This window comes from Dermacentor silvarum, chromosome 1 (genome assembly GCF_013339745.2).
Source record: "Dermacentor silvarum isolate Dsil-2018 chromosome 1, BIME_Dsil_1.4, whole genome shotgun sequence".
In the NCBI taxonomy this organism is placed as follows: domain Eukaryota; kingdom Metazoa; phylum Arthropoda; class Arachnida; order Ixodida; family Ixodidae; genus Dermacentor; species Dermacentor silvarum.
Genome location: NC_051154.1, coordinates 315,407,001 through 315,467,948, shown reverse-complemented (window position 1 = coordinate 315,467,948; position 60,948 = coordinate 315,407,001). Strand labels below are relative to the sequence as shown.

The 60,948-nt window shown below is 45.6% G+C and overlaps 1 protein-coding gene across 1 annotated transcript; it reads left to right on the top strand.

The window, feature by feature from the left end:
* Positions 1-291: 291 nt before the first annotated feature.
* LOC119442435 (uncharacterized) lies at positions 292-49,412 on the top strand. Its single transcript, XM_049661667.1, has 7 exons — positions 292-297; positions 10,038-10,240; positions 17,095-17,272; positions 28,470-28,611; positions 30,270-30,516; positions 37,417-37,565; positions 49,336-49,412. Exons 1-7 carry the CDS (start codon positions 292-294, stop codon positions 49,410-49,412), a joined length of 1,002 nt encoding a protein of 333 aa, XP_049517624.1.
* The last annotated feature ends 11,536 nt before the right edge of the window (positions 49,413-60,948 follow it).

Genomic DNA, 60,948 nt, shown 5'->3' with positions numbered 1-60,948 from the left:
ACACGGGGCTTGTGCGATTATTGCATGCCGAAGAAAAACTTAACTTTTTTAACGGTGCTACTAGGGACAGTTTAACGGCCGCCAAAGATAAAAGTAACTGAAAAACGGTGGAAGTTGCACTCATTGAAGATTGTTAAGACTCGTGGAATGGCGTCCCGTGTGCGTATTTACCATATTTTCTGGAATGAGGGCGGATACTTCTCTTTAACCCTTTCAGTGCCGGGATTTTCGGGAGGTGACGCACCCCCCAACGTCGTTTTCTTTATCGGATAATATAAAATGCTTATAAATATGGAGGTGAGCAGGCCATGCAATGCGTAGGATGCATAACCGGTGGACCATTAGAGTTACAGAATGTGTACAAAGAAAAGCGCAGTCGAGGATGGCAGAAAGCTAGGTGGGTTGATGAAGTTATGAAATTTGCAGGCGCAAGTTCGAATCAGCTAGCGCAAGACAGGGGTAATTGGCGATCGCAGGGAGAGGCCTTCGTCCTGTAGTGGCCATAAAAAATAGGCTGATGATGATGATGGTGCTGAAACGAACGCAACGGTTTATTTTTGGTTGTGTACAAATGTAAAAAAATGACGCGGATAATGGCAAAGCCTCTCTTATTGTGGTCCTCACATTCATAACTAATAAAAAACACGTCAATCCAGTACACGGCCGTCCAGAGGGACGGCGAAAGAGCGGAGAGGCTTGGCCTCCCGATTCCGACATGGGAGCCGCCAGCGGCGAGCCGGAGACCCCAACTGGTCTCCGCCGGCTAGTCCCTCAAGACCTCAATAAAGTTCATTGTCTGTCAAAAGGAACATGGCGGGACAAAAACATGGAAACGTACCGGTACATCAGTGGCACTGAGAGTTTTAAAAATAGTCTAAGCTTGTGATTGGATTATATTAGAGGATGTGATTTGGCTGGTACGGCCAGACACTGCTAATCACAGAAACGTCGATGTCACGAGGTGTAAAATGATGTTGCCTATTTTATCTGTACACAAAAAGAAACTGGAATATGTTTATGATGAGACAGATCACACAGGCGAAGGAGGTCGGAAACGTTCGAGACGTCTCTCCGATTAGCTTCAGGCGCCTGTCTAGTTTGACATTCCTTCGACGCATCTATTTCGCTTAGTCATGTAGTGAACTAAATTGTGGAGGCCTGGGACGAAATTCAGACTGATCCTATAATGCAAGTATTTCAAAAGCGCGCCATCTATAGACAATGTTGTATGTTCTTTTAGAGCGCAGCTCTTAGGCGCCTGTTCCTGCGGCGAGCGTCTCCCGTAACCGAGCGAACGGGCACAGCGAAGGATGAAAGAGCGAACGCGCAGCGGGGATGAAAGACGGTGGTAGCCAAGAGAGGAGGGAAGCCGAGAAGGAGGGTATGGCGAAAGCGTGAGAAGAAAAGCGTAATGACGTACAAGACAGGCTCTGCGGCGACGATAGCTACGAGATAGCGCCAGAGTATCATGCGTCAGACATATGAAAACAAATCGCTGCATGAGCGGAGGTGTGTTTGCGGTGGCTGCTGTGAATCGCGCTCACGCGTCAGCCACGCGCTTCCTCTAGCAATATCCCGATTATCGAGGCAGTCGCGCCACACTTCGCTCCATTTACAACGTGCTGCACGAGACAGATTGTCCGCGCCAGCCAATATATCGTGAAATGAAAACACGTATGCACTTAAATTTCGCATTAAGGTGCATCGTAATCGCCGGTGAAATTGTTTTCAAAGCCGAATGCCCCCCCCCCCCCCCGCAATCTTCTCTCTACCTTTTTCTTTTTTTGCTCAGCATAGTATTCTAAAACCCTTTTATTCAATTTACAATCTTCCATATTCGGCTTGGTGCGGTCATGAATTGAGGCTAGCCTAGATTCGAATAAATACGGTATTTCGGAGGTAACTTCATTTGGCACATGCATACAGTTCTTTCACACGCAGATATGTTGTCGGACACGAACAATACACGGAACCTAGCCATAGAGAGCTTCGCTGTAAAATTATAATTATGTGACGGCAAACAGCGATCTCTGGGAGCAGAACTCACTTCTAGAAGGTGTCGCGCTATTCTGAAACGTAACAATGACTACAGCAGGGAAAGCTTCATGAGACCTCGGAAGCCGGGCGCGTGTAATGACATGCCCGGCACTTTGGCTGTGGTCTTGTCTCTTTCCTGCATAGCCACAGTGAATTGACGAGGGAACAGGTGAAGCGCAAAGGTGCATAGCCATCTCGGAGTACTAAATGTGCAATTAGAATACACGGTGACATTGCTAAAATGAAGAAGCATTTACTAACAATTACTTTCGCATAATTAAACGACCACAGCCGGCGTGTTTTTTCTTTCTTTCTTTTGCGTTCTGTTGGTTTTATGGCAATATTATTTGACTTCCGAAAGTCAGGCACGTAAATAACGAACTTTTGTACTTCATTACACAGTTTCGTGTTGTATTTGGACTAGAACACTTTGAAAGGAGCGAAACACTGCTGTGATTTTTCTTGTGCTGACACGTGTGAGTCGAAAGTGCCTGCACCTGAAATAAAAGAAATGTAGGTGTAGTTCAATGCTCACGCAGTCTACGTACTCGCTACGAGCTACGTTGAAATATCTAGGCAGAGAAAGTTTTTACTGTACTTCCTTCCAAAATATCAAGCCTCAGTACCACGTGGATATTGTTATGGTCTTCTGTTTCAATTTAATGTTGACGTCAAGCACAGAGGACGAACCAATGTCAAAAAAATTACTTCGCACATTGTGGCTCCTAACAGCTTCTTTCTTTTGTTTTGCTTTTCAGGAGAAATGCATTACCAACTCGCCGATGCAAACCCGAAATTTGTTTTCTGCCAATTAGAAGAAATTAAAGAAATGAGGCAAGTTTGCGAGGGTATTTCGTCTGTAGAGGTAAGCTATTTTGAACTCAGGTGCTATCAGGTGGATGCCCGCACTTTGCTTCGGCTTGTAGCCGCATGTTGAGTAATTACTGATGAGTGAGACCTTTAGGTATAGATGTATTTAACGGTTTATACGATTCTGTTACCTTTGACACAGCCTGTTTCACCAGAGATGAATAAATTTCAGGCCATGTGGCTATTTCCAGTGTCAATCAAGAAGCATTTATTTAACAGACGCAACCAGAGGTCGTTTCACACGTCATGATTTTGTGCTTCTTCTGCGACTACATCACAAATGCTAAGAAAACATAATGATGAAACGGAGCCCAGTTCAACACATCTTCTCGATTTAATTTCGATTCTATTCAATGTATTGCCAGTTTGTACAAAAACTGAGGGTGGCGACAGAAAAGCAGTGTCGTAGCACTACCAGGCAAGCCTCATCACCCCTTTTTTCAGCAAATATATCTTATACATTTTTGAGAAAGCAGGATATGTTTCGCATAAACTGGTAAAACACGAAACAAAAACAAAAAACTATACATTTTCAACGTACCAGGTAATTGTACATCATGCACAGAAATGCATACTTTATGAAAAAAGACTAAATTATACACCTGCAACACGTCCAGACAGCATCAGCGTCTTGTACGGACACACATGATTTTGCAGATATAGAGTTATTGATGAATTTGGGCAATGTGTATCCTAACATAGCGGTTTCTTAATTCGTCCTGCACCGAGGCAATTCAAAAGGCTAAGGGTTGGTAGTTAAATGAAGGGTTTTTCGAGCTACAAGCGTTACACTGTTTGAAAAATAAAGAATAATTTTTTGAGAGTGGTCGTTTTGTGAGAACATGCGAAACGGTGATAAAGCAGATCCCTTACAGGTACAATTCGCAAGTGTTCGCAAATGTGCGTTTTAGAAGGATCATATCGTACCTCGGATATTGCGTGCAGCATTTTCCTGTGCAAAATAAACATTATTTTCAATGTTAGACGCAGTGGTTCTGCATCAGACAAAAAAAACAATAGCACACTGACGAATTAAAAAACGTATTATAAATTTAGTTTGTTTATAAATGGAGAAGATGCGTTCTGCGAAAAATGATTCTAACAATATGCGAAAGCATATGAAAAACATTTGTGGCATGGGCATTCCAGGTAGGTGGGGGCACAAAAATTGCGCTGAGGCATTTAAACTTATAGACATACTTGACGACAAATAGGATTCAAATACACGTGTGGCGGGTGTTGTCCGTGCTTTCCTTTTGAAACAAAAATCATGGCTATCAATTTAAAAAAAGCGCCGGCGACGGCTTTTTTAGAATCCTGGCACGTTCAGAAGATGACGGCTAACATCAATCGTTCGCCAGGAACACTTCCCGCCGTTTACGCTCGCTGAGGTCTACGAAAAGTGTGTGCGCGCGCCTATCCGCGCGCCTGTCAAAGCGCCAAAAGCGCATATAGGCACTACTACGCCTCACGCAATCTCGCCCCTTAAGACGGAGCCGGAAACGTGGGGTTTTAAAATAAATTTTGATTGCAGTTTTTGTTCTCTTTAATTCAACTGTGCCCAACCAGGCTGATATCTGCCTAATGTTTACCTGAGAAACAACATGATTATTTCTAGTGAAATTAGGTTTAATTTGCACGACTTAATCACCATACAAGACATACATTCTGGTGCCACGTTATTTAGTCGGTAAACAGATGGTGCGCTTTGCCCTAAACACGATTGCATGAACTCATATTCATTGACATCAAAGCCCGTAAAACATTTCCTACACCCTCAGGGCAACAGCGTTGATATACGAATGTAGAGAGGCTAGAATATTATCAGAAGCTATGTTCTTGAACATTGCGCCCTCGTCAGCGTATAGGCCATAAAAGGCCAGTAACTAAGCCTTGTGATGCACCTCAATATACAGCTCTACATTGTGAGCAAGCGTCATCGTCAGAGACATACTGAGCAAGGTAAAGAACAAAACTTTCATCCCAGGCCAGAAGTTTAAAACCAATGCGGAAATAAGAAAATAGCAAACATTGTCGCGGAGCATTTTTTGGCACATTTTGTAGAATGCTTTAGAAAAGAAGAAAAAAAATCTCGGCAGAACCAATATAATGATGATGGTCGACGGTAACGCGTTAGCATTGAATCAATATAGCGACACGATATATATTGCCACCGTCGAAAGTAGTCACGTGTGAGGCGCGTACTGCAGCGGGACTCCTCTTTGCCGCTTCCCTATTAACACTCGGCGCCATCCAGTGCCGCCTCCGCGAAGCCTGCGCATGGCTTCAAAAATGCACGATGCGCCGGTGCGTGCGAATGCTGATAAACGCGTCGTGCGGCTACCGAGCTCGTCTCTCGCGTTTCTTGCTGCGCCATCTAGTGGAACTGCCTCCGAGACTAGAAGCGTGGCGCCCCGATGCCTGCGAATGCTGAGAATGATTGTCGCCTCGCTCGCCGCACATTGACCCAAGGGGGCGAGAGGTTCATTGAAAAGAGGAACATACCCAATGCATTTATGGCGCAGCACGCTAAAGCGTTGGCATGAAAGGCGTTCATTGAAAAGCTTCACATGCCCCGTGCATTTGTGGTGCAGGCTACTAATGCGTCGTGTCACTGCCCTTGAGGAACCCTCGTGACATTGGTTTGATTCTGCTCCCATTGTAGAAATTCAAGGGTCCTTTTTCGTTGTTGTGCAGCGGCTCATTCCCAGTGGCACACCCAGTTATCGAAGTTGGCAACAAAGAGGTTAATTAGAGACCAGCACAGAGCGAGTGGCGCGTACGCAGCACTCCAAATCGGCGTCAAAGAGTTTCTTCGAACAGTGGTACCTACCCAGTCCCGCCTTTATAGTGGCCCGTGTCGCAGTGAAAAAGGTTTGATAAGAGCGGCACGTGTGTACACATTGTCACATGCTGTCGCCTTTAATTGGTGCCGGCTACCCGTTTTCGCATAGAGATATGAAAAGAAAAATTAACCTACAAACATTAAAACTCAAAGTCGACTCCAAATCACAATAACACAAAGTCCAGTCTGTTGAGAATGGGGCGCTATCACGTTAACAGACCTTGGGCTACGTGCCCCTTGTGTCACCTTGGCACGTTCATTATGGGAGACTAGACAAGAATGGCCACGTATAGACGTTTTCACGAAGGCGCTACCGACGGTCTGGCGGCGAGAGTATGTGTCAGTGTTGTGTGTTTGTTCTGGACTGTGAGCTTGCCTTGCGCTTGTGTTCCGGAGTGGTAGCTTTCCTTCGATGTTTCAGTTTATTTTTCTCCAATGACTTACGCTCGTAAATAATGACATATACTCATCAAAAGGCCACAGGCCAGTACTGTGCTGTTTATGGGTGCACAAACTACCAGCGGAAAATAACGATTTTGGGGAGTATAGTGTGTCCACAACACAGCACTCCGCGAGACCACTGCCGATGTGGTATGTTTACGCTTCGCCAGTTTCCTGCATCACTTGAGGACTTAGCATTTCAGTCTAATAAGAACCAATGCACACATCAGGTAAATAACGCATTTTGGTAAACGGTTTTCGGCACATTTCATTATAGGTTGCGAGAAATTTCAGCTCTTCGCTGCAATATTTTCTCGTATGAAGTGGCACAAGCTACATTTGTTATTCTTTCAAACACGACTTCATTCCAGTGCCTTATACGGGGATCACATGGTGCACTTTTGATCGTGATCGATCCCGATCTGGGTCAAATTTCTTGGTGGCGATTGGCTTCTTTGCTCTATCTGCGGAAGGGAGCCAATCGCGGTTGAAAATTCCGAAGATCGGGCTCGATCGCTATCAAAAGTGGCCGTGTGACACCGGTATAAGACAAATTGAAGCACTCTGTGAGAGCTAGTCGGTAAATACACTTCTCAACGATCTGGAAAAATCCTGTCCTTGAAAGATCTATGCAGCCCCTGTGTCCACGAAAATATTGTCTCTGCGTTCACACGTACCCTGCGCGGCCCTGCCCATAAAGGTAATTACAAAATCTAGCACCAGGAGCGGTATTCTGTTAGAGTCCAATTAGTGGACTGTCCATTTCGGCTATCACTGATTGGCTGCTACTTGACGTGCAGGAAGGTGCCAGCCAGTCTTCTTCCTGCACGTGAAGCAGCAGCCAATCAGCGAAAGCCGAAATAGACAGTCCACTAATTGGGCTCTGACAGAATACTGCCCCTGGGCTGTATCAGCTAGTTGCGTTGGCATCTGTGATCACTGTCGCGCGACGGTTCGCTGCAGGTACCGCGCGGCTCGAGCTCCACGCTTATGCTTTGAGATTTGGTGATAAGCACCCTGCAGTGCACCAGATCCAATAAATTTTGCATGATTGAGTTGTTGAGTTGCGTCGGAAGCGTATGGAGTAACCACCACATATCTACCAACCACTGACACGCGTCGTCGGGCCGCCGGCACCTGGTTCTAAGCATTGCCCGACAGCTACGTTCGCGCCTGCTTTCGCTAAATGAGGAAACCCTCAACCGCGAAACGTAGTGGTGATCAGATTCAATTGACGATACAGTCACATGTGCCCAGCAATAACAATGATTACCAATACCGCTGATTCGCACGCCAGGTCTCGACGAAAACGACGCGGCTGCCGCCGCTACCGACGACGAAACACCACATCCACTGGCTGGGCATGCTGTTGCCATGGCACACCACACTGAGCGCTCAGGCGAGCACGTGAAACATGTAACAAGTCAAGCGGCACAAGACAAGCGAAGCGGAAGAAAACAACCGAAATAATGTGCGGCGAAGATCACACAGCCAAAGTGCGGCCGGCCTGCTCTCGCAAGGCTCACAGTCCATAATGGCGGCAAACATGTTCTGACGCTAGACGTCGCCCGTGTCGGGCAATGGCGCTACTCAAACGTCAGTTTGTGAAAAGGTCTATACCCAGTAACACAAACCCAGTGACCCAATTTGTCTGCTAGGCTAAACGGCAGCCAGTAGCAAGTTGCGTATTCGGTAGCATACCCAGTGGCCCATGTTTTCTGCTCAGCAAGACCAGCCGCCATCTCAAGTTGGGACAGCAAAAAAATCAATATATCATCGCGGTGCTTTCTTACAACAATTTCATACAAGTTTTGTGTGTTATTGCACAAGGAAATATGACGCTAAGCTGTGCTATGTAAACCTATTCACATGTTTCTATTGGAAATGGTTGAAGTTTGAACCACTCTCTTTCATTTTTGCTTCCAAAAATCATTTAATATAAGACGAGCCGTCTCCGCCACGTTAATTATGACGATGTTGGGCCTTCATATGCTGCCCGCGTATGCGAGAGAGATCCGGGCCTATCGACAACATCGCAAGCAGCGAACCGGCTGGTGGTCTCTTCCATTAAAATGACGTCTTAATAAAAGACGTGGGACACAATTCGCCTGACACCTTTCTACAAATACCATAACTTAGTTATAAGAAGTGGGACACAATTCGCCTGACACCTTTCTACAAACAACATAACTTAGTTATAAGAAGCAGCACCTATATTTCACCTAGCCTGGCCCGTTACAGCATGGTGATATTGCACGTAGTATGCTGATTATCATTTCGAGTTTGCATGTTAACAATATCGCAATGTGAAATATCTGTATAATATATTACATTGTTTGAAGTCCATAGAGTTACTATCGCAAAAGAGAAGGACGAGGCACGAACTGGAAACCGTGCTCACACGGCATGTGTTATATTTCTAGTACAGTAAAATTTCACCGGAAAGAGCTCTTTCACGCGTTCCAGTTGCACACAGACTCGCATAGCATCTATATTACAAAACTGAATAAGAAAGCCTTGGATTCACTGGTAGGAAATACAATAAATGTCTATAATTAATAGGACGATGTCAAAGCAGGATGCACTCTGCAATGTGCTCCTTCTAGTATGGCGCCAGCCAAAACAAATTTTTTAACCACAGCGCCCCTTTTTGACGTCTCGACGCCTTTGATCAGGGTCTGGCATATACTTGACGCTCTCTGAACAGCCAACCATAACCTAATGCCTATTCGCAATGCACACAGACGGTCGCGCCGCGTAGTGGCCAGCGAGAGAAATATTTCAAAGAGTATCCGCACAGTCAATGGCACAGTGTTACCGTGTTGCTCTCTATGTACGGGCGCGTTTCTGTTTTATTAACAGCTTCTGCATACGCCATGGAAGAAAAAATATGTGTTGCGTGCCTCAGTGCACCAGCTGAGCGGTGAAGGATGAGACAAGCCTTCATTTGTTTCCGCTGGACGCGTATCTTAAAGAGAAGTCGGCGGTGAAGCTCCGTATCGGCAAGCCTGCGACTCCGCCAAAGAAAGTTTGTTGCGAACACTTCGTCGCGAACACTTCGTCTCGAGCAACATCGGTTAGCAGAATGCTAATCGTTGACGTTGTTCACGAAGGCATAAACATTACACTTTTACGATGTGGTAGTTGTAGCTTACGTGAACGGCACGTTCAATGCGGCACGAAAAGACAAGCTAACAAGTTCTCGCCTATGCCTTACGACGTCCGAACGCTACCGCTACAGCTGAATATTTGTAAATAAGGCTGCCCAAACGCTCCCGCAACAGTTGATTATTTGTAGAGCCAAATGGCTCTACAGGTGTCTGGTTTTCGAGCGCAACTAGGTTCGGAGCTTCGCGCCGATCGCTACCTCTGTGGCATATTTGCTTGCACTGACCTTTTTTGATTGATTTCAAAACAAGATCGGTATACTTTCTCTGGATTAAACCGAAAATATGCACTCCAGCCATAGCGTTAGTTTTAGATACGCTTCGCGTCGCATATACATCCCTCAGTAAGGTTAAAGGCGTCATTCGCCGTACAATAGCAAGCACGCACGCACTTCTTGTTATGCACGCTTCTAGTTATGCAGCGGCATTCCGCAGCCGATGAGAATAAACTCTGAAAAATAAGAATACACTCGGCGTGCGACTAGAAGGATGAGAAAAAGCCCGGCGTGCTACGACACGGACGCGCAGTCGCCTACTTTGATACTCTCTCGGTCCGCCATCATGGATCGCCTCGCGCGCCACCTGTAGTCCGTGTGCATTGCGAATAACAACAAGCATTCATGTTTTCTTTCTGTGATGTGATGTGCAAAACTGTTTCACAAATATCACAATTGCAGCACATAATTGTTGTCAACGGCACATGCGAAGAAGCACACAGTCTTTCGGAATTGAAAGAAACCGATCTCGGAGACTACAAAATTTGTTTGAACCAGCGTCCCGACACGACACTGTGCATTGTATACTCGAGTGGCACCACGGGCTTGCCAAAAGGCGTGCAGCTGACCCACCGGAACCTCATAGCCCAAGTGATATCGTATAGGTAAGATTTGAAGTTTTCTTTCTTTCTAAAAGGAAATTGGTACATATTTAAATATAATATAAGTAGGATTATTTGTACCGTGCAAATGGTGTTAAGGCAAAAGAAAAGTTAAAGCGGCTAGGACTCCTACACGATTTCGGGGCTGACATTGGCTTTGCAAAGCACCCCATTGAATGTTGCACAATAGTGCTTCAGTGGTTCATTGCCGAGTGAATTGATATCCGACGTACCGTTAACAACATAGATTGAGGCGTGGGAACCAATGTGTTGGCGACGCGGCCCTTTTACGCCAACAATGACGCGTAGCAGCTTTTCCAGCCAAATTTCTGGTGGTCGAAAAAAAAAATCCGAGGACACCTCTGCATTTCTTATGAGTTAATTGTGAATGCGAAAGCATTAACAGGTCCAATTGAACGCCGCTGAGCGGTCTTTCGAGTTATGAACTCCTCGCGGACAAGCGAGCGCGTTCAGATGCTTGTCCAATGCCTCCTAGATAGCACAAGGTCGGTGCACTTCGATCCCTGACGTCATTCTACCTTGCCCGACTGCCATAGAATCTACAACTGCAACAACGCTAACTTTCAACTTGAAAGTTAGCGTTGTCCTGTGTCTCTGTCACGTCCCTGTCTTTTTTGAATTGCGCTATAGGCTTAGCCAATATGAGAGTATACATGGGGTTTTATGGGGGCATACTTATATGAGAATGCCTTATGACTGCGTATGACTACTGTGATTTATAATTATCACTATATATAGTAAGTACTGAAGTATTAAGAGTAAGAAAGATTAAAATAATAATAATAGGATTAATGACGATGAAATTACTTAGGCGTAATCACAATTAATAGATGTCATGAGGAATAGTCATGAGGAATAGGAGGAATCATGTCATGAGGAATAGGACTTTCAACTTGAAAGTTAGCGTTGTCCTGTGTCTCTGTCACGTCCCTGTCTTTTTTTAATTGCGCTATAGGCTTAGCCAATATGAGGAAACCGTACCAACTAGCCCAAGAATCAGCCTTCTTGAACCCATGTATACCTATGGAGCGCATCGTGTCACGCGTTACAGACAGACCGATTGACGGACTGATTTCCGAGGGAAGTAGTCCTAGAATGTTTACCCTTAAAAAAGTTTCTGTAAGGCGAACAGTTGTCAATTGTGCGTGTGATGCCACCGTTTGTATGACACAACTGCAAGACGACGACGGTGGTGACGTAGACAGCATGGCGACCCTGTACTGGACTGGACAATCTTTATTTAGGTCCTGCAAGACGTTCCATCTTGTTTCGTTTCAATCTGGACTGGTCCTGAAAGCGCTATACTGTCGCACAACGCCTACGTAACGCTGACTGCTACGTGAAAAGTACTCCCGAATGTGGACTGATACCGAACGTGGCGCTGTTTAAACAGCGTCTCCAAGCACCATCTCCCACGAGGAAAGAATGGGAGAAACTGGTACGCTCTCACTTTTATAAGCCACAATTTCCTATGAAGTACGCAAACTGCAGTGGTACGGTTACTGTGTAATATTGCGCGTTTCATTCATGTGTATTTAGCCTGATAGAAACTGCAGCGCCGCGCTTGGTACTCTCGTGCGCAAGGGCTATCGCAAGTTCTATGCAATTGCCTCAGAGGGCTCGATGACGTTCAGACGAGAAAGTGGGCGTGAGATTGTGGTCTAAATCTTAGAGTGTCGGACTGTTGCACTGGAAGGCCTAAGGTACGTATTTCCGACCATCGGCACGTATTTCTTTTTTATTCAAGTGGCCCGTAACGATGCGTGACAGGGCCCTACCTGCCAACCTAGCTACTGTAAGGCGCATTGACTTAAGCAAAAATGTTGAGCAATAAACTTCTACGTGAAATTCGACGCGGCAGCTTCACGGACATGTATACCTGCATACGGCAAAATGCCGCGTTTTATGTATTTTTTTCTTTGTTTAGCCGGTCAAACCCAAGTAACGGTACTCATTGTATAGGTGCTTGATTACAAGTTTTTTTTTCTAAGGATCGAAAAAATAATTACTGTAGGCGCTAACTCGCTGAGTACCGCTTGGCACGCCGAGTTCAACTGAAAGCCCTCTTATCGCTCTCGCCATTTAACCATAGGCTAGAGTCCGATCATTCGACATCTTATTCTCAACGTTTAGAAGCTTGGTACATACGTAATAAGGGGGACAATATTTATCAGCTTTATTTCTGTATTGTTCACAGGTATCTCAACCCCGTATTTGAGATGGGAGATTCCTTGATCTGCACAGCTACAATTATGCACATCGGCGCCTTCTGGGCTCTCTTTTGCTATCTCGGACTTGGCAGAAAAGTGATTATTCTTGACTTATTCGACATTGGTTCAACGTTATCCGCCATAGAGAGACACAAGGTAACTACGGCGTAATATGGACAAGTCAGTACGGGTATCAATATTAAACATCTTTCGAGTTGCACCACTTGCCTCTTTGCCACTCAAACACCATACTCAGAGATCGAGAACTTCTTTTCATTGAACACAGGATGCGCAACTGTTGTGGGGCCAGGCCACGTTAAAGAGGATTAACTTTAATCTCAGTGAATTGCGCAGTTATAGACGTTTGTACTTACCCATAAAAAACCTGTAAGCGATAAATGCCTCACGGAGGATGGAGTAGCCATCCAAGGAACTATAGAGATGTCGCATTGCTACGAAGGTTCCCTGGAACAACACAAGTTTATTGACGAAGAAATAAGCACATTTTTTACTCATAGCCGAATACATTTCCTGAGTGACCTCTTAGGCACGTTAAGTTGTTTTCGTAGTGTGACACGGTACACAATCAAATAAGACGACATCTTCCCTATGGTATTTTTAATAACAAAGAAACATACGCGGATCATGTACCATACTTGGTTTTCATGTCAATAAGTTATCCAAGCTTAATAATAATTCTTCTAACTTTCTTTGACTCAGTAAGCTTTGAAATAAGGAAAGAAAAAACAGAGGAGGAAAGGTTACATTTACTCCTTTGTCAACCAGCAATGTGAACTTTCTCGTAAAAGAAGATACGTGGAAGTTACGTGGACGTTGCGTAGTTACGTGATGGACATCTTAACATGAAAACGAGCAAATATAGCTCGGAGGAGCAAGTACTACTCAACGCTTTTGTGTCAACATACTTCGCTGTCGCCGCTGGAAGGGAAAGAAGAATAAACACGCTTTTCAACTTTTTTATTAAAGAAAGCCGCAACAATAAGCCAAATCGCACTAAACCCACACGAATCAGTTTATCCCATTTCTCTATGCACTGCATTTTTTTCTACTTAACAGCCGACAACAATTGCGATGTACCCCGCATTCATCCGCCAACTTGATCAGTGGTCCCAATATGGGGACTTCGACACGAGTAGCCTGAAAAAACTTTTAGTTGGTGGCGGCGCAGTGAGCCCATCCGTACTCAAGAGCGTCCGCAGGAAGCTCGGCTTGAAGGAATTAGCACAAGGTATGTCGGGATTCGATTGATGATCTTCTCTTTGACGGGGGCTTTGACGTCAGTGTTCTTAGCTATTCTATGGTGCCTGCATGTATGCGCATTCTTGCGCGTCCGCTCAAATGCGCACGCGCTTTCCCCATTTGGGACAGAATTGTCTTTGACAGGTTGTCACTATGCGAAGCATGAAATCCACACATAAAACAAGGAAAGCGTGTTAGCACACGCCTTTATTTTCACATACTTACTATAGAAGTTTGACAACAAAACATACTACGCATGAGGGGTAGAGATGTCAGACGGAATCGGGAGCATGGGGAATACCGAAGGGAATTTCTCACGTACTGGGTATGCTGGTATACAGGGTGTCCCAGCCAAACTTAGCCAAGCTCATAAAAATAAAATATAGAATACATGAAGGCGCAACCAATGATATTCTGTCAGCAGTGACATACCGCACCAGGTGGATTTTTTTTTCATAATTCAACTATCCATAACTAGCTGAGAAAAATTTACGAACTTTTCAATTACGGAATTGAGGCGCGAATTCTCATAGAAAAGTGATAATTGTGTTTTAAAACACCCGACTCAGTTGTTTACAGTGTGCTATGTCTCGCGTAATTATATTTTGCGCGTTATAAAGAAAACGCGCGAAATATGAAAATAGCCGCATGATTATGCGTCTGCGCACCGCGACCCAAACTGCTTCTATGATAATTCGTCTTCTACGAGATACCAGCAGAATGTCGCGTAATTATCCCCTTCTCTTGCAAGTATAAAGCTTTATAGACTAATCTACTGTTTGAAGAATGTAATACACTGAAAACACAGAATCAACATCGTCTGCATTGATCAGTAAAAGTGCAAAATCATCTGTATGAACCCAGTTGCGGGAACAGAACATTTGGCGATCACTGCAGAAGGTGCCCATTTCATCTGTCTTTTGACACCACACGTCTCTTAAGGAGCTTTAAATCTAACTAAAGTAGGTTAGTATACGTAGCTTTATGAATGCAAAGGGATGCGGCTGATAGCATGAGCAGCCGTGCAAGCTGCTGATAGAGGTGGTGGGTTACCTCAGTAGAAATTGGGGTCTACAAACATGAGTGCTAGTTTTTATTTTATTTTAAAAATGCAATCGAATACATCAGTTATGTCCAAGAAAAATAAAACCTGTTTTTTTACTGAAAGCGCCACAAGGCTTGGAAACGAGCCTGTGCAGCTCGTAGAGCCCAGAACTCTGACATATGCTAACCGCTGAGCAAACTACCGGGATCATTTAATTTCTTACCAATAAATATTCATTTATCTAGAGAAAACAAGGCACTGCAAGCAATGACGCTACATATAAATCCATGCACTAAAACGTCAATCAAGCAAACCGAGAACATTGTGGCATTTTTGCGCAAGCACATTCTACTGCTTCGCTGTGTTTGAGCACGTCTGACGGATATTCTGCTGTAGCAACTGCTACGCACCCCAAGTCATATAAAATGTCGTCTGACCGATCCGAAGGTCACACAGATTTCTAAAACGTAGAAATCTAATTTTGTTCGTTTGTGCAACGATGACTGTGGATTTATTTTCCGCATGAAAGAACGGAAAGAAATGCATAAAACAATCAGCACTGCAGGTAACTTTAGTAGTACGCAAAAAACTTTCAATAAAGGGATTTGTCAAGCATCCAGAGGATGCTTATCCTAAATGTGCTGACGAAAAAAATGAACCAACGCAGATCACACTAAAACAGCGATAACCGGAACAATGTATTGCATGCGAATTCGCTGGATCGCTGTTGACGAGTACGTTTCCTGTTCCAGCTTATGGTATGACAGAGCTAACCAGCTGCATCGCATGTTCAACCCATCTGGATGACTTGAAGAGTGTTGGCAAGCCAGCTCCTTTCTTTGAACTCAAAGTGAGCCTTAAAATTAAAGCTAAGTATATGTATTGCGTGAGCATGAATCGATAAAGTGTATATTTTCAAATTGCTGGTTTAAAAAGACAATGGCGATCGTACCTAGTACGCGACACGTTTTTTTTTTTTTTTGCAAAGCCATAAGTGGAATAAACACTCGTGAGAATAAGAAAAAAAATCACAGTGAAAGGAAAGAACTCCGAGACAAACCATCTCGCATTGACTATCAACATTAATGTGATTATCATTGAAGCACTGTAGCAATAGACCGTACTGCAACCGTGAAAACACGCCATATATAAGGCATGTACTGCAGCCGAACCGCTCTTTGACGCTTCCCTCTGGAAACGCTGTAATATCTAGAGGAGTCGACGCGTGGGGCGTGTCTGAATATACATTCAGACAAGATTGTCTGCATACATATGAATCGGGTTCGATTACGTCCAACACCAGAGAAATCTTAAAGGCATTTGTGATTGAAGAGTGGCACAAACCCAGTGATCTAAGTTGGCGTCAAAAAGGTTCATCGTAATATGGAACACACTCAGTGGCACATACGCTGTGACCCAAGTCGGTGGGAAAGAGGTTCATTGAAGAGCGGCACACACACAGCGTCACATACTCAGTTACCAAATTCGGTCCAACGATTGGTTTCAAACCTAGTTCCCTCAGCACAGCCGCCCGATGTTCTACCCATTAGACCATAGACTACCCCGTGACCCAAGTTGGCGTGAGAGACGAGAGGGGCGCAAAAACGGCCAAACCGCGAAATGAATGAAATTCGCTAAGAATGTTAATTACATGTAACGATCGTAAAAGGGGGAAGACACGAGCGTCGCAAGCATCTTGCAGATTTACCCCGACTCCCCAGATTCTGGTGACCACGACGGTTTCTGGAGGACATACTGGAAAATCAAGCAAATGTTCTTCTGAAGCACAATGAAGCAGGATATATCCGAATGTATCACAACTTGTCACCGATCCCAAATCAGCCTCACTGCAAATCAGCAAAGCAAAATTCAAGCCTCGCCGAAGTGCAATGATCCTAACAAAGTATTCAAGCAAGCCTTTTGAATCTGTGCGCCTTGATTACGCAGAGCTCAAGAAAAAAGGGGAGGGAGTGACAACTACACAAGCATTTCTTTTGGCCATCGACGAATGCACGAGAATGGTTGCGTGTAGGGCAAGAAAAGAAGATGCTAACAGCGTCATATCGCTACTCAGTCGCGAAATGTTCAGAAATGTCAAAGTGATTGTGGCTGACAATCGCCCTGCTTTTAGAAGCGAGCGTTTCAAACAATGAACTGAACAACTAAATATACAACTTCGTTTTGCTGCACCCTATCCTCCTGAAGCCAACGGGTTGGCTGAGAGAGCGATAAGAGATATCAAGCTGTTTATCACAATCTATCCGGAATTTCAAGGTGCGTAATCACCATAAACACCCTCGTACAACTGCTTTGTGGTACAGTCCATATTTCGCTTACCATGGGAAATCGAAGTGGCTTCCAGCTGACCACCTCCTTGGTCTTACAAACGTGGTAACCCTCCGAGAACGCAAGAAATCGGTAGAAGAGAACGAGAAATATAAGGTTGCCATGAAGCGTGACTACGACCGTGCTCACTCCACAAAGGCACCTGACACCAAAGTAGGTGATTTTATTTTCGTTCGAAGAGGTTTCCAAGGCTTAAAAGCTCCTTTCACGGGTCCCTATATTGCGCTGAAGACAGCCAGCCAACAAGGAGTCTTGAAACCAATGTGGTACAGTGTACCACAAAACGCGACTGAGATGGCATCTGTCAGCAACGTGTTGCGTTACCAACCCAGGAGGGTTGACGATCAGGGGTGAGGGGGGGGGGGGCGTGTAACGATCATAAAAGGAGCAAGACAGACTTCATGAACGAGAAGAACGAAGGACAGGGCAAAGAAGAAGACGAAGTATCATTCTCTATGAGTGTTAGTGATGACAGAATAAACGGTACAGTGCATTACATTTAAACGAAATTAGCTTCGCATACAAGTGTGAATAAAATGAATTCCTCCAGCAAGACCGGACCTCTCTGAACGTGTGTACATTGACTTACTTCCACTAGCGAAGTAATGTGTGCTGTAGTGAAGCTAATGGACTTGCTGCGGGGTGGCAATATGGTGCTCCTAGCACCTGCTTGGCGAATGAGGATTGCTGCCGGCGAGAATCAGATGAACACATCGGCACTTTTCCGCATTTTTCTTTCCTGTCCGTCTTTCTTCGTTATTGCTCTTTTTGCGTCATTCCACATATTACACAAAAGGTGCTTTAGATAAGAAGCTTTACAAACCACTGTATATACTAATATAACTTGCTACCTGTAAGGAAGAATACAAACGCCATAGCGGGTCACGCTCTCCAGCCATTTCTAGTGGGTCGATCCCTCCTGCGCTTTCCTCGAGGAACGCCGCTCGTGCTGAGAGCTCGGACCTTCAAACAGCGGACAGCCGAAACGGCTGGTGTCTAATAAACGGCTTTACAAGTGGTGGAGAGTGCTTCTGCCTACAGCGTAAATCCTGGAGCTTCGATCCCGTACCCTACGCTCTACCATGCCCGAAGACGCATCCCAGCAAGTGCCACCTACCCTATCCCAGGAAGCGCCTTCTCAGTATGTCATGTGCTCTGGTGTGCCTCGCCACAGGGACCCTGCCATCTTCAGCGGCGCGGACGAAACCGATGTGGAGGACTGGCTGACAACGTATGAGAGAGTAAGCGCTCACAACAAATAGGACGACCCCGATAAGCTCAGCAATGTGATCTTCTATCTCGCGGGTGTAACCAGTCTCAGGAACAGCAACCATGAGACCGATTTTCCGACGTGGTCCTTGTTCAAGACTTCATTGGTGGCGGTGCTTGGTCGCCCTGCGGTGCGCAAGCTGCGAGCAGAATCGCGTTTGCGCGAACGTGCACAGCAGCCGGGTGAATCATTTACCAGCTACATTGAAGATGTTCTGGACTTGTGCAAAAGAGTCAACGCGACGATGTCGGAATCCGACAACATACGAAATGTTAGTAAAGGGATCGAAGACGATGCGTTGCACATGCTACTTGCGAAAAATCCTCAGTCCGTGTCAGACATCGTTACTCTCTGCCAAAGCTACGAGGAGCTACGAAGGCAGCGCTCGTTGACACGTCGCCCTTCATCGCGTGACGAAAACATTGCTGGTTTGACCACCATCTCCGACCAGTCCACACTGCTTACAGAAATGAAAGCGTTCGTTCGGGAGGAAGTTGCACGCCAGCTCTCCTTGCTAACCTTCACTCAGCCACCCCATGTGCAACAGCCCGCAACGAATGTTATGCCCTCGCTCCATCGCGTGATCGAGCAGGAAATCGCCGAGGTCTTGCCAGACCAGCATCAACATCTTCCTGCGGCCGCTTCACTAAGCTACGCTGATGTCGTCGCGACGCCCCAACAGGTCCCGACGGCTGCACCACTCAGCTACGCTGAAGTCGTCGCGTGGACTCAACCACTCTCCCCGCGTGTGCCTCTCGGTTATGCCAACGTCACGGCTAGGCCCCGACCGCAGCCCGCCATGCCGTCATACCAGCAGCCGCCCTGTACTACGCGACCTCTTACCTGGATGGGACCTACCCCAGCGAACCGGTGGCGTACTTCCGACAACCGGCCGATATGCTTTGCGTGCGGCCATGCCGGTCTCATCGCTCGTTGTAATCGCGTTCCGCCGCCTAGCGACGCATCAGCCGTGACAAGCCAGTTCAACCTCCATATTCCGACCCCCATTCGGCTATGCCACCGACTCTGCGTCCGATGCCAGCTACCCGCCGTTCACCGTCTCCACGCCGTCGCTCACTGTCGCCGATGCGACCGCGTCCCGTAACTCGGGACGAGGAAAACTAATCGTCACAGTCCAAGAGGCATGGGCTGCGGCGCCGTCGAAACGTGAAAGTCCTCAACGCAGTCCTTCAAACGTGATCGAACTGTTTATTGACGGTGTTCGCGCATCTGCACTCGTGGACACTGGAGCCGCCGTATGTGTTATGGACGCTTAGCTTTGCCGCCTACTTCGGAAAGTCACGACGCCGCTTTCTGAACTGTCCCTCCGCACAGCCAGTGCTCAGCATATCCACCCCTTAGCGGCTTGCACTGCTCGTGTTGTTATTGACGACCTTCTGTACGCCATAGAATTCATCATCCTCCCCTCGTGTTCTCATGACGTTATCCTTGGCTGGGATTTCCTCTCGCGCCACAATGCCGTTATCCATTGCGCACGGGCCGAAAGGGAACTCTCGCCGCTGTTGGATTTGCCGCTCACCGACAATACTTCGCTGTTGAGGAAGCTACTTGTTCAAGACGACACTCACGTTCCTCCCAACACGTCAACGGTCGTGCCCATGTACTGCAGCGGCCTCTCCGACGCTGTTGCGCTACTGTCTCCATCTGACCGCTTTCTCAACCGGACAGGCCTGCTGCTACCTTTTGCGACAGTGGTCATCAAACAGGGCTACAGCACCATTTTCGTTTGCAACCCGTTTCCATAATCTGTGATGCTGCTCCGAGGGCAATGTCTCGGCCATGTACAAGCGATCGAAGACGTGCAAGTTAAAGACCTCCCCGATGACCATTGCTGTGCTAGTTCCAGTACGCTCACTGCTCTTTCAACATGTGAGGGACCGTCCAGTGATGTGTTCGGTTCTTCTATCGCCGATGACCTTACGCCGGTCCAGCGATCTCAACTTTTGTGCCTCTTAGAAGAATTTCGTTCTTCTTTCGATGTCGGGCAACCTTCCCTATATAGGCCGGACATCCACTGTTACACACCGCATCGACACTGGCTCGCAACCACCATTGCAGCAACAACCGTATCGTGTATCTCCTGCAGAGCGTCGTGTAATCAATGAACAAGTCGACGACATGCTTCGCCGCAAGGTGATACGACCTTCCAACAGTCCATGGGCATCCCCTGTCGTCCTCGTTACGAAGAAGGATGGTTCTGTGTGGTTCTGTGTCGACTACCGGCGCCTCAACAAGATCACACACAAGGACGTGTACCCTCTCCCTCGCATAGATGACGCCATTGACAGTCTACAGGGCGCAGAATTATTTTCGTCTCTAGATCTGCGCTCAGGGTACTGGCAAGTACCCATGGGAGGCGACGATCAGCCAAAGACAGCTTTTGTAACACCCGACGGCTTATACGAATTTAACATAATGCCTTTTGGACTTTGTAATGCGCCCGCAACTTTTGAGCGCATGATGGACACAGTTCTGCGCGGCTTGAACTGGCACACATGCTTGTGCTATCTTGACGACGTTGTTGTTTTTGCGCCGGACTTCACAACACACCTTCAACGCCTACGGTGTGTTTTGACGTGCTTAACAAACGCTGGGCTACAAGTAAACCTAAAGAAGTGCCGATTTGCTGCTCGGCAGCTGACAATCCTCTGTTACGTCGTATCCAAGGATGGAATACTCCCAGATCCAGCCAAACTTCGGGCCGTCCCCGAATTCCCTAAGCCAACGTTTGTCAAAGAATTGCGCAGTTTCATTGGTCTGTGTTCGTACTTCAGACGCATTATTCGCAATTTCGCCGCCATCATCTCACCCCTGACGAAAGTTCTGTCACGCAACGGGCCCCTCACTTCGTGGTCATCCCAGTCCGATGAAGCTTTCAGGAAGCTCCGGCATCTACTTACGTCACCGCCAATTTTGCGCCACTTCGACCCGACAGCTCCTACTGAGGTGCACACAGATGCCAGCGGCGTCGGCCTCGGTGCTGTTCTTGCCCAAAGCAATCAAGAGTTTCCTGAATATGTCGTCACTTATGCAAGTCATACGCTTACGAAAGCTCAGACAAATTACACTGTAACGGAAAAAGAATACTTGGTCATCATATGGGCTCTGACTAAGTTCCGACCTTATTTATATGGTCGTCCATTTGACGTAGTCATGGACCACCATGCACTACGTTGGCTGTCGTCCTTGAAGGACCCCTCAGGCCGTCTTGCTCGATGGGCACTTCGCCTGCAGGACTACGATGTCCGGGTGCTGTACCGCAATGGACGCCAGCATTCTGACGCCGACGCCCTCTCGCGCTCTCTCTTGCCTCACAATGCCTGCTCCTCACTATCTGAGATTATCGTTTCTTCGCTCGACCTTAACACCACCGCTTCTGAGCAACGCAAGGACCATTGGATTGCCTCCCTTATAGACTTGCTTTCTAGTTCGTCGGCACAACCAAGCACTCGCACGTGGCGTCGCCAAGCACGTCATTTTGCCATTCGCGACAACCTGCTGCACCGACGCAATTATAACCCCGACGGGCGCCACTGGTTGTTAGTGGTACCCCGCAGTCTGCGTTCCGAAGTATGCGCAGCTTTCCATGCTGATCCACAGTGTGCACACTCCGGAGTTTTCAAGACTTACCAGCGCCTTCAACAGCGGTATTACTGGCGCGGGATGTACAGCTACGTTCACAAGTTTGTTCGCTCTTGTCCCGATTGCCAGCGCCGGAAATATCACCCCGCCTTTCGCCAGCCGGTCTTAAACCTTTACCTTGCCCTACCCGGCCGTTTGGACGCGTCGGCATCGATTTGTATGGGCCCCTTCCCTTGAGGTCCGCTGGAAATCGCTGGGCCATTGTGGGCGTCGACCACCTGACGCGCTACGCCGAAACAGCCGCCCTACCGGCAGCTACAGCGCGCGATGTTGCCCCCTTCCTGCTTCGACGCTTCATACTGCGACATGGGCCACCTCAGGAACTACGCAGTGATCGTGGGCGTGTCTTCCTGTCCGAAGTAGTTGAAGCCATTCTCAAGGAGTGCCACGTTGTTCATCGCACAACTGCGGCGAACCACCCCCAAGCCAATGGCCTTACAGAACGCTTCAACCGTACGCTCGGGGACATGCTTGCTATGTACGTCGCCTCCGACCACACTAATTGGGACGTCATTCTGCCATTTGTAACTTACGCGTATAACACTGCTACTCAGAGCACAACTGGCTTTTCACCTTTTTTCTTACTCTACGGTCGGCAACCGTCGTACACCATCGACAAAATTCTACCGTACCGGCCGGATGCATCTGAATGTGCGCCCATTTCTGACACGGCAAGACATGCTGCAGAGTGCCGCGATCTCGCACGGATCTTTACATCGAATGACCAAGAGCGGCAGAAGAGCACACGCGGTGACACCACTTCTGCACCCACCTTCCTTCCTGGAACACTTCTATGGCTCTCGATTCCTTCCGCTACGCCTGGTATCTCATCCAAACTAGTGCCCAAGTATGAGGGCCCCTACCTATGGTCGAACGCACATCTCCCGTCAACTACGTGATCGAACCAATTGAACCTTCTGCGGACATGCGCCATCGTGGACGCGACACTGTCAACGTCGAGCGCCTACAGCCCTACTATGACCCTGTCATACTGACCAGCTGTTAGGTCGCCCGACGGCTCCCTCTTCGCTCCCGGGGGTGATTGTAAGGAAGAATACGAGCGCCATAGCGGGTCATCCTCTCCAGCCATTTCTAGTGGGTCGATCCCTCCTGCGCTTTCCTCGAGAAACGCCGCTCGTGCTTAGAACTCGGACCTTCAAACAACGGACAGCCCAAACGGCTGGTGTCTAATAAACGCCTTTACATACCAAATAAATAAGAAAGAAAAAAAGAAAGAAATAATAGTCTTTTCGAATTGTTACAAGTGATAGTAAGAGATACTGTGGAGAACTGTCCCCTGGGAATCGCTTTAATGCCTCGAGATAAAACATGCAAATTTATTCGCCAGCTGGCTGCTCGTAAATAATGTGACGTCTGCTATTTATGAGACGCTCCCCGGCCGGTGTCATGGCTGCAAGTGGCGCTTGCCACGCTTGCTAACGCTTCCAAATATGTACGCGTGTTCCTATCAAGAAATATGTAATGAAAAAATAAGAAAGTAGTGTTTATCACCTCTCGGTAGTTGGCGCTCACTGGATGAAGGGTCCAATCTTCAGGCCAGCTGATAATTACTTTCATTTCGGCCTTGCTGACATAGGTTACATTGAAAACCCTACATGTATTTGTCCTTTTGCGATGTCATATGCTTTCAGGGTGAGGTCATTACGCAAAGGTAATTTGAAACAGCTTACGATATATATATATATATATATATATATATATATATAAATTTTGCATTTTATTCTGATATATTAGGCTGGCCGCTCCCAGGCTCTACCACCGAGCAGCCAGATTTGGACCCGCTCTCCGTCATAGTCAGGGCAGAGCGCCTGAGCCAAACAAGCCTAGAGCAACGAAAGCATGTTCATGAGCAAGTACGAGACTGCAGCGCTACTGCAGCACAGACCCGAAATGAATGGTGACTTGCTCTTTCGCCGCTCTACAAACGAAACTGGCAGGCGTGACGTGATCGAATCTAGGCTATAATCTCGGAGCCGCTCATCGAGAGAGTCGGAGTGGCTGTGAGCGCTTCCGACTAGATTTGATACCACGTATGGAACCAGCCAAGCACGCTTTGAGCGCTCCATTTCAACCAGCCAAATACAGAGTCGCGTATCGGAACGCTCTAGGGTGCTTCACGTGACAAAGCCAGATAGAGCATTTCGCGTTTTCGAATATACATTCACCGCCAACGAAACATGGCACGATAATCAGCACGTAACCCTACAAGGCACTTGGTTAAGTTATTTATACTGGTTAATGGTTTATTTATGATAATTCATCATGATGCCTTCGCGAATTGCAATGGGCAAACACTTTTGGCATATGAACTTTGTTCACAAAGAACATTACGTATTCTGAAGTTGTAGCGTCGATAACGATCTTCTCGATTGAGCATTGAGCAAAACAAGTGTGTCTGCTTTGCCTAGCACTCTGGCTTTCCCTGTTATGTCTATCACATGTATATTGATTGCGTCACACTAGGAGACAAACTAGCAGGCAACTGTTTCCCAGAGTAGGTTTAATTTATTAAGCGTTTTCTACAGAGCTGTTTGGATGCAAAATGCCTTCATGGCAACTGTACGTGCATAGCGCTGGTTCTGGTTGGTTCGGCATCCATAACTCTTAGACTTTTAGTGCATAATTTTAGGACGATACAGAAACATGTCTGTCACTGAAACGTGCCTTTAATGTGTTGAAACATGCTGAAACGTACCTGTCGTTTTCTGTGTTTCAGTGGAGTCCTAAAATTCTGTGCAAAAATTTTACATTTATGTATTGCATTCTGATGACATTCAACGGCGAGAGCAGTATACCATGCAGGTTACACGTCCCCAAAACCGTAGGCTGCGAAGTCAACCCACTGCCATAGCCCATTTCCTATGGCGTTCTGTTCTTTTCAGCCGCAGTGTTGGGTAATTTGGTTTTGCGTTGTTCGAAACCAGCGACTAGCAACATGGAGTGAAAACATTGAAAGACCACGGTCTGTGTGTGTCCTCGCAGTAGGAGTGTCGTTAAATTCTGTTGCTCAACACGATGTTAAGGAAGAGAATCACCGCGATGCATCATTTCAATAGAAGGGGAAGACAAATACTGTGGTGTGCTGCGCTCTAAATTTCACACGTTGTTCACAGATTGTCAAATATTCTGTAAGAGGGGTTTAACTAGGCGCTATTTTCACGACCTAGAGGATGCACAGCACTCGAACAAAGATGGCGGTGGATTCGGGACCGTGTAGAGGGTCAGTGTAAGCTCTATCACGCCTTTTTCTCAATTGTGACATTTCTCAATTGTGACGAGCTATGTATCTTCCATGAATAATAAACTGAAACTGAAATTGCGGTGCGTTGTTGAAGGTGATCGCCTTGCGTTGGCCAAGCGCTTTGCCGTTTTTGGCACAAGGAAAGAAAAGACGCAATGAAAGTTGCTGGCATATGTTCGCAGACGTGTGCCGTGCAAGCGAGCCGCATACCATGCCCGTGCGTTTCCGTGACGTTGTCACTGAAGTCGGCGTCAATGACGCTGAGTGTTACCGTAGAGTGGGAAGATTGGAAAAATTCAAGCACGGCTCCTATACGCAGACATACTGCTACAGGTGTGAAATGCTTTAATTTGCCCTTTGGCGTAATACACCATGCAGCCAACTCAAACGAATCAACGCAGTGACTCGCTTGCTTTTCACTACAGAAATCAAAGCAAGTACTGCATTGGATGTTCTCGCACTTAAGCAATAGGGGGGGGGGGGGGGGGGGGATTTATAGATTTTTATATCTTGATGCGAAGTGCAGGCGTTTACATGCGCTAGCGAAAATACCGCTGGTAGTCTGCGAGCACGCGGGAACTTATTATGTTGAGCTGCTGCTTCATTCTGCTGGTGATTTATTCTTCGCGTGAGCTTGATAAAGCTTCGCAAGGTTGACGCTCGAATGTGAGCTTATTTCATTCGTAGTACTGGTTAAGATCTAGGGTTGATAGCTCGGTATTGGTGTTCAGTGTGAGTTCAAATGGCAATTTACTTAAGCTTTGCATCACTTAAACATAGAGTGTGCTTTCTTAGGAACGGGCTTGCTGAAATACCTGACTGGAGCTACACCGACACGGAATTCTCCTAGGAGTCGACAAAGAAAGATCGGTGCAATAGACGTTCTCGGCGGTGGAACTGGCAGAACTGTGCTATGTTACCGCGGTATTCTCCATATGTCGTACGCTGATCGGTGCATCATAAGAAAGTTGCTGGGTAAAAGTGCATAGCCGCTGTCCAAGTGCCATGCTTTGTGTACAATCTACCCGCAAATGAACACATTTCGTTCTACCTAAGAGGCAGAAGTGACGCAATGATTTTGAACCAAAGTGGTTCGTTAGCGATTTCCTTTTCTTTGCTCGAATCAACAGTGCAATCGTTAGAAGTGGCCAAATAACTCACCTGCGTACAGCGGACTTTATCCTAGCCGCCCGTAATTTCTGACTCTTTTATACAGTCGTCTGAATGATGAATGCAGTTAGCGAGCATTGCCATAATTTGTGACCAAGAACGTTGAAAACATGCTGAAAATGTTGTAAAGATCTGATTTTGCATAATCCGAGTTTCTAATCGGTGAAACATGTTCTGCCACTTGCACTAATTGCGAATGCACCAATCCAATTACGGGCACGAGACACAGGAAACATTAAGTCACCGCGTATATCCTACAGAACTGCCGCGGTGGACCCGTGGCTGTGACGTTCCGCTGCTGAGCACAAAGCCGTGAGTTTGATTCCCGGCCTCGGCGACAGTATTTCCTTGATGGTGGAATGCAAAAATCCTCGTGTACCATGCTTTAGGTGCAAGTTAACAAACTTTTGGTGGTTAAAGTTATTAAGGAGTCCCCCACTGTATGGCGTCTTTGTTAACCCACTGTAATGTTTTGGGATTGTTGACTCCATAATTTAATTTTACTTTTCTTGCAGTTGCGGTTCGCGCATGAGTTGTACCGCGCGCTACTTGCCTTATAATAAACCAAATCTAGTCGACCATACAAGCTGCATTCGTGAGCGGGCATATAATGTGTGATTTTTGTTGTAGTCTCCAAACGCCTCATGAGCTGTTACCTGCAGGCAGCCAGTCTTATCAGAATATGGTGAAGTTCGTGTAAGTACTATGTGACACTTCCTATGGCGCTATAACGCAACGTTATTCCAATGCGTTTCTCTTCTAGTTTCTGAGTTAGACGTCTGCGATTGGCGAAACATTATTGGGGCCATGTCCACTTCGCCTGTCTCTCACGAGACGTCATGAATACCGCGAAAACTCTCCATCAAAAATGACGTGCACGCTGGGAATATGCATAGTTAAGTCAAACAACTCACCTTTGACACCGTTAGCGCTCCGCGATTAGTGAAAATGCTTTCGGGCCACCATAGCTCGCCTGTCTGCAACGTGAAGGCACAAAATCACGATACGCACTACGTACTCGTGGCTCAAAGTTTCTTGTACGCACTAAAGGCGCATTACTATGCCGAACAAAACTCAACTTCTTTCGCAATGGCCGGAGACTGCCCCGTTACAAAAGTAATAGAAGATGGGTGTCCACTGATCACTCCGGCACTGTGTATAGTCGGAGCTGCTGGTGAGAATTGATTTCTTTGCCCATAATAAAATGTCATGTGAAGTATGACGTTGCCAACACCTTTCGGCACATATTCGACATCGTTATGCCCAATATTTTAAGCACCCACTTTACGGGCATTTTTAACACCACATGGCACGCCGTCGCAATCACCAACGAACCACTTAAGGTTAAACAGGGAGAAGACAGCACTACTTTCCTCACCCGGTTATCAACTTTATCTGCACTAGTTTAGCTCCACCGAAGCCCTCCAATCTTTTGCATGCTCCTCGACTCTCCTCATCCTATTATATGAGGAAAACCTGCCGCAATAGGCAATGCTATTCGCTTTGAAACCAAACAAAAGTCACCTCCTATAAACTAGGAGAGCCTTTGATTGAGCTGTTTAAAAAACCTTGCAGGTTACTGCATGTGCTTGCGTCACTGGTTATGTAAATTTGACGTCAGCAGGGAATTAAGCCGGAATGAAATAATCTTACTTTATAGTGCCCTTGGTTCAGTATATGGGCACGTATGCCGAGCCCAGATGACAACTACACTGCGCGTATGCTGATTGGCACGGTACAAGAACGCAAAATTGTTTATGCAATAAAGAATATGCGGAATTATGTGCCAAAAAACCCTGTACTGCAACTGCGGCTGGTATAGTGCGACGGAGACCGCCCTTCAATGAATTTACATGGCTGCAGGCGTCGTCGCAAGGTTAGCGAGACGAGAGCACAGTCGGCTGCTTATACACCCATCGGAATAAAAATGTTTTCGGATATATATTCCGCTGAATTACTAACAAGCACTCTCTACTCACTGACAGGTGGTGGACTTTGACACACGGAAAACCCTAGGACCGAACCAGCAAGGGGAAATATGTGTGAAAAGTCCCGCTGCCTTTAAGGCCTACTTGAATCAACCGAAAGCGACAGCTGATGCTTACGAAGACGGCTTCGTCCGCACAGGTGCGAGTCGCATTGCCCTATTCTATTTGTGTGTTTGATGCTTCGTACAAAATGAATTCACTGGACGTCTTTTACTTGCAATTGACATCATATGACGTTACCTTGAAGTAGTAAAAAAGAAAGTGGAAACCAGCACTGAGCCCGGTTAGCTACCTTGTACCGTGGAAAGGGGAAAAGGGGAGATAAATGTTAGGACAAGAAGAGAAAGTCACTGTTCTTATCACCAACGTAGTGACAGTTTTCGGCTCCATATAATAGATGGTAACTCAGTCCTGTAACCCTCAAGGACCTTACACATTGACAACAATACCTCAGTCGTATTACGCAAACATTTTTCTAAGGCAATGCTCACGCCTTGCTTTATAACCAATAGGTTATACAAATTTTGTTCACTCTGTCTTAGACTACACCAACTTCATCTGGTTTCCACGCACATAGACAAAATATATCAAAACCATAAAAGGTGCATAGGAACGATTCTTGAGTGATCACAGGCTCTTTGACTCCGCCACAAAGCCCTTGGCTGATGCAGGCCTAGAAACGCAATCCGTTAGGGGGAACCGTAAAGGCGACACAAGCACGCCTAAAATTCAGCTACCAACCATTCATTTACCCATTTAGGATATACAGAGCTAGGTACATTTTTGGCGGCATCACGAGTATCGCGAAATAAACACCAATTCACACTAAACGAGTATACGGCGTTCACAATCGGACATTGAATTCTTGTTCTTTCGCCATGAAATCGGCGAATGCTATATTCAAAATCCAGCAACAGTTTCGTCTACAACACTTGATCCCTCCTTAACGTTCTAGAAACATCAAACAAAAGTCTGATTTCGTGATAGCGAGAGCATTCTCAGTAATAGATAATTGCTAATTTTGATAGAAAAAAAAATCAAGAATGTATAAATCTGCAAACTCAAAAAGACAGGAACATAATTTCATTTTTGCATGCGCGTAGCTGCGTCAGCTGCGCGTGGCCTTCGAGATTGCAGCGGCGTGCTGCGTAGCTTCGTCTACCGCGGCCGCCACGGGTTGCTACGACGAGCCCTTTCGCCGCCGCGAGACAACTTTTGGCCGGGGCTTTGCTCTCTATTCCGCCGTGTAGCTTCCAGCGCACTAGCGAAGAGAGAAAGCGACGTGTCAGTGCGATAACTGCACTTGTAGTTGAAGGATTCGAAAATTGTTTCGGCATGAGATTCCTAAGATGACGTCCTTTTATAGTAAGCCCATTCTATGATTAGTTCGACAAGTATTTGTGGGCGCCGTTAATACGTGTATTTCCTCTGGCGCCTACTAAAAATTCATTTCCAGTCGCAACTATACTCACTTATATGCTATTGTCCGCACTGCAAAAATATTTGTAAAATGAAGCAAAGTATGGAAGTTTTATCAGCATACAATTTATTGCAATACCGTATGTGGCTATTTTTCTTCGGTACTGTGCGGTATGAGCTGTATTTTCTTTGTGTAAAACTGTGTCTACGACATCAGCCTGCTTTCGTCCCGTTGAGGCTGGGAGTATTGCAAATGAACGAATGAATCTGCCCAGAGAAGGTTTAAATCAGCCTACGCTAAAGTAGGCAATTGCTACGCGTGTCGGCTGTCCACTGAAGCGAATCCGGAATGTTCGCATTGCTGAACATTTACCGCAGGAGACAGGGGCTACTACACGGCTGACGGCTGCTTCTTCTTGTGCGGACGGTTCAAGGAACTGATAAAGTGCATGGACCAGCAGGTGCCTCCAGCCGAGTTGGAAGAGCTACTGGCTGCCGACCCCGCGGTGAAGCATGTGGTTGTGGCCGGGATTCCGCACCCACAGTATGGAGAGGCGGCCCGCGCATTCGTTGTGCACCGGCTCCGCCCTACGGATCCGCTCGAAGAACAGCGGGAAGCAGAAAGGTTGAAGGAACTGATCGTCGGTAAGCGTGCAGCGCCTTTTTTGCCAAACAACGCTTACTGCGACGCATCGCTGTAATGCTACCCATGCGAATCAGAATCAAAATTTTATTAGATAAATAATAATGAATTTCAATATGCGATATGCAGAACTAAGTCCCGCAGTATTTGATTGTATTGGGGCCTCCTAATAAAAATATATAAACGTACCGTCAATATCATGGCCGAAATATAAATTATTCAGATAAAAATATTACAAATAATTGCGAATCAATGAAGATAACACTAATTCAGGAAAATGTATGACTACTGACAGAAAAAGTTGAGTATCGGAAGCAAATCCGTAAAGACCACCTTAAGAATACAAAGTATTAGGTAGAAAACTACAGGCAAGCACATGTTTTACATAGAAGACAAATATAACTCGAGTTACGAGAACGTATCAAACAAAACGAATCAATGCACACATGCTGTGAGATGTTACGCAGAAGTATAGGCAGTAATTAGAAGGTTAGAAGCATTGTGCACCAAACTGCTTTTATTACAGTGAAGCTGTCTATGGCTAGGAGCCGGCATTTAATGGAGTCCACGCGGAAAAGCTCTCCAATAAAAATTGAGAGGGAAAGAGCCAACAACAAAAGCAAACACATATCGCCGCTCGCGTCGTAGCTAAGGACCGTCTACTTTCATGCAGTTTGTCTAAAAGTACTATTAACAATTATGGTTTGTCTCATACTCACATTCATCTGTTCTATTTAGTTTAGCAGACTGCGTGCCCTATACTCAAAGTTAGAGATGATCCACTGAACCTACAAGTTTTGTTTTTTACAGCGAAGCTGTTAAGATCTCAGTCTCGGATGGTCGTGTCCGCGTGTAGGAAAAAACTCTCATTCGCCGTATGCTGTATGTGCGAGTGAAAGCGCGCGAGGGACGCGCGCTTTCACGGGAAGCGAACGCACGGTGGAGAGTAAACGCCACTTCTTCCGTCGCGCGAATGTCCGTGGGGGGACGGGAGGGAGGGAGGGGAGGCGACGATTTGCTGCGGCACCAAATGCGTATCTTGCGACCGGGCGCAAGGGGAACTGGCGACTCATACCCCAGTCACACGGGCACTTTCAAAGTCCTTTGAATCAAAGGCCCTTTACTTCAAGGGAAGACGCGCGCTGTCACATGGGCGCATCAAAGGAGGCCTAGTTGAAGGGAGCTTTGAGTCAAGGGAATCCGCGTTTGTCCTGAAATCTCAAAGGAATACTTTTGAGCCTAGAGGGCGTCTGACAGAAGAAAACAAAATTCTGTATAAATGTGAAAAGTTATATTTTTACTTGTTAAAAACAAGTTTAACTATATTACAGAAGTTTATAAGCACTAAAGACTTTCGTGACACCCGCTGTCTCAATGATGAATGCGCCGGTACAACAGCGCCGGCACGGCCTGTCACAATCGGCAACACCGAGCAAAATGGGTCTTGGAGGGTTTACGGTAGCGCGATTAAAAGACAGAACAAAAGAAGACACACAGGGACACACACGGCACTAACTTCCATCAGTGTTTGTTATCGAAGTCCAGTTCGTATATTTAATGGCGCCGCCGTTAACCCTCCAAGATGCGTTACCAACAAGCGCACATTGCAAACCTCGTGAGCAAAATGGGTGCCATGCGCGATTTGGTTATCGGCTGCTACGCATCGAATGTCCTCGTGTTTTTTTTCGTCACTTTTGCGTTTTAGAATACATTGCGGTTTCTGTCAAAAGCTTCAGTGGAGACCACCTGGCGACCGTGTAGCACTGATACATATCCCTTGAACTAATGTTCCTTTGAAAGCTCTATGCTCCTTAACTTCAAAGGACCTTCGGTATGCCCGTGTGACTGGGGTATTAGTCACCCAGGCGAAAGAAGGAAAGCGGGGAGGCAGCGCGGGAGGGAGGGAGTGCGGCTTTTGATCTGCGAGCTATTAACTGCGTACTTGTACTTTGCGCGGCGATGGGCGGTCGCACGCACCGTATCTTGAAAGCGGTTTGCAACACGGCTCCTACCTTTGTATGTGCTGTGCTTTCGCCGCTCAGTTTCCGTTGAAGCGATAGACCGCATGAACCTTCGCTCGCTGCTGCTGGCGCGCTTGCTCACGCCAGCGTTTTTCCAGTGGTTGTGTGCGGTCATCGAGTGTGATCTATTCATGTTTGCGTGTGCACGCTGACACCACCCTTGTTAATGCAGTTAGTAAGCGAATGTATCCAAGTTTATACAGCCGATAAAACTACTATCCTTACTCCGTACATCTCGCTACTAATTTGTTATCGCAACTGATGCTTCGCCTTTCGGGCGAAACTGCGTCTTTTTTTGTTTCGTACTTTTAATATTTCAGTCTCAGGAGATTTAACATAAAAGACATGCACTGCCGTTGTTTTGTTTCATGACATTTGTTTATGGGGTGTCATTCTCAAAATTCTGAGGAGCTGTATAAACTTTGACATGTAGCAGCACCAGCAACGCACAGAACTGTTGTCGACGGCGGCGGCGTTTTGCCCGCGTTCGAGCCCAACTCGTGCGGAGTTGGTGACGTATTAATGAAGAACGTGCCAACCTTTGCCGTACACTCTATGGCGGTGTACCGTAGCGACCATAAGGCCATGGTCCCCGTGGTCACTAAATAAATGAAAACCACCAGATCATATATATTTCTCATTCTTTAATAGTTCAAATAACCAAATACACCATCACATGTTAATAATACTCATAATTGGAAATACATAATTCCCACCATAGTACAGCTTCGCTGGTCTTCATCTCCACCCCATTGGAAAGGCTGACAGTTTTTTTTTCTAAATCATCCGGATGCACCGAAGTATGTGAGGTAGAGCTGTAAAGACAACAAAAACAAGCAACTTTCCTTAATAAAAAGTATCACAACGAAATGGGTCAGTTTAGGCTAGAGAACCATGTGCGAGGATCGTATTTGTATCAAAAATTAGTCAGATCTTGCAGATGCACGGACCAAAAAGAGCCAAACGACTCGTCCAATAGAAGAGCGCTTTCCCGATAATGTGATCGAGTCAACATGACAGTATAATTACAGTTGTGTTGTTTATTTGGTTACAGCCTTCAATGCTACTGAAGAAAAAGATCCTGTGAGACACTACAAAGCAGACTTCATGTGCTTTCAAGCAGATGAATTTGTTCTCTCCAAACATTATTTGCAGTGTTCACGAATCATAGCAGTGCCAAACATTTCCAATGTTCGAATGACTTTTCTACTGAAATGACATCGGAGTATTCTTGAAAGTCGTTTTCAACGAGGTTTTCATGCCAAAACCGCATCAAGTACTTCAATGCGAAAAGAGTCCAATCCCAATATTAAATCCTAACATTGGTTAAATGAGCTGCATACTTTTATTGCGATAGCAATTATATGGACACTCAAAAGCAGATTTCTGCCGTCGGCGTCGCCGTCGCCATCGGCGTCGCCGTCGCCGTCGCCGTCGCCGTCGCCGTGAGGTTCCGTATGACGTCAATGGAGATGAAATCGTGGCCGCGCGCCGCCGAACGCTGTATGTGCGAGTGAAAGGGCGCGAGGGACGCGCTCTTTCTCGGGGAGTGAACGCACGGCGGAGAACAAACGCGCGTTCTGCGCCGTGCTTCCTTAAGGGCTGCAGAAGTAGGCGTCTCTTTCCTCCTTTACAATCACCATATATGTAGAGCAAACGCGCCTTCTTGCAAATGCGCGAGAGGCCGTGGGGGAGGGGGGAAGGGGGAGGGAAGGGAGGCGACGTTTAGCTGCGGCACCAAGTGCCTATTTATATCAGAGGCTCCGGCAACAGTCACCAACGCCGCACGCATTTTGAGCGAACGCGGGCAAAACGCCGATGGCGTCGACAACAGTTCTGCGCGTTGCCGGTGCTGCTGCATGTCCAAGTTTATACAGCTGATAAAGCTAATATCACTACTCCGTATAGCTCTCTACAAATTTGCTATCGCAATTGATGCTTCACCTTTCAGGTGAAACTGCGACAACTTTTTCATTCCTTGTTGTCGTAAAGCTGCTCTAGCTGACCTGTAAAACAATCACATAATCGCTTGGATAGCGTTGCACATCAGTCCGATAACAAATTTTGTCGTTTTTCTCAAATTCTGTTTAGGTGGATTTGACTCATTCGAAAGAAAACTCCTCATATTTCAAGAAAACTAAGAGGAAGCACGTTTATAGAAACGCCTGTCTACGAACTCTTTGATATTCATGACCTTCTGACTTCCCTAAAACGTAGTTGAGTAAACTCTTCCACCGTTTAACTGCGGCTGCGAGGACATGATTAAGCCCCTCCTCTATAACTGTCTTCGTCAAAGTGTGGCAAGAAAGTGCTCGCGACCACGTTCGAAAAACTGCACGATTACCCTTTGACGGAGGAAAAAGTCGTAGGACACTCGTGGGGACGGGTATCATTACTTAATATCTAAGTGCGCTCCTGCGATTTTTAAGAAATTGCGAATTGTGCAACCTACTGGAATCTGCAAACTGGAGGTTGCTGAGATCTTCGCCATTGCTTCTCACTCCTAATACTTCCCAGTCTAATAGCTTTAATACTTCTCCTAAGCATGTAGTGAATAGCATTGGAGTGATTATGACTCCTCGCCTGACATCGTTCATGATTGGTGTTTTTTCGATTTCTTTGTGAAAAATTTGGCTAGCGCTGGAATATTTATAAAAATAAAATATTCCCGTATGCTTTCTGTACTTTTTGACTGCATGCTGTATCGGTATGTGGAATACGGCACGTTTGTTTACGGCTCGTAAATGATGAAGAGATAGTGATGTCACGATGTTGTTGCGCATGCGCGAGTGTATGTTGGGGTGTATATATTCTTGTTCATGTACGGTACTATTGTCAATGGTTGCTTTCATGCTGCCAGTATGCAGGACGGAAAATAAAGCCGTTTCTTGAAGCCTGCGCCTCCCTCTCGGGATACAACACTATGAAATGCCTATATAGGGGCTGGTAGTTCTACTTGTTTTTTAAAAGGTGAAAAGAGCGTCAAAGAACGACGGCAGTTCTCTCTACAGACCGCAAGCGCTGGTTAACAACTGGGAGGTTTATTGCGATGAAACTATAATAAATAAGGGAAACTGGGAAAATAGCCGACACGTGTCAGCAAGAAGCATTGCCGCATGATAAAACTGGCGGGGGGAAATATTCAAGAAAAAGACAGATATCAAATGATCAATCATGTGCAGAATCATGCGCGCTGATTACTTATAGATTGTCAAGGTAACTGATCTTTTTTTTTTACTTAGAGCTAAGGATGGGGTGTTGACACAAGTATCACCTGCTTTGTTATTCAGGTACGCCTCGGCGATGAGGTGAACATAAGTGCTGCGATTACTTCCTATAGCTTTGAATGTTTCAAGGTCCGGAGAGCAACCACACGCTGCAGTAAAGGGCCATGTTGCTGCCTTGTTTTTTTGCGACAGCTTTTGGAATGCTTACTGAGCCGCTGGTTGAAACAATGACGCTCTCTCTTTATCAATGACGCCTGATCACTGCAAATTTCATGTAGTACGAAATAGTCAAATATTTTGATGCAGTTGTAACAGTTCACACATCTATAGATAAGCACCTAAAGTAAAACATATAAGATGTGACCGCAGCCATGACACGAAGCGCTCAAGTGCGCCCGGTAACCATCAGCCCAGGAACTAGAGAAACCCGACACATTGCCGTCACCGACCACAGCATCTAACCCTTCAGATGCCTCAAAGCTCTCGCGCGAAAGCACTCACGTCTCAAGAGCAAAGAAGTTGGAGTTCGGCGGGGAATGCGCCTCGCAACTTGGTTGCCTGATAGCACGTGTCCTTTAGATGGGCGCCTTGCCATGGATGGAGAAAGTCCGAATCTAGACGAGTTGGCCATGCCCAGCTTGTCAAACATCTATTGCAGAACTTCCTATGTGAGACAGGCTTACTAGACGCTCATCTTTAGAACATTTGTGTTCTGAAGACAGTGTAAAATGTGTTCGCGCGAGAACGTTTTGTGTGGATGCATTAGCCCTGCGCGTATTGGAAAACGTGTATGTACCTCGCTGTACTATAGCACAGTCCCTTGACATCTGAATCGGACACGTGTAGTGATCTCATCAGCGCGGATGCGCATCGGTGATGCGCAGTATGTACAATGCCCTGGATCATGTCCTTATAAGCCACGCTTTCAATAAACCTGTGTTCATTTCCTGCACTGGCTATGTTGCTGTAAGCGTCGTCTCCCTGGGTACGTTACATCTACCTCTCCCTATCTCTCCTCTTACCCTGGTCAGGAGTTACAGGCTAGGGACACGCCCTACCTGCCGACCTCTCCTCTTTTCCTTTCACTAAAATCTCATCTAAAGAACCAAATAAAACCAATAGCTTTATTACGCATCAGCATATACGGCAAATTTACGCCAGACAACGCACGCAAGTACATATCAAGCTGTTTTTGCGTATTTTCAGCCAAAGGTTTGCTGTTTCTATTTTCCTTCCCACCTCTCAAATAAAAGGCTTAACTTCAAAAATTTCTTCACCATATTATTTTCTCCAGTTTTCAAAATTTGCGTGGTAACATTTCCATGCGTAACCTGTACAGTGGGATTTACCACTTTAACTCACTTAATTAAGCTATTAAAACATAAAAACGCAATTTAATTGTACCTGTACTACAGACGGAGTATTTTATATTTGTTTCGTTGTTGCGCAGCTTATCCGGTACAAAAAGCTTGCTTGTGTATCTGGCATTTATGTACGTACGTGTAGTTGGTAGCAGGGCACGTCTTCAGAGACATTTCTCACTGCGATTTCACGGCTACGTGTTTGCTTTTTTAACACGCAAGTGTCTGTCTCGTAATAATGAGCTTTATGCGACCAAAAGCCTAAATTTACAGAAGTTTTGCTTGCACTATTTCAGATCGACTGGCCTATCACAAGCATTTGCACGGTGGCCTTGAGTTCCTGGACAGCATCCCACAGACTGATATCGGAAAAGATTTACGGAACTCTGTTAAGATGGCCTACATTGAGCGTTGCCAAAGCGGTAAAAATAGTGGAATTCGACGGACAAACGTTAAAGATTGATTTCACATATCCATTAAATACAGAGCACATGTACGTCTGTCAGCTGGCAATCGCGGTTTCATTCACACTGTCTTGACAGCGAATAATAATGTGGGCAATAACCTGCCATCTTTTGTGCCACTGTGTTGCAGATAAGCAAGTAGGGTCTGTTCTTAAAAAATAAATAATAGGGTTTTACGTGCCCAAACCACGATCTTATTATGAGGCACGCCATAGTGGGGGACTCCGGAAAAGTGGACCACCTAGGGTTCTTTAACGTGCACCTAAATCTAAGTACACAGGTGTTTTCGCAATTCACCCCCTTTAAATGCGGCCGCCGTGGCCGGGATTCAATCCCCCGACCTCGTGCTCAGCAGCCCAACACCATAGCCACTGAGCAAACACGGCGGGTGGTCCGTTCTTGGGTAAAAATAATAGAAATATTGAGATTACCGGCGGGAGAGAGAGAGAAGAGGAGGGGGGGGGCTTCAAAGACTATTGAGAAGTCTGTACTCAAGACGTGGGCCTGCGGAATAAGGTGTTGGAATTTAGCGCCTGCTTGTGGTGGTTTTATACGAAGCCACGCCCCTGAGCCTTGCCAAATCATAGGACTGAATGGACTAGAGACCTTTATGCACATTTAAATGATCTGAAAGAGAGAGAGAACTAAAATGAACTGAAAAGAGAGAGAGAGAAGAGGGGGGGGGGGGTCACAGAGTATTGAGAAGTCTGTACTCAAGACGTGGGCCTGCGGAATGAGGTGTTGGAATTTAGCGCCTGCTTGTGGCGGTTTTATACGAAGCCACGCCCCTGAGCCTTGCCAAATCATAGGACTGAATGGACTAGAGACCTTTATGCACATTTAAATGATCTGAAAGAGAGAGAGAGAACTAAAATGAACTGAAAAGAGAGAGAGAGAAGAGGGGGGGTTCACAGACTATTGAGAAGTCTGTACTCAAGACGTGGGCCTGCGTAATGAGGTGTCGGAATTTAGCGCCTGCTTGTGGCGGTTTTATACGAAGCCACGCCCCTGAGCCTTGCCAAATAATAGGACTGAATGGACTAGAGACCTTTATGCACATTTAAATGATCTGAAAGAGAGAGAGAACTAAAATGAACTGAAAAGAGAGAGAGAGAAGAGGGGGGGGGGGGGGTTCACAGAGTATTGAGAAGTCTGTACTCAAGACGTGGGCCTGCGGAATGAGGTGTCGGAATTTAGCGCCTGCTTGTGGCAGTTTTATACGAAGCCACGCCCCTGAGCCTTGCCAAATCATAGGACTGAATGGACTAGCGACCTTTATGCACATTTAAATGATCTCAAAGAGAGAGAGAACTGAAATGAACTGAAAAGAGAGAGAAGGGGGGGGGGGGTCAAAGACTAGTGAGAAGTCTGTACTCAAGACGTGGGCCTGCGTAATGAGGTGTCGGAATTTAGCGCCTGCTTGGGGCGGTTTTATACGAAGCCACGCCCCTGAGCCTTGCCAAATCATAGGACTGAAGGGACTAGAGACCTTTATGCACATTTAAATGATCGCTATGCTGTCCAGCAAATCAACACGCTTTCCGAACAATTATAGAAGAAATGATGCAAGACTGATACAGAATTCGTATCTGCTACATAAGAATGGTACTCAAAATATATGAAGCTATTAGATTGAATACGGGGTCATTTAAGCAGGACGCAGTGAATTTTCAAATTCATTATCGTGTGCACTCTGTGGCATTGAAGTCATTTTCATAAAAGAGCTTCATATGCTTCGCCTATCCCAGATAATGAAGCATTTCATTTCGCACAATCCCTCCGGTTTCTCCTATCTATTGTGTAGTTTTCACATGCTTAATCGTCGCAATTAATTTGACTTTCTTCATGACGCCTACTGACAAGAACACAATTGTTGCTCAGAAATTCCAATAATTCAAAGAAATTAAATTTTCATAGATCGCATGCAACGGCTACAACAAAATAAAATTTGTTCCTTTGGTGTTCCGTAAAGGGGTACCTAAACAATTTGAAAATGGAAAGGAAAAGCTGCCATTCTGTACACAGTGCCGCTATGAAGCAAAGTATTATTCTAGTCACGCAGAAGGGACTCAAAATCTGGCATTATAGAATCTCCCTTACAGCTCTCCAAACGAGCCGTTTTTTCTTTCTTTCTTTTCTTCTTGTTTTGCCTGAGGAAGCCTCAGCAGTTACATTACATGAAGTGCGACGGTCAATCAACGCTAGCCATTTCAGTGCTCACTAATGTGCTCACTGAAGCAGAAGTTAGATTTGCATTACCATTCGATACTCAGATCTGGGCTTTAAACAAGTAAAGCAAAAACATATAAGAATTAAAGCTCGCAACAACTAAACCAAAAGCTAAAGATTCCACAACCTCATATCCTGTACGGCATGAACAAGAAAGAGCAAAAAATGAGTTCATGATCATACATTATTCATCTCGACCACTGTCAAAAGCTGTGTGTTCGTAAGCTTCTTGCTTATAGCCACTTCCAGCGAACAGCATGACACAACGTAGTTCAAGTATATAAGAATGTCGCTTTTAAGACATTTCATGACATTAAAGTTCTCGCTTGAAACAACCTGCCAAAATGCGCCAGAGGAAACTGAAATCAAACATAACATATTTCAGAAAAACGATAGAAAGGTACATATCTTTTAATATAGTTTAGAGACATAACTGCGGCGCAGTGCTGTTTTGAGGAGCAACTTTTCGCTACTGGTGCAGTACGCGGTTTAAAAGACGGACAGTGCCAATATTAAATCACAATCAGTGTCACTTCACACGGCACTGCACTCCATCGCAGCTGGCAGAGAAGTTTCAGAACAGTTCCTATCACGAAACGAAGAAAACGCCGTGAGATTCGCAAGCACAGTGCTTGTTGGCTATTTCGTTCACAAATTACGCTTCCACGTGTGCCTGGTAATTCTTCTTGTATCGATGTATGATCCACAACACAGCAGTAGCAGCAACAGCCAGCGCAAGACCCTCCTGAAAGCTATTCTGGTCAAGTAGTATTACTTCTATGGTTAAGTAAATGTCCAAATCGTGGTGGCTATGACGTTACCGGCCTATGGGCACCCAAAGCAGGCCAAAGGTATGTCCTCCAATATTGTGGCTCTTGCAACTGCGTAATGCCGCAATGGTGGAGGCCACCGCAAAACGTTACCGGAACCCCGAACTTTGTCGCCTTGTTGTGAAGCGAAAGCAGTGGATCTTATGAGTGCATATCACTTTTCGACGTGTTTTCTCACAAAAATCGACAATCTCTTAAAGCTGACCAGTTTACATTTATAGGTGCTTTGTCTTCACTTTCAGGCAACGTCCTATTAGTTTCCTTTAATGTGGACGAGCCGGCGGCAGGGGGAAGGGAACAAAGTGTGCAAAGGGGGACGCGCACAAAGCTGCTTTTTATATATACTGCAACAATAATTTCTTTTTTTTCACAGAATAATTTAACTAAGTTGACACTTGAAACCAGCTCAGCTTTTTTCGGTGTTCGACCTGTGCACTTTTTATGGTCATCACTTGCTCTCACTCCGCAGCAGCTGTATTCGGCAGCCTTTCGATGTTAGCGCGGCTACGTTCGAGCACCACGTTACATTTTGTTTTGGCTCTTTCTATTTTTTTATTTTTTTTTAAGAGAGACCGTGACGCTGCTGTCCAGCCATGTTCCAGCTTATTAGCGTACAATTTATATGGCGGAGTGCACGCACCTTATTACCTTGCTACACAGCTAGTTAGCGGCATTGCAATAGAAGTACGTGCTACGGCCGTAGTAAAGCAGTGTAGCTGATCAGTGGAGTACTCCGTTGTCATCACACCGTTCCCTTCATACAGCGCACGCTAATTTTCCTTGAACTATGCTGACGTCACCGCAGGCACACTTACTCCAGTCAAACCTCTAAAAAAATTAGTGCTATTAACAGTTTACTAACATATTTCTTTAAACATTTTTGCAACGGCTCACTAAATTCTGTGACATTACTCAACATTATCGAATGCAAAGGCGGGAGTATCCACTGCCTCCCCCCAATCTCAATCGGGCCCAGTTCGTTCAATGGCGGCAGCTACAAACACGAACATACGCGAACCCCGTCATCATGAACCATATATACCCCTAATTATATACAACTAATTTATGCCAGTATTGTAACACCAGAGCCACACTAGATCACATCCTATGGGCATGTCCAGTATTAATCAGCAATACTTACTGGGGTTGCGGCCTCCAATGAGGGCCTTCGGGCGCGTTGGCGGACTGCGCTGCTCAGTTCAGGTCTGGACCAGCAACTGTGGGCTATCCAGCAGGCCGAGGAAGCTGCCGGGAGACACGGTCTCTCCGCTGGCTCCTAGGTGGGAGCCCAGCCCAGCAATCTGCCGGAAATCAATAAAGTTATTTTCTCTCTCTCTTTGCAACACTCCATCAACAATTGGCTACCGACTTGTATTTGAAACAGCTTTATATATACAAAGGAAATAATTGTGGAACTGCCGTGTAGTGCGTTTGGAAACAACTCTAAGAGGTATAGGAAGCTGCGTGCTCGTGAAATTCTTTAGTATTCCACAGCAGCAGATAATCATTCAGGTGCAATCCTCGAAGACGAGACCAGCATTACCTCCGTGTTTCCTTTAATTGGCCTTAGAAACAATGGTTACTGTCGAACTGGCTCCGATTGCAAACCTGCTTTAGGGGTAAAATACTAGTGTCTAGCTACAATTTATTGAAATGTGTCTTTATAAAAAAGTATAAAAAGTGATTATTTGCTTCCCGCTAAAAATTGCTGTTTAAAGAAAGTAACTTACATTTATATAGAAATTATAGTGAAAACTGCCTATAAAAAAGTCACTTTAAATTTTAAAGCGCGCTAATAAAAACTGTCTTTATAAGAAAGTAACTTCAATTTCTAAAGACCCTCTGTCAAAATTTTTCTTTATAAAAAGTAACTTCAATTTATAAAGACGCTTTATTAAAAATTGTGTTTCTCAAAAAGTACCTTCAATTTTTAAACACATTATTTAGATAACGTTCTTTAAAGAAACGTAACTAGGCTGTCTTTTGATACTGAATAAACAAGTACTACTAGATTCGCTGTATCGGGAAGCGTTGCGCATACACACGAACAAACACAGGAAAAAAAAAGGGAGACGTAAACGGAATTGCGCTGTTTCCGTTTACGTCTCCCTTTTTTTCCTGCGTTTGTTCGAGTGTATGCGCAACGCTTTCCGATACAGCAATGCACCAACTCGCCCAGCAAGAAGTTCTTCTAAGTTACTACAAGATTGTACAGGTAAATATAATCTCACTAAAGTCACAAGGAAGTTGCTAAAAATACTGAAGAATGATATTAGTAATTTTTGTAAGGGAAAGTTCCTCGAAGGTATGCAACCGCAAGCATCAATGCAACAGCACCAAGTGCTGTCGTCATGAAGACACTGGAATGACGACAGCACTTCGTTCACTGGCTGCCAAGACAGCGAAGAGACAATTATGCAAGAAGAATGTCGCGAATGAGTGCTACCCCACACAGAAGTTGCCCTACCTGAACAATGCGTGTAACACGGACGCATCGGAGCCGTCACCGAGCTTTAGTGCGGAAGGCTGTCTCAGCGACAACGCCATCATCTCAAGAACAGCTTCTTCTTCGCGATGCGCGAAACACTGTATTCGTCCGTTACAGTTCTGCCTTCTGTGGCTTTCATACTACGTTTACAGCCACCACACATCGAGCCTGTGCGTATACATTTATAGCTCAAAGCTTGAAATGTGAGCACTGATTGAATTACTTATTGGAAGCTCTTTAGCGAATTCACGGACTTAACCTCTGAACATGGGGCTGTAATGACGTCTCCCGTCAGAACAAATGAGGCAGTTGAAATGTGCTTCGAGCCTCAATAGCACTTGGACTGTGGTAGACACTGGGAGGTTCTCGATAATTTAGGCGCGATGTACATTACTCAAAGCTTGCAACTTATTTAACAACGTGGTAACGCAAGTATATTCGGTGCAGCCTTCGGACCCACTTTTTTTTTTCGAAGTGCGCAATATGCGCAGCCTTCTTACCAATAGCAGAATAAGTTGGCTGTATAGCGAGATTTACGAAGAAGCCATGAAGAACACACCCGACAAGTATGTCGCCATTCTGACTGCGCAACATACACGACAGACTTCGCTGCGACGTACCCCGGTTTCGTTCTAGCAACTCGGTTCCGTGGCTGGCTTCCGCACGAACATTATCGCGCCCTAGTGCTTGCGCACTGGAGTTGCCAGTTCGTTCCGGATTGCTAATAAGATTGGGCCGCCTCACGGTAGCACCACCCTCTTCTGCTCGGCGGGATGTGTCAGTGTATGCTTACTTCATTCCTCTCAACGCGTATAGAACCCTCGTTCATATTGCGAGTTGGTGCTCCCAAGCGTTCTCAGGGAGCTCCGGTGGTGCGGGCGCTCAAGCGTGATATCATTCGATCTTCCTTGCAGGAGCCACAGTTTCACACTCGATCGACTCCAGCAAAGTATCCTCTATGCCGGTAAAGTTTATACCTGAGTTGAACGGGAAAACGTTCCTACTTCTATGCTTATTTTTTTTCTGCACGCAATCGCAGCTCACTGCTCCAGCCTTCTGGAAAGCGCCGAAACCAATCTTTGTAAGGAGTCACACAGCTACATTTTGTCGTTACGTAGAGCTCGTTTTACGTCATCAGTCATTTTTAAAGAATATCGAGTTCTGTCTGACGCACACGGTAAGTTTTAAGAAGAGAAAGCTTTGCACAAAAACTTCAAACCCGAATAAACAAAACTGAAATGTGAAAAAAAAAATCTGAACAGGCTCTCGAAAATATATGAAGAAGAATTTGACTGACTTTTCCATAATTCTGTGTCGATAGCTAGTCCTTTTGCTAGAAAGGTAAAGTAATACAGAAGATTTCAAAACTCGTGTCAAACGCAAGCATTTGTTGTAGCAATCGATCACCGTAACCGGATAATAGCAACAAAAGATAGCAGGAAGGATGCTGCCTCTGTGATTTCTCTCAAGAACCACGGGATGTGCACATGGACGAAAGTTTTGTGTCAAAGAATGGATAGCCATAGCCCTTCCAAGGGAGGAACTTTGAAACAACTGACTCTGCAGGGTCGTCCGTTCTTTGTGTATGGCATCTCATTAGTATTCAAAAGATCAGAACGACGGTTAGTTTGCACGACACTCTGCTGAATAACTTGCGAACAAGATATGTCCACCTTAGGCGTCGTATCAGTGACTTTTTCCCCCGTGAAGTTGACATAATGTTTTAACGCATACTTGCCTGAGTAAGAACTGAGGCCCTATATTTTGGGGTTATTTCGCTTCGAATTTCATTGTTTCTAATGATGCGTTGTGGCAGGTGGCCTATCATGGAGATAACAGAGGCGTAACATCATGCATACTTATGCTGAAGTACGAAAACAGTTGAAAATAAAAGGAATCTTTACAAAATGCAGCCAGTCGGAGTTCGTGATACTAAAAAACAGAAAACTCATCTTACGTCATAGCGTTTTTTTTTTTACTCGCCAGTATTATGGCGCCTGTTACTCGTGATGTCGATGTACATGATAACGAATTGATAGCTGTCGCAATGTCTAGCAGGTAGGCATGTGTTTACCATGTATAATATTTATTGCATTTTAAGGCCCATATTTCATTGACATTACAACGCCCTCAATTGCACTTGCTAATATGAGCTTCTTGCGTTGATATCCCCTAATTTTCAAGTTTCACGATATGCACTTCATGAATCTTGAGGGTATACAGGTAGTATTTTAGCGTAAAATACAGCAGCCAAAGCCAGGAAAGCCACAAAGTTATTTGCCGCGAAATGATGTGCGCAATGTCTGGGAGTAGCGAAACATTTGCACCGCTAAATAAGAGAGTGTTCCGGTACTTGCGATATTCTTGAGGCTGCCATTCAAACACAAAAACAATTACGCAAGCGGGCTTTTTCCGACAAGGTGCCTCATGGTGGTTTTGATGGGCTGAGTTTCTAATATGCATTCCATAGAGCTGCACACACACACAAGCGTCCATAGCTTAATGCTTTGTAGGTGCCATGTAACATATGAAACAGGGTTACCATTTCGCCGATGTGGCTCAGAATCATTATGAAATAAGCTCAGCAGACTAATACAAAACAGGAAGACATCATAGGCGCTTACGAATGCAACGCCTAAGTCATTGAAATAACCAATATATATATATATATATATATATATACATTCTTCCCTCGAATGACTGATAGCGCCGAACGTAAGGCTTTTGTTGACAAAGAAACTCCAGAACACCTTTGGGGCTACTGGCCGCGCTTATAAAATGAAAGGCTTGCCCTCCGCACCACTCTAAACTTGCTAGACACACGGCCTTTCTCGCTGGGCAGGATTCATGGAGCCACAGTCTCGCATATCTCAGCTGTAGAAGACCACAAAAGCGCTGCTGCGATTCATGAAGGCAACCGGACTGTGCGGCCGTTTATGGCACAGCGCTGAGACTGTTCTTTACGTAGGCGATTCTAGCAGGACTGGACACTTCACTTTTAAAGCGAAGACTTCTTGCCGAGTTCTTGGTACGTTTTCATAGGTATCTGGCCTCTAACACCGTACGCGTTTAACGGGATGGCACCATGTAGGAACAGTGCAGCGAAGTAGTTTACCATTTCAAGCATAGCGTTTCTTACGATAAGTACTAGAGAGAAATATGGCACGAGTGTCGACGGCAGCTGCAATACGGGTCGTTCAGCCAGCATGGGAATTATCGGAAGAAATGTGGATCTGGCTAAACTTCGTCCTTCTGGCTTCAAACGACTACGTGACTTCAAACGACTTCGTGAACAAAGTACACTGTTATAAACAATTATTAAACATTACTAAAATTGTCAGACGGAGGGGTTCAAACGCAGGATCTCTAGCCGACAAGCCTGATGTTGAAACCATTATGCCACGGATGCATGCGTCGACAAGTTGCATAGAACACCCTTTATCGCGGGCGAGCCAGCGTGTCGAGACGCTTGGCGCGTTTCGATCAGCATTTGCACTATAAGAAACCGATGCATCAGAAACACCACGAGTGAAACAAGAAACTACAATTAAGAGTGAAAATTTATAACAAATAATATGTATATAATATACTGAATGTAAATATTTGTATATAATATCCAGCCAGTCTATAATTCACTGCAAACGAAGTAATTTCTTCGTATAACATGCGGATTTTCAATTCTAATATTTATACCTCGAAAACCACACTTCATATAGACACATTCATGTTTCATGAGCCAATCACACCAAGACTGCTTCGCTTTGCGTAGAGGTCAACTTGAGTTAAATCTGCCTCTTTTGCTTTTTTTTTCATCTTCTTTTAAATCTTTTCCTTCACTTTCTTCCTTACTCCGAGGCAGGGCATAGCCAATAGGCCTTAGTCCTCACTAACCTCTCTTCTTTTTATTTATCCTTTCCGCTCTCTCTCCCGCTTCTTTATTTATCTTCACCTGTCACGTTACTCATAATTCTAAATGTAATATCTGCAGCAAAAGTTCCCAAGCAAAGAAATATTCAGCGCTGAACTGCACATGAAGTTCTGTAGTGGTGTCATGATCCCTTGCACTGACGTAATTTTGACTGAACATACAGAGGCCTTCACGCTCTTAAGCTCTGAGACCAACCCTCTGCGGGTGAAATGGTGCCCGTTTGCAGGAGACCGTAGGCCTCGGAACTATTGCAACAGCTGGCACAGGCTACAGCCCTTAAAGCCCCGCTGAGAACGGCGACGCTCGTCTAAGCCTGACACACCCTTTGTATTTGTTGTCGCGCACGTAAACACAGCGCAGAGCGAGATGCGTCGTGTCCTGTGTCGGCGTACACTGTGGCATGTCCCGCAAGCCTGTTAATTAGGAGGGATTAGCGCCAGATGCACGCCAGCGATGCGACCGAGAAGGGCTCCAGATTGTGGGCGCGCCTTTTTTTAATGAGTCGTTGAGCTGCTTATATTCTGAAAATGCGGATTGTAAGGCACCTCACGATATCCGTGAAGTTTTCAGCCTTCAGGAACACTGATGATAAAATAAGCGCCGTGAACAATGACCTGTGGAGGAATACTACAATAGCCTGTAGTAATAGTGGTTGTAATGAGTAGTAATTGTAGTAAATAATTGTTGTAATTGTTTCATTGTAGTAATTGTAGTAAATAATTGTTGTAATTGTTTCATTGTAGTAATTGTACGCTAACGACATAACGTTGTGGGTGACAGGCGGCAGCAAAGGCCAAATCGAGGAAACCCTCCAGCAGGCCACGGAGGCCATCGAACTCTACGGGGCAGAGAAGGGGCTCAGTTGCTCCTCGCAAAAGTCCGAACTCCTGCTAGTGTACTCTACGACCAGGAAACAATACCGAGAAACACCGAACATTCACATCAAGCTGAACGGGGGCTCGATACCTATCGTAGACCAGATCAAAGTCCTATGCCTCCGGTTGCATGCGGAAGGCAGAAACCTCGGTACCATCAATGCGCTTAGTATCGTGGAAGTATAGTGGAATGCTTATTTTTGTGCCGTGCGGTGCTTCATATCAAATTTTGAGTTTCCGTAGAATATGTCGCCCCGTTGGGGTCTGTGTGAGTATTTCGTATTGGGCGGTAGTGTGCGCCTCGATTAGTTCGTCAAGCGTGTTGTGTAGCCCCAACTCTAACAGTTTGTCGTTGGGTGTTGTGACTGGGACACCAATTTCCTGTTTGAAAGCTCGTCTGATGATGCATTCCATCTTGTTTTTTCTGCCACTCCAAATGTTAGGTATGGTGCCACATAGACGACGCGGCTGATGACGAAGGCCTGCACTAAACGAATTAGGCTGACCTCCATCATGCCGTAGTGCCTATTGGCAATCTGTTTGATTAGCCTTATTGTTTGCTGTGCGCTGTTCTCTAGCGCATTGATGGTACCGAGGTTTCTGCCTTCCGCATGCAACCGGAGTCCTAGGACTTTGATCTACTTTGATCTTAGAGACGAGGAAGGAATTTAAAATTTCTGCACTGCCCAAGAACATGCACCCGGAGAGCCACAAGGAGGGACGAGAGGCAAGGGAGCGCCACATTGGGCGTAAATACCATGACGTAGAGGGCGTAGCCTACGTAGACGCCGCGGAATACAGAGTCGCCATACAGAGTCGCCATACCATTAGCGGTGGCCTCCACCAAAGCGAGAATTATCAAAAGCGACTCAAAAATCACAGATCATCATTTCGCAAAAGGACGCATCTGCCAGAGGCCCTCAAAATTCTAAGCAATAACAGCGACCGTCATCGCGGGACTATCCAAATTATTTGGGTGCCCGCGCACTCCTCTCTCCCCAGCAACGAGGCGGCTCACAACGTAGCACGAGGACTTACTCGACGAGCAAGTGAGCCGGCCAAGCCGCGAACGAGAGGAGGCCGCATGGTGAGCTACAAAGAAATAACCGATTACTATCAGCTGAGAAGGGCCCGGTACCCACCAGATCATCCCGCGCTAACCAGGAAACAGGCGGGGGCCTGGTGCCTCTTCCAAACATGTATTCTAACCCGGTGGCCTGCTGCAGATTCTATCCAGGGCAGTACAGTGATCAACGCAAATTATCTTAAGGTAGGGCGGATCTGCCACATATTCTATGGGCATGCTCGAAGACGGCTCATTTGGAGGGCCGCAAAATTCAAAACCGGAAGCAGTGAGAGACCCTGCTGCTCTGCTCAGAACAGCAAGACCAGGTCTGGGCCGTCCAGCTAGCAGGGGCAGCTGCTGAGACCCAGGAGATCTCGGCCGTCTACTAGGCGGAGGGAGATTGCGTCCACCCTCGTGATTGCTGGCAACAATAAAAGTTTAATCTCTCTCTCTCTCTCGTTCTGAAACAAGTGAGAATTTATGCCGTGGTCGATAGAGCGACAGCCCCTTTTATAGAAAGTGAAACGAGATACACAACAATGCCCGAAACCTTTATGCGCACCCTGTCGTAGATGCCGTAGACTTACGTACACCGTAAGGCGTTCCTCCCATGTGCCCTTTCCTTGCTTTCCGCGACGGGCTTTTGACAGGTGCAAAAACTATTATCATGACATAAGGAAGACTGTGAGAGTCCCGAACACCCACTTTCACCCGAGCGCGAAATAATTCCCAATGTGTGAGTAGTCTGCGGCTGTTTCCACCTTTATTAGGAGAGCATCTAAACCCTAAGAAACAAACGAAAGGTCAAGGAAAGACTTCAGCTCTTACATTGCAGTGTTTGTAATTCCCAGAAATGTTGTCGAATACTGGACTGATATGAATTAAATTTGGTTCAGTTGTGCGTAATAACTGGACAAAAAGTGAACGTAGTCCCTGATTTTCGGCTTCTGCCTAATTAATGAAATGAAAAAGTTGGAATGATTGGGTGAGCAGGTAACTTCACTCATAACACATATGGCAATAATGAAAAATTGGAAAGGCCCATGTAACGTCTACAGTAGGTGAAGTTCGGCTTGAGCACCTATTAAACCCAATCGCAACATTTTATGAATGATACATCTAAAATACCGATGCGAATAAAGCCGTTATTTACTTATAACTTCGAAGTGGGGTATATTCAACTTGCTCGTTAGCTTACAACGCTGGCTGACCCCACTGCGGTATTCAGTGGTCAAGGTTGTTGAGTGGCTATAGCGATCAGCTGCTGAGTACGATGTTGCGGGTTCGATTTCTTGAAGACATATTCCGATGGGGGCGAAGTGTATAAGCACTGCTTCACCGGGCTTTCGGTGCTCGTTGCTCAAAATTAATTAACACCTGAACAAAGAAAAAAGAAAGAAAAGAAAAAAATTAAGATTTGAATTGGTTAAAAGATAAACACCGTGGTATAAAGCAAGTTTGACGACACACTCAGAACGTTATTTATAAATAAATCAGGCGCAACGAGAGAAATGTTGTGCAATTCCGGCCAAGTGAGCTTAAATAACAAGAACACAAAAACAAAAGAACACTGACATTAATCCTGTAAATGGTAAGTACAGCATTACTATGTCAAGGTTGAGTGACACATTCCAACGTGCACGAGTGAGAACAGCAGGAAAAAGAAAGCAAACGTTATACAATTCGAAGAAACGCATAAACATAAAAATAGGCCTTATTTATGGAGAAGATGCTCCAGAAGATCCCCTTGAAAAATAGCTGCTTCAGTGGTTCAGTGTTTAATCTTTACTTCTTAAATGTCTTCTTTGTTATGTATTGTATGTGTGTATGCCAAGTCAGATCTGTAGTTAAATGGACGCCCAGGAATTTTAAGCTTTGCACTCTCTCTATAACTGTACTGTTTATTGAGTAATCGTTTAGAGGAGTATTAGTAAGTGTAGAAAATGTCATGAGCTCACATTTTTTACGTTAATCTGTATATGCCAGGCCTTACACAACTGGCTGTGTTGCACTAGGTCTGCTTGTTAGCTGGTGACATCCTCGGGAGTTAATATCTGCCTTGAAGCACACATCAGGAAAAAGTCTCATTTTCGAGCCTATGTCATTCGTTATATCATTATTGCAAATAAGAAAAAGCAATGGTCCCATAACCAGGGGCGGATCCAGGTTTTTTCTGAGGGGGGGGTCAGCTTCTGTCAATGATGATGATGATGATAGTAGCCTTTATCATTTACCGAAATTCATCGTTTCTGCTCACGATAAACCCGCGTTTTATACGGCTAGAGCAACACCTGTAGCTCGCCGTGGTGGCTCAGCCAGCTCAGGCGTTGCGCTGCTGAGCACGAGATCGCGCGACCGAATCCCTGCCGCGGCGGCCGCATTTCGATGGAGGCGAAATGCAAAAACGCCCGTGTGCTTGCGTTGTAGTGCACGTTAAAGAATCCCAGGTGGTCAAAATTAATCCGGAGTCTTCCACTACGGCGTGCCTCATAATCAGAACTGGTTTTGGCACGTAAAACCCCAGAAAGAGGAAGAAGCCCTATAGCGAAGCCAGGTATCGGTTTCTCCGAGCTTATAGGAAAAGGACGTTACCCAATACAGCCATGTGCTTGGCGGCTGTGCCTGATAATACAGGTTGTTCAAAACTAAGCTTTATGGTTTTCTTAAAATTAGGCACTGGGAGGCACGCGAAGACCACCTGTGCAAATAAGTTATGTGGCTAGGGGGGCACAAAGTGAGGTGATAATTACGCTGTGAGCAGCCCAATTAACTAAAATTGAACAATTATTTTTGTCGACTGCAGTAAGTAGGTATGTTTGTATTGAAAACTTAGAGGCAGTCGTGTATCAGTATCAGTCGGAAGAATTATTCTAGCGTGTTCGTGCTCCGAGATATCTGACTCCAAATTTCAATTGTACTGCGCACAGTTATCGACTCGACGCGAGAGCAGTTTATGCTTTGCGTTGCTGCGGAAGGGAGGCATTTTGAACATTATTAGGGCATTCACATCTTGATGGGTGAAGTGTTGTCATGACATTTGTGCACGACAACACCAAAGTTAAAGCGGCAGTATGAAATCTTCGTTAGCATAGCTAAAAAGGTTTCTGCTGTTCGTGGTACCGTTGTTGCTTTTGATTTCAATAAAACTTACAATACTTGGAAATCAGCAGTCACTTTATTTGCGTAGCCCAAACAAGGACCATGCCCGGTCGTCTAGTCACCCTAGCTTACGCACGCGCACTGCCCTCCGGCTTCTCCGCTCGCGCCATTATCTCGGCATGGCAGCTGCCGCCATCTTTACAGGCTGCGCGGTCGCGTGTTACGACAGCGGTTACGGGTTCTTCGATTTTCTTTATTTCGCCAGCCGTGAGGGGAAGGGGGGCAGTTATTATTTTTGCCAATGCCTCCGCCGCGTTGTCAGACTAAACGCCTCACCCAACAGCCGCGTCACATCAGGGAGGTGCTTTGCGCCGATCCTCACTCTCTTGCATGCTTAATCATGCGAACGACAATTAAAATTTGGAGTTGTATATCTCGGAGCATAGACATGCTAGAAAAATTCTTCCAAGTGAAACTGTGTAGAAACACGACTGCCTCTAACTTTTGAATACAAACATACACACTTACTGCAGTCAATAAAAAGTTAATTATTCAATTTTAGTTCATTCGGCTGCTGACAGCGATAATTATCTCACTTTGTGTCCCCCTGGCCACACAACTTATTTGCGCAGGTGGTCTACACGTGCCTCCCAGTGCCTAATTTTAAGAAATCCATAAAGCTTAATTTTGAACACCCGGTATATCTAGCCTGTTTTGTTTCTTAAAATAAAATTTGGGATGATATGTCGCAGGTTCGTTATAAATGCGTAACCCCGGGTCCGTCTTTGGAGTTCTGTTGGGACACCTTGATTTCCTTAAGAAGATTCTTTGTGTTCGGCTGAGACACCTTCGTTTGCTTTGGAGGACTAAGTTCCTAATTCTCAAACAGCCCTCCGACCCGAAGCTCTTCCTCCACTCCACCTTGTTGAGCACAGCGCCGCCTCTCGAGTGATAAAGACGTGACAATTCTCAAGAATTCCCATGAATGATCCTGAAGCTCAGTGACCACTTCTTTGGAGGCATGGCGGTGCTATCTCTCCTCTTGAGTCGAGGTGTTGTGTTACTAGAGGAACGTTCTTGAATACGGGCGTAACGCTCGGCTCCAACGCGGCAACCACTACGCTGGTTGTTTACGATATGCGAATGAAAACTCACGACGCCACCTACAATAAGAACGATGTGGCGTAGTAGCCGAGAGCACTAGCCAGAGTCTTCATGTTTTGTTTCCCACGCGACGTCATCCTTTTACACAAGGCGCGTATCTGCTCCCGTTTCCCTAACCACGCGACGCCATCCTAGGCCCGTGCGCTGGCGTTGGCCGTTGACGTCACGCTCCCCCACATCCAGCCGCTGCTCGAGGCTTCGCCCCGCTCCGCGAGAACGCCCACTCAGATAAACGGATCCGGCGGCTTTGAGCTTCCTATGCTTAATGTACGACAATAAAATTGCGAAGTTACAATAAAAAACTTGTAGCGTACGAACGGTATTGTGCTCGTACTGGATATTGTCAACGTGTAACTGTGATCACAATGAGTGCTACAGTTTAAAATAAAGTTGCCTATGCGTAGTTCTTAGTTTACCTGTTGTTATTATTTATATGTGAACACTTCAGCGAGAGATCTCTTTCATTAAGCAGGTTGGTCGCAGGACCGATGACAGCAAATGAGGCAACCGATGACATCCCAATGCGGAACTAAGTTGATCAGGCGCGAAGGCGTTCGCGCGGACATCGGCGTGCTTAGCAAAAGGGACGTCCCCTCGTTCATTCGACGCCACCGACGGGACGAGTAAGGCACGGCCGGCGCCAGGAGGTCCAAGGTGTTCATGAGAAAAATTAACTACGGCAACTTCGCGACACCACACCCCTACGGAGTACAACTAAGCTTGTGAGCGAGCTAACTTTACTTCTACATGGCTATTACCACTGGTACTCACGAAAAATAATTTTGAAGAGTGCTGGTGGCCATATTTTTTGTGACAGGGCCATCCCCCTATCAGCGAGGGGGCGATACAGAAATCTGAGGGGGGGGGGGGGGGGGGTCAGGACATCCGGACATCCCCCCTGGATCCGCGCCTGCCCATAACTGACCTTTGTGGTACTCTTGAGATAACATGCGTGCTTCCAGATTTATGTTCCTTAATGACAACTCATTGATATTGATCATTTAGGAATTCGGCAATCCAGCTGGTTGTGTTAGAATCTAATTCTAGGTTATTGACTTTCTTGACTAGTCGGTTATTCGCAACACGATCAAAAGCTTTTCTAAAATCAATGAATATTAGTCAGTGCATTTATGCTCATTTATGTAGCCATGAAAATCAGTAACTAGTTCGATCAATCGCGTTTGAATAGATTTTTTGTGCATGAAGCCACGCTCACTGTCTAAAAGTAAATTATTTGTATTTAAATGAGTCATAATGTGCTCAGGAGCAATGCAGCATAGCCCCTCAGTCACCGCCGGTTGGTAACATTACGTAAATTTGTATTTCCATTAATGGATGAACGGAATTTTCAATCTGGCGAAAAAAATTAACAGAGTGGTGCCAGAACAAAACTAGTGAACGCACGTTCTCCTCCCCTCGATTATCTAGGTATTCTACGAAGCTGCACTCCACCGCAACCGAAGAGTGCGCCCCGAAACGCAACATTTAATAAATCGCACTCTTTGGTGCGAGATGTTAGCAACTTCTGAAAACCAGCTCTTCGGCTTATCTTTCTAGCTCGTGGTGGCTATTCGCGACTCCAAGTAAATGCTCGCCATCTCGCGGCCGCGCCAAGTAACAGCTGATCCATGTTCAGGATTGAAGCGAAAGATGGTGTCATATCACAGCATGCGCTAAATGCCTCGTAGTTCTCAAATCGTGCTGATGCCGCCACGCACAAGTTTGAAAATGAAAAAAGACGGATGTCGAAAGGCTTTTGCTCTGTACTATTACGCGCGTCAACGCGGTGGAAAGACAACAATGTACGATTTAATTGTTTCTAGAAATAAGTAAACGACGCCCACCGGAGGGCGGCTTGGATAAGAAACGTCCGCATTGAGAAAAGTTAAGTGACTGCTTGTTCGAAACTCTTCACTCGGGACTTCTTGACGGCGAGTAGACCATTAGTTTTTTATTTATTTTATTAAATATCTTGCTGGCGTTTCAAATCGCGGAGTGTACTATGTTTAGGCGGGCGCTTTGATAAATAATAGTGATGTACGCTTAAGCTTCATTTGGTTTTGTTCGTTTATAGTTTTATTCCCAGCATTAGTGTTACCAATGCTTTAAACAACAGGAATATTCTTGCTAATGTACTTTTGTGTGCAAGCACGGTAGCAGGAATGATGACTACTTCGGAAGGTCTGAAGCTGATCGTGACACATGTTATGCCGCAAGGCAACTTATCGTTGTCATAGCATTCTTTAGTTCCGCCGTGCACGCAGAAGGTGCTGCTTTGCTCATTCAACGCTGTGTTTTCTCTGTTTATTTGCTCGTAAGGAATTTAGTAGCAAATGCAAACATCGCTCGTTCCAGTTTTGGAGCGTTAGACCTGCGCACAGCTCCGTTAGTTTGCTTTCCGACATTGTGCACACTGCTAAACTCCAAATTTGTTTGATTCGTTTCCAAGTCATGCATTTACATGAATGCAACTCACCCTGCCAAAACAAAACCCTCGCGAAATATTGGAAACCTGTTCGAAGAAATTCAACTTGGTCCGATTGGTCGTTATTGACTTCTCATGTTTCACCGGGTTTGAGAATTTCTACGGGTGGCAGATGTCTGTTGTGTTCCCGAGCCCGGGCCCTACCTGGAACACTGCGTACTGCGAGCATGAACAAGGAACAACCATCGGCCGCAGACGGCCTGATCACACGTGTGAGTTAACAATACAAAGAATGGTGCACCCCAAGACACACCAACAGGCAACGTTACAGTTTTTAGGCTCGTTCTGTCACTGCAGAATATCGTTACTTTGCTTCTGAAAGCACGACAGACGTTAATGCCTGTATATTTTGAGATGTTACATGATATACTGCAATACGAGTCGCAGTGCGTAGTTGCCTATGAAGGTCAAAAACAGTCAAGTATTGTACCTGTAGCCGTACAACATCACCGCGAACAAGTGCTTGCACTTTTCAGAGAGGCTCGCTACGCACAAACACTTCCTTTTCTTGAACTCCCGCTCGCCCGACAGGCTATTTGTTTACAAAAAATTGTGATGCGGCTCGCTGGGTAGGCTGGATGTTTGCGCACACAGAGCAACTATTTTCACGATTTCGTCAATGAAATCCTTGAGGCCAATATGAATAAGGTGATTGGCAGCAAGGACCCTTTCGGCTTCCACGAAACACCTCGATCCGATGCCATGAAAGAAAAAAAAAAGTAAGCACAGCACCAAGCGAAAGAGCCACCGTGAACCTAGATGTCGTAGCCAAATTTTTTTTAATTGCGACAGTGTTGCCAGTGCAGGTAACGGATTCATAAATGCTTCTTTGCGTCGCCAAATATCTTCCCTATAAAACAATTTCGACAGAACTGATCTCACGATGACTGTCCACAGTAATGCAAATGGCAATCGAGCAATGTAGCAACAGATCATATTCCGGAAGTCACGTTCATTTCTGACATGTAGTGGTAAATCTGAGACTTTTGTCATTTCGGCTATATGCCACATACTGCGATCTCCTATGGCAACTACTACGGCAATACGACGATGGTCTGGAAATGGAGGCCTGATAGCGACTGTCTGACGATGACCGCATGACAAGGGCGGCACAACCACGATTGAATGACGACAGTATTGCAATACAATGACGTAGAAGGATTGACTTCAATGAAACCACGAAGGTGGTATCACTACGACGGCATGACGGCAATGGGATGACGTAACTTAAGTGCTGAAAATGGTGAAACGACAGCGTAACGACGACGGTATGACGACGAGTGTGGGACGACGATGGCGTGATGACAATGCCATATCGAGAGTCTGATGACAAGGCTGGAATGAGGACTATGCAATGACCACGACGTCGTCACGAACCCGAACACTTACCTAGTGGCCCAAGGTTTTATAGACATGGACCACTGGGTAGGAGGGGAAGGCGTGACTACGACACAATGATGAAAGTCAAATCACTAAGCTGGAATGGCGACGACTGAACGACCGCAACGGGGTCTCTATATGGTGCTGTGACAAAGAATGCATGACGACTATGACTTGACGACGACGGCATTACGAGTGTCAAATGACAACGCTGGAGTGATACAATGACCAGGATATCTGGTCGCCAAAACTGTTAGACAACTTGGGTCACTGGGTCGGGGCAGAAGGCGTGACAACGACGTCATGACGAGAGTAAGATGTCCCGAAACTGGAATGATGACAATAGAGCCACCACAACGCATCACGACCAGAAGCACATACCTAGAGGCCCCAGCAGGTAGACAACTTGGGCCACTGGGTGGGCGAAAGAAGATAGATAGATAGATAGATAGATAGATAGATAGATAGATAGATAGATAGATAGATAGATAGATAGATAGATAGATAGATAGATAGATAGATAGATAGATAGATAGATAGATAGATAGATAGATAGATAGATAGATAGATAGATAGATAGATAGATAGATAGATAGATAGATAGATAGATAGATAGATAGATAGGTTTAAAGCGGCTGAAGTAGCCAATGCATGCTATTCGTATTAAATAACTTTGCAGGTCTAGTGCACATGTTGGAACCTGTGAAGCGATACTTAAGTGACGCGGTTAATTAAATGCTTTACAACTAAAGGTGATGCGTACAATTTTCTTCACATTCATCCGATGAATCGTGTAATCTCAGTAAATATTTATGCCTATCCACCGCAAAGGGTAAAACATTATTGTCATGGAATTTTTATGTTTATGCACGGCACGTTCACGATAAGCTATGCCGAAATGCAGACTCCAAATCAGGTGGACGCCGAGTGTGATACCTATACGCAGTGATGCCACAACGGTAAACACTATGTATGATGCTTGTTGAAGAAAGAAGGGTGAGGACATGTGCATGCAAAGAGAAATATGACACGCATCAAGCAACAGTTAGGGATTGTGTACCTCTTGTGTCACAGTGGGACATGACCATTCGGGAGGATTGCCCAAGAGCGGGTACAACCCAAGTTTAATATACCGAATGGTTGATTAAAAGTAATGTACATCAAATAATCTGGGAACGATAATTCACCGTTCTATTAACAGATTGGCGTGCTCTAGACATATATCTGTGAGCCCACATTATGTGTTCAGTTTTTATGTAGGAATCGCAGTGGGACAGGCCTGTTCTGAAGGATTTGCGAAAAAAAGCGTACACACTGAGTAGCACATACTGAGTGGCTAAAGCAAAGAAAATAAAGAAAATAAGAAATCCATTTAATATATTTCAGCATTTAATCAACAGATCGGCGTGTTTGGAGATGCTCGGGAGCCGACATTATATTGTTACCTGGAAAGAGGCACAGGAACGAGTACACGCCGGTGTAACTTACAAGGGCGCATATGCATGTAGCACTGCCCAGAACGACCAGCCCGCGTCATGTTATAACGCCGTCATCATTATCGTCTTTTAAACATGATAGGCCTGCTCTTTATCATAGGCAATAACAGTTTCGTAGCAATATGTTCAGTTTTTATGCAGGAAGTTATTTTTTGTCGAGTAGAACAAAGGTGCGCATATTTGTTCAACATAGAAGGGTTATATAAACTGCTTCGCGGGTACTTTAAAGTGTCCTTTAAAAAATGCATTTCAAGTTAGACTATTTCAGAAATAACTTGCCGCAAAAGGTTCTTCGATGCGTTATTGCCAATTAAACATACCGTTCGCGGTGCTTCCGCTCTGTCTTCAATGATTTGCACTGCGAAGGCTATGACAGAGCACGGTGTGCCCACAAAGCTCCGCCTAATGAAAGTCACCGCGGCTCGCCGTTCAAATTTGATTTTGGACGTTCACGTAGACGCCACTATTTCCGGTTTTTACGCCTACGACGCGCCAAACGAGCCAAACGCGGTGGTCCTCAGCGAACGCTCAGCCAGTGGACTCCTGTCTCACTGTGGACCGCCTTTGTCCTGCACCAGCTTTACCGACGGATATTAGCCAGATCCAACTTGAGCATTTTAAAGCGCTACCAACAGCTCATTACGAAGCTTAAGTTTGCCAAGTCGTCTAACCAGGAGCGGTCAGAAATGAGAGCGCACTGGCGGAGCGTGCGTGTGGTCTGACCTTACGTTTCTCGTGGTTCTAGGCTAGTTGAGTGTTTAAAACTAGTCGAAAGTAGCGAGACCCGACGGCTACGACCCAGATAAGTACGGTGGTTCACGCTGGTGGCCGCGTCTGAGCATGAGCAGATGAGAGTCGGCTTCTTCCGGAAGTACGTAATTATTATACAAATTCGAGAGCACATTTTCGCTTACCAGCCTCTTTATTAAAATGCGTCAATAAAATGCACACTAACAGTATAGGAAGAAGCGCACTGATCCAAAAAACCTTCTTGGTTGACCTCAGCTATTGGCTAATAGCAGCCGCGTATGGAAATCTGCTATATAGGAAACAAAGCGTCCAGACAAGAGTGAGGAGCAAGCTTCTATTAAAAAGAGAGCGTTTGAGAGAAAGGTGACTTCACGCACTGCTTGGGAGATCCATGCACGAGCCGCGCACGAGTGCAAAATTCGAGATGTTCACAGCAGCGTAAGTTATCCGCGGGCTGTGTTTTTTCAGCAAGCCGAAGGGGCATTTCAGTGCCCTTTTCATATATCATGTATATATATATATATATATATATATATATATATATATATATATATATCCAGCGAGATAGCAACCAACCCAACAACCAGCAGCCAGGCAGCCATGCAAAACCCGGCAAGTAGGAAAATAAATCGTATATTTAAAAGTAAATGCATAAAAAACACACACAATGTACAAAGACATTCTGGTCCTAAAGCACACCCTCATTGGCCAGGCCGGAGATTAGAATTTCAGTCTTCCATTTAAGGAGGTAAGCTAACAGCTGAAGCTTTTTCTCGCGCTTAGAATGACTGGTAAATTCAACGCCATAGAAGCACGATAGTGAGACACTGAATAAACAGGGCACCCATCATTTCTGAGAATTCGTCTTAAAGGCCCTGCCACTGATTTTTGTTTTTAAACTCATTCCGAAGAGCACGCGCCACAAAACGTCGAACAAAACATTATCCCTACGCCTAACACGGTACTATAAAGAGAACGATACAAGGATGGTTGGCGTAGTCCCAAAACGGCGTCTAATGGGAATTCATTTCAGTTTTGTTGCTATAGTGTAAACAGACATTTCCATCGAAAGAACACTCTTGGGAGTACGAAGGTGGATACGACGTGCTGATCCTGATGTTTTCACGTTTAATTTGTATGGGCGCAAAATGGAGCTCAAATCATGTAGCACTACTTCCATAGGCGTGCTAAATCAATCAAGATGGAACTTTTGTAATTTAATAACTCAAAGATGAATATAAAACCAAGTTACGCAAAATACGCAGGAAGTTATGGCAATAATGACACAACTAAGATAAATTACATACTCATTGCTATGAGTCGATTGTGTGTTGTTCTATCACTTATTCCAGCCAGGTGTATATCTCTCGGATATATTCGGGCATGAAAAAAGCACAGTGAAAGCCTTCGCGTTTACGCAGATTGTTCCGCTTGCTCCACACGCTCAGCAGGCTCAGTGGTCGTTCGCGGAAAGTGTATCACCTTCAAATTCAAGACGTCTCATTTGACGGTATTAACTGCAGCCATCTCTGCTGTTTTCCAGATCATTGT

What these genes read in the sequence shown, in the direction of transcription:
- LOC119442435 (XM_049661667.1), top strand. An exon ending in CAAAGGCACCTGACACCAAA is followed by an intron (nt 17,273 to 28,469) that starts GTAGGTGATTTT and finishes ACTCACTGACAG; the next exon opens with GTGGTGGACTTTGACACACG. An exon ending in GAACAGCGGGAAGCAGAAAG is followed by an intron (nt 30,517 to 37,416) that starts GTTGAAGGAACT and finishes CTAAATTTACAG; the next exon opens with AAGTTTTGCTTGCACTATTT.